The following is a 72,089-nucleotide window of genomic DNA, read 5'->3' on the forward strand; positions in this document are numbered from 1 at the left end:
GCTGCTAGGCCTGACTGGGCTGTAAGCTGCTGCAGCTGATGAAAGACCAAAGCCCAACTGGGCCTTGAGTGTTGAAGCCAAAGCTTAGGATGATCCAAAGCCCAACTGGGCTTTTGCAACCAAACTGAGCAGCTGGGCTGTGCTTAAGCAAGTAAGCCTAAACCCATTAAGAGAACCCAACCTGTGGGCTTCCATTTTTAATTTGTGGGCTTGTAATAATTTTTTCCATTTTTCTGTTGGGCCTGTAATCTTAATTACTTGTGGGCTTGTTTGTTTAATTGCTTGTGGGCTTGTGATGTTAGACTGATTTGGGCCTGTAGTTTTAAATTAGAAAAACTGAACTTTTGAAAGCCCAACTGGGCCTCCGACCAAACAAGCAACAGTTAGGCTATTTCAAAAGCTACATTGGGCTTCAGTTTGCATACACATTGTGGGCTTAGTTCACCTTCCCTTGGCAACACAATTTCTCCCACCAATGTGGGCTTGCTCCCAACATTAAAAACCAAATTCTTCCCAAAAATCCAAACCCATTAAAAACCAAATTCTGAGCTTTGTACATTCTTTACTTAGCTTTTGAGCCAATCATGTATAGATCTTTTTCTACAGTTGGGGAATACAACAAATCCCTTAGAGAACTTGCGTGTGGACAAACTTCACGTTATGAACCTCCCACAGACCATGATGTCAATAGTTATAGGAATTATTATGGACATTTTCAAAGTCCCGAGCCTCAATACATGAACCCTAATGACTATTCACACATGCATCATTCGCCACAACGTGAAAATGAACATTTTGCTAGTGCCTCACTCACACAATCATCTCTTGTGGATCAATTAGAAGCTCGAATCGCAGCTTTAGAAATGCAATCACATGAGGAATCTGTCACATCTAATTTTCTTAGGCAACCTAAAATCTATGCATGTCCTGCATGTGGTAGTTTAGACCACCCTGTTGAGAATTGTCATATTTTGCATAATTTTAGGCAATCTAGAGAAAATCCAAGGTATGAAATGCCCATAAATTGTGAGAATGGTAGTCATTGGGACCGTAATCAATCCTTTGAGGGTTGCGATCAATCATTTATAGACCCTAATGACCATGCATACATGTACCATTCACCACAATTTGAACATGAAGAATTTTGTACTCCCATGAATTTAGACTCCACCACAGAAGCTTTAAGACTTAGTGAGCAAAACTTCGATAGATCTACATCACGAATTCAGGCATATTTAGATCAGATTTTGCTTCACCTACAAAAGGAGGAAATTCATGAGGAAATGTATGTTGTCCCTAATGAAGTGTCTAGTCCCATTCATGTAAATGATGTTGAATATGAACCTAATTTAGAGGAACATGAATCGACTAACGACACCACCACTTTTAATGAGGACCAATATGCATGCTACCATGATGATGATTATGATGATTATAATGATGTGTTAGAAGAACATGAAAATATTGTGGAACCTGTTGGTTCAATAACATATGGCTTCTCGCCCTCGACCTTCATGAATGTTGTTTTTTCTAATACTCATTGTAATTCATATGATTTTGATATTGACATGGGATTCGTACAATTATTCTGTGAAGATGAGCATGACATAGGAATAGTTGAATCTTCTGTAGACACTAATATGCATGAAAATATATTTGATGTGTCTGATTCTCTACCTAGGTCACATTGTGATATTTCTCCTGATTTGCCAATGCATAAGAATAAATTTGTTGATGATGTTGATGATTCTGAGTGTGAACTTGCTAATTTGATTGATGATTGTGAGCATGATGTGACATGTGTAGATGATTTAGGAGATTTTGATTTGATTAATAATGATGTGCCTATCGTCCTACATAAGTCACAATCTGATGGCCTTCCACCCAACCTAGATTTGGTTTGTACCCATATTGACAAACCGACTTTTCTGAGAGTCCCCAACCTAGGTTTGGAACTGTGTGCTTCCCAAGTCCTCTTGGACTATTTTGCTTCTAAGTATAATACATTTGAGGAACCACAGTTGGAAATTGCATGTTTGCCCGTCCATAGCACAGTTCACTTTGAGTTAGATCTTGTGCATGATGAACCCCCAAAACTGCGCGATTTTGTTTTCAAAATTGTATCTTCTGTAAAATCCAGGTTTGGGGGTAGCTCATTTGGTTTCACAGCTTCACGTGCTTTTCTTTCATGTGTGTGAAGTTGTTGAAACCGCTACACTTTGTCTTTTGGGTTGATCCTCAACTCTTTAGACTTTTGGTGTATGGTGAATTTTTTGTATATAATCCAGTAGATAAATTTTAAAACTTTTTGGTTTCTTTTGTATATATTTTTGCTAATCCAATATAATCTAAGTTGAAAATGTTGGATTCTAGCCGGTGAATAATGGAGTTCGGTTCGTGTTTTCGACGAATCGGGTATTCTCTCTCCTTTTACTCTACTCAGCATGTCCCTTTCCATATGTTGCATTTTAATTCTTTCCATATTTTGAAACATTGAGGACAATGTTTAGTTTAGGTTTGGGGGTATAGAGTAGATACCATGATAATATGCCATAATTGAAAACAACTCTTCTTTTTTTGAAAAAATTGAAAAATTCCAAAAAAATTAAAAAATCAAAATTCAAAAAAATTAAAAAATGAAAAAATCAAAAAATGGAGCTCATTTACCTTGAAATGCTGACTCTTGTGCAAATATGTATTTTTTAGGAGTCTTAGTCTAGATATTTAGGCACCCTGATTCTAGCACAATTCACATAGTGATAAGAAATTTGCACGCGCACGATCTACCAATACATGTATGGCCTCGATCTTCAAGGTGTTGGATAGGAAGTTACGATTGCCAATCACTTTAGAATACTGAACGAAACTGGACTAGCTTGTTCTTTGGTTGGTTGGGATAGAAGGTGGAGGTTACATTAAGAAAGACAACCATCGAATTTAACTGGGTGCATCAAAAAGGGCTACCTCTTGCAAAGTGTCATGTAATCTTTTGTTTCCTTTTGTATTTGTATCAAAAGTGTTTTCTCAGTTCAAAAAAAAAAAAAAAAAAAAAAAAAAAAAAAAAAGTCGATGTATATTCAAAAAAAAAAAAAAAAAAAAAAAATCAAAAAAAAAAAAAAAAAAAAAAAATCAAGTATTTATCAATTCCATCATCTCTTGTTCCAAAAATAAAAAGAGAATTGTCAATGTAAATAAGAGTCATGTAAATAGTCATCTTTTGTTGTTTCGTTGTAATAAGCAAGGAGGGTGTATGCCATTGATGTACAACGCGAGTAATTGTGAAATACCTCCAACTCATTCACAATTCTCGTAAAGTCCGGACAGCTAGCTAGATTTCGACCTCAGTTCTTAGCCTGAGAAACTATCTCTTGGTGATTAGTAGTCATAACTTCAGATCTTTCTTTACACATGTGTAGATACACTTTACACTCTTATCACATGTCTTTTTTTTGTTATCAGTGCTAGGATTGTGCCTTTGATAGCTAGATTGACATCTCCATTTTGCTGTGAGCTTAACTGTTTTGCACATGTCACGTTTGATGGAATCTGAGCTCATATTTTGTCCTTAGGTTTTGTAGGCACACCTCTGGTAAACCTTCACGAGACTTCAACTCGTCCACTAGGGACACTTAGTGGTTTAAAAGGCTTAGTGCATACGCTAAATGCATTCGAGAGACCAGCGACAGTGGTATAGTTAGGATTTCCTTAGTTTTGTTTTACTTGAGGACAAGTAAAATTCAGGTTTGGGGGTATTTGATGAGTGCCAAATATTGTATATTTTTATCCCTTTTTGTTGGCATTTTAACTCATCTTTTGCATTAATTCTACATTTTATCCCATATTCTGTATTTTCATTGTTTTCAAGAATAAATATTTTTATTAATTAATTTTGCATTTTTAGGTAATAAATAAATTCGGATGAGTCGCGAGCGAAAAGAGCAGAAAAGTAGTGAAAAGCCGGGAGAATTACGCAAGGAAGCCGCGAAGAATGGTGCGCACAACCTCATTTTCTACACACAAAAGCGCCTCCGTCTCAGCCATCAGATCAGTTCTCAGAAGCATCCGACGGTCGCTCCTTCATAGATCATCAAAATATGATGTCTCTGCCGAGCACCACAGCGCTGAAATTCCAAGCCTTCAGATTAGATGGTAGTTGAATCCAACGGTCGCTACCTTGCTGTTCATCGAAGTTTGATATCTCCGCCTTACACTACAGTACCTAACTCCATCAAGTACCGTTCGTTTCGTTGTATCTCTTCATCCGACGGTCGCTCATCGCCTGCCTCCGCATCGCCGTCAGATCCACCTACCATCTTCCCATCCATCGCTCCTTGTCGCAGATCATCGAACCTCGCTGAACCCGCCTAACACCTAAGTATCGAACACCCTATACCCCTAGCCAAACGCCCCCTAACCCAAAATCACTCGACCTCTTCTCCTCCATACCCTGTTGCAGAGAGCTGCTCTGCAACTCCATCACCTCCCCATGTCCTGCCACCACCAGAACACCACCTCTGCCACTGCCTTCATCACCAAACACCATAGCCACCCTACATCAAAGACATCGAAACCCATCCATCCTATTAGCCTATTTCGCTAGTTTCACAAACCCTCTCAAATTTAGGGTTTTGAAATTAGGGAAATAGAGTTATAGGCATGACAGAGATGGAAGAAGAAGCAATAGAAGCATGGGAAGAGCAGGAGGAACAAGAAGAGAGCATGGGTCGTCGACGTGGGTGAAGAATTTTAGGTAAACCCTAACCCTAGTTTTCTCGGTTTTGGGAATTAGGGTTCGTCATTCCTTTTTTGTATAAATTGAGGGCTGGGTATTACTGTTGAGGTGTTCTTGGTTAGCCGAGATACCCCCTAATTGGGTCAATTTCAATTTCAATGTCCTGTTATGTTATGCTTTTTGCAATTCTATTTTTCACTGTTATGTTCATGTTCTTGTTATGTTAATGTTCATGTGATTCATCATGTTAGTTATGTTCTAATTTACTCTACTAGGATGTAGATGAAACCCTGAGTCTCAGCTATGTTATTCATGTGAATTGTATTACTCTTGAATGTTTAAAATTGTTAGGATAGTTTCACTTTCAGTGCATCAATGCTTTACTCTCACATTGTATGTCAGGCATCCAGTGTAGTTAGGATAAAACTGTGTTGATAGTGCTGCAGCTCATGCCTTAGAGACTGTGATGAATCCTTTGACTAGTTGTACTTAAATAGACAATTAGTGCTTTGGGTTGATATTTTAGCTGCAATTGAGACATCCATTGGTGAAACACCTTAGGTAAGTGGTAGAATTGACACATCTCCCTTATCTGTTACAAGGACAAGGGTAGTATGATTAGCTGAATATATATAGAGTGAGTTAGTGGTGGATTTGACATTCCTAGTATCTCTATTCTCAGTGTTAACATCTCTGTAATTGCATCTTTATTTTACTGTTGTAATCTCTGCCAACGTCTTTGTCGTATCGACATAAACCCCCCCTTTTGGTTACCCTCAATTTGAATCAGTAGTAGTTAAATTGTAGCTTCAATACACACCCAAGTCCTTGTGGTTCGACCCTGCTTGCCCTGTTCTATACACTAGACCCTGTGCACTTGCAGGTATAGTTTGTGACTCTTTTAGAGAGCCACCAATTGTCAAAGACCAGTGATATTACTGGACGTCTATGAAACGCAACACAGGCGTAAAGACGTCCTCATGAACCCAGCGTGACAACGTCTATCAAGTCGAAGTCTCAGTGGATACTCGTGTCCAGGGGACTTTCTCCCTATTTTTCATTCCATGAGGCAACATCAAGGAAGCTATCGGTTCCATCATTAGCTTCTCCCTCTAACAAATACACAAGCTCTACCACTATATTAAGACTTCCAAGTTCGTTCCCGTAGCTATCACGCCTCTTCCTGCCAGTGTCTTTTGATTACAGCTGCTGCTAGGAACCGTTGTTCGTTTGTTGATACCAGTGCCCGAGCTTCACATAGCAACAACCACTACGGACAGAGTCAGGTACTTCTTCAACACAAGAGAGATGGCCAATCAAGGAGCATATATTATGCAAGTGGAAGTCAAACTGAATAAGAATCCGCTTCAACGATCCCTCCAGCAGAAGCCGCTTCAGCACTCTCTCCAGAAGAACGCACTTCAACTCTCTCCAGAGGAATGATCTTCAACTCTCTCCAGAAGAAGGCGTTTCAGCTCTCTCGCCATAAGAAGCTGCTTCAACACTCTCTTCATAGGAAGAAGCCTCTTCAATGTTCTCTCCAGAAGAAGCCGCTTCAAATCTCGCCAGAAGAAGTCGCTTCAACGCTCGCCAGAAGAAGCCGATTCAACGCTCGCTCCAGAGGAAGCATCTTCAATGCTCTGTTCATAGGAATCCACTTCAAAGCTTTCCAGAAGAAGCCGCTTCAACGCTGGCTCCAGAAGAAGCATCTTTAATGCTCTCTTCAGAGGAAGCCGCTTCAAAGCCCGCTCCAAAAGAAGCATCTTCAATGCTCTCTTCAGAGGAAGCCGCTTCAACGCTCGCCAGAAGAAGCCGCTTCAACGCTCACTCCGGAAGAAGCATCTTCAATGCTCTCTCCAGAGGAATCCGCTTCAAACGCTCGCTCTGGAGGAAAAATCTTCAATGCTCTATTCAGAGGAATCCGCTTCAACGCTCGCCAGAAGAAGCCGCTTCAACGCTCACTCCAGAAGAAGCATTTTCAATGCTCTCTTCAAAAGAAGTCGCTTCAATGCTCGCTCCAAAGGAAGCATCTGCAATGCTCCCTTCAGATGAAGCCGCTTTAAAGCTCTCCATAAGAAGCCGCTTCAACGCTCGCTCTATAAGAAGCATCTTCAATGCTCTCTTCAGAGGAAGCCGCTTCAACGCTCGCTCCAGATGAAGCATCTTCAATTATCTCTTCAGAGGAAGCCGCTTCAACGCTCTCCAGAAGAAGTCGCTTCAACGCTCATTCCAAAAGAAGCATATTCAATGCTCTGTTCAGAGGAAGCCGCTTCAAAGCTCTCCAGAAGAAGCCGCTTCAAACGCTCGCTCCAGAGGAAGCATCTTCAATGCTATCTTCAGAGAAAGCCTCTTCAACGCTCGCCATAAGAAGCCGCTTCAACGCTCGCCAGAAGAAGCCGCTTCAATGCTCTCTTCAAAATAATCTGCTTCAAAGCTCGCCATAAGAAGCCGCTTCTACGCTCACTCCAGAGAAAGCATCTTCAACGCTCTCATCAGAAGAAGCCGCTTCAACTTTCCCCGTAAGAAGCCGCTTCAATGCTCTCCATAAGAAGCCGCTTCAACGCTCTCTTCAGAGGAATCTGCTTTAACGCTCGCCAGAAGAAGCCGCTTCAACCCTCGCCAGAATAAGCCTCTTCAACGATCTCTCCAGTCCGCTTCGACGTTCGCTTCAGAAGCTGCTTCAACACACCTTCCGGAAGATGCATTAGCGTTCTCTTTGGGAGATGCTTCAACATCTTTTCAGAAATTGCTTCAGCATCCTTTTATGGATATTCCTCATGATAGGGCTCGTCCACATCAGAGTCGAGGATTATGACATAAACCGACATCATGCTAGGGGAACGCATACCTAACGCCTCTTGAACGTGACATGCTCCAAGGACAGGACTTCTCATCTCTCCTGGTAACATCTAACTTTGTCTCATAAGTTTTATCTTTATTTGTCACCATCTAATGCCTACCCCGTAATAGTGCAACCATTACGTGCTAGGCAGTGGACTTAATGTTGATGGTGGATTTTAGTTCAGGGCTAAGATTGTAAAACCAAATTTAATGCGCTGACATCCTGCAAAGGGTAAAGTCGCTTGATAAGTGATGAGTACCTCTTCACTTTATTTATTCGAAGCTATTATAAAAACACAAAATTCACCCAGAATGGTGCATGTAGCAACAATCCCAAATATTCTGTGAATTTTTAGCATTATTAATTAATGCATGATTTGCCTAGTATTTCCTATGTTGTTCCCACCATAACTCTCATTATTGGCATGGCATGACGACTAAGTGTTTACTCTCAGCAGAGTAACATGAATCTCCAAGTGTCAATGTTGAGATATGCACGAAATACCCTTACAGGCTACACCATTCTCTAACAAAGAGAATCTTGTATCGACGCGCTTTGGTTAGCCCGATCGAGCATGTTTAAATTCCCTAAGCGAAATCTGGACTGTCCGTATCAGTCTCAGAAACGATCACGGCCACGCAACTTGGCCGCATGATTTAACCAGCCTAGACAAACCCTAGCAGGAATAGGCGACTACCGTGATGACCACCGGTGGGCCCATTTATGCCCTAGCCGGTCGAACACCACACCATACCTCCCAGCGCGTCATACGCCAGCCCTAAAATAAGGTAGCCGCTTTTTTTGGAAGAAGCTCGGACGATCAAGACTGTTCAGGGCAGTCTTAAAGTCATCACGACCGTCCAACTTCTCCAGCATGGTTGGAAGGATCAGATCATCCCATGAATGATCAGGGAAGTGCTAACGCACACGTTGGCGGGCCCACTTCTCCCTCACCCGATCGGTTTTCTCACGACAAGGCCATGGAGCAATGAAACGATTTATCAAACCATGGAAGGCGTGATGCTTTTCAAGGATCAAGAAAATTTCACTAATGTCTTAAATTGATCACAACCATCCAACTTAGCCAGCATATTTGGATGTCTTAGATCACACCTAGGAGCATCAGGGAGGTGCATGAATGTTCACCGTCAGCCCAACGTGGGCCCCGCACGATCGACCTCTCCAAAGGAGAAGCGTAGCTTGCCAAACCGTTTGGCCAAAGTCACGTGTGTGCGACTGTTTAAAAACCCTAATTAGGGTTTGCGGCGATGCATATCTGTCGTAGTTCGATCGCGTCCATCCATCTTCTCTAGCCTAAACGGAGGGTGTAGATATAGACTCAAGAGGTCCCAAGGATGTTGACATGATTACAGTGGGCCCACCTGTGCATGAGATTGATCGGCTTAGGCAAACCACGGCCGAGTGCCTCGAAACGCACGCCAAAAGGTGGCATGTTGCGCGACTTCCAAATCCTTTGCGACAAAGGATTCCTATCACAAATCGATCACATCCACTCATCTTTGCTAGTCAACTTGAGTGGCCTAGATCAATCCTTCACGGGACTGAGAGGTATAGACGTGCACAACAACGGACCGCCTTCATGCATGACCAATCGGTCCCACCAAAATTGGTGCCCATGAGTAGATTCGGTCAAGCCAAAGAGGGATGCTTGCGCACCTCTTAGGAACCCTAAGATTCCATCAACGGTCGCAAATAAGTGCCACAAACCTTATTGTTCGTCCAACTTTTCTAGCTTTGTCGGACAGCTTAGGATAAATCTAGGCGACCAATGAAGCATCCCGATGATCGTCGTCCGCCACTCTTCTACAGGGAGTGATCGACCAGGGGATATCCCGCCCATGCGGCCTCCAAACGATCATTCGAAGATGGTTGGGCGTGATGCTATTTTAAAACGCTTAATCCGCGACTTATTCGGTTAAGCTTTAAAACAACGATGCTTCATACATATTGGTTGTTTTCAATGCATTATATGCAACGAGCATACATGATATTTCATGAATATCAATTTCTTAAATAACTTAGTTATTTAACTAAGCACCATATGCTATTTCTTGTGGTGGGTCCCACGATCCGCTCATTCGAGACATCAAGAATGTCACAAACTGGGGGATACTTACTGGGGTATTGGTCTGGCGGTTTACAGCGTGCAGCGTACAACACGCCATTACAAGAACGCGTCAGGAAAAGGTGGACGGTTAACAGTGATGAGGGAACTGGGCAAAGGTGTGATCGTGTGACAATCACCACTCCTACACGACCCCACTACTCCATCACTTCACCTCCTCCACTTCCTACGAGATGAGGGTTGCGCTCAATGACTTATACAAATAGGTCATTCACCTATTTCCAAACAAGACAGACACAGAAAAACCAAGTGTTGTCATCAGTATCAAGAAAAAACCCAGAACTGATAGCTTACATCAAGCCAGTTTAACATTCTGATACAAGTCATAAACATCCAACACCTTCACAATCTCAACACCTTCTTCGCTTCCCTCCCTAAGATCAACCCCATCTCCTTCACTTTGTGACCGAAGCAAGTCTGGAACGGCCATTTCTTGGTTTACGCAAGAATTGTGTAGATTGATCTCTCGAATCAAAAGCACTCCCGTGAAGTGCATTTGTTTACGGTTTAGATTCATTTCTCATCCATACACACCCAAATTTACCAAAACCAGCAGAAACAGTTTTCACCATAAACACTAGGATGAAATCTTCACTCACACCCACACATAATGACAATAGCATTCAAACGATTATGTCGATGTCTTATATGCAAAGTTTAATGGTTAAGCAATAAATCTCGTATTGTATTCCTTAATTTTATTTTTATCTAGAGTTTCATACACAGCTTCGCAGTTTCATTTTCAATATGCACGACTTGGAAGATACGTTAGGGAATGAAACAGTTCAAGTCAAATATTACTAACCTCAAGAGGAAGGATAATTGCTGTCGTTGTAGCTTTATACTTCTTCACATCTTCAAGTCTTCATGTAATACTTGTAAGTCTCAAATCCTAATACTTTCAAGCTAACCTATACGAAGTTGACTCTAGTAAATAATCAAGCGACTCTTTAAATGAGTCTTGATTCAATGAAATATGACAACCAAACTTGATATACCAACGCTTGGTGGGTTCAACCGAGCAATGATCTAACAGTATTACTTATCCATGAACAGTTTGTTCAGTTTAGAGATAATGTGACAGACTATTCTGTTAGAAATATGACTAAAATCATGTTTACTAAATATAATAAGTATTCAGTGCGTATGAAGATATGAATTCTGCTTTATTTTTTGCACAATTTTTGGATCCACGAGAGAAAAGGGAGGGATTGAAATTTTCTCTTGAGTGTTTGTATGAGAAAAATCAGTACAAGGTTGATAGAGTTATGGAAAAGGTGAAAGAATATATGGCGAAACTATTTTAAGAATATAAGTCTTCGTATGCAGTTTTCGAAGAAAGTTCAACTAGTGGTGTTGTTGTAGTTGAAACTCCAGTTATTGCGCAAGAACAAAGCATTGAGGCTATGCTTGACTCAAGGAAGAAAAGTCATAAAAAGAACCAATTTGGTGTTGAAGGATTAAATGAGTTGGATAAGTATTTTGCAGAGGAGTTTGACGAAGAAGAAAGTGGAACTGATGTTGACATTTTGGCTTGGTGGCAATGCAATAGTACCAAGTATAAGGTACTCTCATATATGGAGAAGGATATATTAGCCATGCTCGTGTCTTCAGTTGCTTCTGAATCAGCATTCAGTACTGGAAAGCGTGTGCTTAGTACTTGGAGAAGCTCTTTATCTCCTTGGACAGTTGAAGCATTACTCTGCACACAAAGCTGGCCGGAAAAGCAAATTTCTTTTGGTCTTCTATCGGAGTATGTACCAGATGATAGCTCAAGCATTGAAGAAGCTAATGTAATCTGTTGGTTCTTTTCTTTTTTTTTTCTTTACTTATCAACTCAAACTTGTTATTAACTTAAAGTATCGCATGTTTCAGTAATATTGGGTGCTTATCCAGTACCATGGGAGTTTGATGATCCAATGATCCTTGATTGTTGAAGTTCAGATCTTGTTGCAGACTTGAGATGGAAAGGAACTATGGCAGTGCTGGTTTTAACACTTTTACGTTCATCTTTGAACAATATTTTCCTTTGGTTATGTACTTATGTTAAAGTACTGAAGAATTTAAGTAGTTAACAAGATTCAGGAACTTTAAAGTTATTTTCATGTTTATCAGTTTATGTCAGACTCAAAACTCAGTAACTTTGAATGTTTTTTTCTTGTTTTTGTTTTAAAGAACTTATGTTAGTTATGCTTATGTAGTTATGTTAGTATGCATGGGTGTGTTTTTGGCTGGGAATAATAGGGAAAATTGCAGGAAAATGTTCTTGTGTTTTGTAAAACTGCAGGAACAATGCTGAGTCTCCGGACACGGTTTAAAATCGGTACAGAACTGAGCCGACTCGGATCGGTTTAAAACCGAACCAGAAGATGGTCGGCGCGGCCACGGTTTCAAATATAAGAGCCGACACCTAGTCAACTCGGTGGTCGGTATCGCCTAAAACCGGGACGACCAACCGATGTGCATGCCTACCAGGGCATATGCTCTGAAATTTTGGGTACCATGAAGTGATAACTTTCATCAAATGTGAATGATTCCCCTTTTCCTCCAAGTAGTGTGCTTTCACGGCTTCATGCTACAAAAACATGACACCTACTTACTTTGTTATTTACAAATTGATAAAAGTAGATTGTATAGAATAAACAATAAAAATACTTATAAATTGTTGAGAGGAAAATCTAAAGTGGCTAGCGTTCAAAATCCGTTATTGGATAGCTACAAAAGCAACTATCGCATCTTGGATGACTCGGTGCATATCATGGATTTGTTGAAGACTTCTTCTCTTCGGGTTCCCATAATCTTAACTAAATTTGTTATATATCTTCGCCCAAAAGCTCTCGGACTCTACCCTTACGGAGGAGTGATCTACAACTCGACTTTTCGAGTACTATGCTTTGATGATTGCCAAATTTTCGGCAGATTCAAACGATGTCATTCTTGTATGTGGAGGTATGAAATGAGTATTTGTGGACTATATAGAGTAGAATGAGCAAGTTTGCGGCAAATTGGGTTCGGGGATGAGGTCTCTTTATATAGAGAAAGACCTCAACGGATAGTTTTTTCGAAAAAAGTGAAATGATTTTGCATAATCGGTATTCTCGAATGTCCAAGAAAAAATACGATTATGTTTTTATGCCCAATAGATTTGGCATCTTGGTTTAGAAACATAAACCGATTGTGGATGAGAATCAACAAAGAAAATTGAATTTTTAACCAACAATAATGGGTTTATATAGTTGCACATGTAATCCGATTACGGCTAAAAAAAGATACAAAAACCTGACATTTCTGAGGCATAAAGAATCGGATTATACTGACACCCACGTAAACAGATTCCACGATAGAGCCTCAACAATCGGGTTATAGATGCAGTCGTATAGCCGCGGATTGTTTGCCTGTATTTGAAAAACAGAGGTTGAAGCATGCATAAACTTGTTTTACCATAAATCCATTATAAACATAATTATAATTAAAACTTTAAGTAAATTCACCATAATCATCCACAAAAACAATAAACCATAATCATAAAAAAAACGATAAAAACTTAACCCACCAAAAGTCTAAAAAAATAAAAATTTAAAACTTAAACTTATCATATCTAAGAGAGCATCACCATTATGGAGGAGGAGCTGCATTGACAGCTTCTGCTCCATCCATTCTTCAAACATACAATGCAATTGCGTGTTGCGTGCCCTACGAGCTCCGATCACATCCCTCCTTCTCCTGGAAAACCTGATGAGCTCAACGATCTCTTCTAGTGCAAGCTTGTCAGCCAGTGCCAAGGCCTGCTCCAAATGGGTCTCACAGACATAGCCGAACTTGTAGAGATTTCTAGGTACCATGGCTTGTGGTGTCTCGTCAACATCCTCCTATTGGATCTCTCGAGAATAAAAGGCTAAGTGACCAAAGTCCATATCTGCAAATAAAATCTTATACATGAAAGATGCACGTTACGCCTGTAATTCAAAAAAGAATTAAGAAAATATGTTCATGATATCCTTCCCACCAATGCTAAAATTGTTAACATTCTCTACTAAATAGATCATATGTGCTATGAAACATTTATTTAGGAATTTCCCTACTGCCATCTTTGTTTGGCAAAATCTCTATAGTTAACATCAGTTGGATTTAACATGAATTTATTAGATTGGTTCAACACTTGATTTGACACTAATAACAATACTTCTTATAGCAACAACACACATGCTAGTGCTTGCTGGTTTATTTGGAGAGCTAAGTGTGCCTATATATTAAATCACACTGAACTAACTGTCAAGCAAATAGTTCAGAAAATCGGGCATATATGTTCTCACAACAGAGTTGATAATTTGCATAATCACATCCCAAATAATACTTTTATATACTATAGAGGATGATAGTAATATTCAAGTCCCTCGGTCTCTGCAAGACCCTTTTTCTCAAACTTACTATACTCCACTAACCGCTTATTACTTTGTAGGACATCCAGGATACAATGGAAAATTGGGAGCAACATGAGGTGCTGATTTAGCGCTCAAATGGGCTAAGAAAATGCAGCGCACCAATGTGGAAGTTTTAGCTTAGAACATGAAAACTCTAGCTTTACCATGGTATACTAGAATGCAGTTCAAGGAAGATTTCATCAAAATTACCATGAGAGAAATAGAAGAGAAAATAAAGATTGGAATCCCATAATTAAATTTGTTTTAACTAGTTTAAAAACAATCCGGAAAATAAATAACTTAGAAACTTTTGAATTAGCTCTTCTCGTAAGAACTTCGATCAGGGAAGCCATAGTATATGCCATTACTATTTCGGAAACCAGTAAGTATTCTTCTTAGGCTTGTCTAAATTTCTTATCTAAAAACAAATGGAAAATAAATAGTAAAAATTTAAAATGAAATATCTCTCACTTTACACCAAGAACATCTGTAATTGTATATCTTTTAAACCACATATTAAAAACACCTACGATATAAATATAAACATGAATATCTAATTATACATATTTTTATGCTAAGATTTAATAACTGTAATCAATTAAAAAATATTTAATTTAAAATGAAAAAAAACCTCCTTTTAAGTAGTGGGACCGAATGAGTAGTGTACAACTGCTATATTCTTTGAATACAAATTACCCTTACAAAAATGGTACATTACAAATACAAATCAAACATACAGAATGAAACACAACGATACGAAATACAGTAATGCTTACAATGAGCTTATTCAACGTGGTAACAAAGAATTGTAAATATCTATACTTATGAGTTAGGACCACACAACATCAATTTCCATAGGAAGTAGATCCGGTAGGTAACTTTCCACAATCATACTGTATCAAACTGACTAGCCGGCGGAAGGCTATCTTATAAAATACCGTATCTCGAAGAAGCTTTGTCATCCATCCTACAACTCTTAATGATGAAATTACACCAACTCCACCACCTTGTTGAACCCAACCAGAAATGTATGAACCAGTAATCAAACCAGCAGTTCTATATCTTCTCTCCTTAACATACATTCCTATCTCAACCTCCAAGTCCTCTTGTGATAGCATTCCACCATTTCTGATATACGAATTCCCTATATGGCGTCCCAACACCACTGCGTCCTCTAATGCCGAGCAACCACCTTGACCGAGGTCTGGTGTCATTGGGTGCATTGCATCACCTGCAACAGTTACTGTGCCGTTGGATACCTTACCGAAAAGAAGATCCCATGGGTATCTAAACTGCAGGGGTCCCCATGATAGACTTGGCATATAAGCATGTTGTATCACATCTTTGACTACTTGTGCAGAATCAGGCACTCTCTCTAACATTGTCTCTTGTATGATCTTTGGGTCTCCTTTAGCCATCTCTTCCTCTGTGAATGGGAAAAACAAAAAAAGGTTGATTAACCTCAACATAAAAAGTCCACATTGTTTTTGTCATGATTTTACCTGCACTGGGGGTGGATGGATAAGTCATGAACCAGAAAACGTCAGTGTTGGTATTTGGCAAGATACCGAATCTTCGGCCTTCTGCAACAAATTGCTGAACTTCATGTTTCAATCCATGACCTTCAGGAAACACTCCTAATCCACGCACGGCATATCGACCTGAAGAGACCGGTGTTTTAAGCCCCAACCACTTTGCCACCACAGAATGGACACCATCACACCCTATCAAAACCTGATGAATAGCTTAAAAGCTTAGCATCAACAAATCCATGGATAACATATATTACTGTCACTGGAGTCAAATATAAGAAGTTGTGACTGACCTTGGTATGGATATTAGTCCCATCTTCCAAATGAATAATCACCCCGTACGAATCTGCACCGTTACGTGTTTCCGCTTTTTCGATTGAGCGAAGCCTGGACGAGTAACGGATTGTATCAGCTGGTAGTTCTTCTGACAGAGCTTCAAGTAAGGCTCTCCTATGCACAGACCTAGGTCCTCTTGTCAACCACTCATCCCTACATTTATGAATTGCAACTTCAATTGTTTGATACAAATACATGTAGTCTACATCGATATAATCTTATTCTGGCACAACCTTTACTAGTTGTAAACAAAAGAATGTCTAAATAATTAAAAATTGGATGAACATACCCTTCATCAGTTGTAAACAGAATCTCCTGGGTAACTCCATTTGCAAAATTAGTAACTTCTCCCCTTTTAGAAACAAAACAAAAACCATATTTAGCATCACATAATCAAAGTTTTGATCACTAAGAAGTTCAAAAGCAAAATTACCTTTTGAAAGGTTTGTAGACGGCAGTAAGTTTGTGAGCAACACCAAGTGCTTCAAGAGCAATCCAAGCATTTGAGGAAAGAGTTAAAGAACCACCGGTGATTCTAAGCTCATTAGCTCTTTCTAACACTAAACTCTTCACTCCAACTCTCTTGAGTGCTAAGGCTGTTGCTAATCCTGCAACCCCTCCTCCAACTATCACTACTTCTTCTCTCATCACAACGTTTTCCATCTCTTCTTGCTTAATGATATTCTTGGTATCTCTCAGCTTCTCTGCTTCTAATGATATTCTTGAATTTCTAATCTGCTTCTCAATCTCTTGTTTGAACTATGGAAGTTTAAAATGAGTTGTACTAATTTATATAACAGTAGTAGTTTGAGGGGATTAATTCATTATTTAATCACATGTTTATGTGTACTTTTTGAAGCTTCCAAGTGCAAGCAGAGAGATTGACCGAGGATACTTGGTCATTACGGGACTTGACTATCATTCTAATTTTGAATGGTCAAATCTTTGAAAAGTCATCACTCAGGTGTCAAATGGAATCCCAGCATACCCTTTTTGATATAAAATTTTCTAGCATTTGCGTTTTCGATCTATTCAATTATTAATGAAAATAAGACCACTGACGCACCCACCACGTTTCCTGTTTTGCAAGTAGTGATGATGAGTTGCGTGAGTGGTGACGAATTTTTAAAATTTTCTATGTAAAAGTCCAAAATATCATACTTCTTTACTTTTAACTCCAAAAAGTTATCCAGCAGTAACTGTACAATTACATGACTTCCACAGTAAAAAAAAAAATTACACTTTCATTAACATTGCAGCAATATTCCTGGTACGCTTCAAATATACGGAGCACTTTGAAGCGTCAGTTTCAGTAATTGCATTTTTCAAGTGCTGAAACAGTTCATGGTATGCTTCAGTCAAAACTTCACGGGAGTTTTTCTGGATTTCGCCCTTGTTTTGGGTAGAATCAGACTCTGTAAACGAGTTTTGTACCGATTGAGTTCCTACTCTTGTGTTTACCATTGCTTCCAGTTTTGCTGCCATTACAGCTGCTCGAGCAATACATGATGAAGGCAGCTGCAAGTAAACAATGAACAACTTGGTCTAGCCGTTAGTAGGCTCACCTAAGCAAGCAGCAAAATATGATTTTCATGTAATACAAACAGACACACAGACTTTGAGATAGATAGATGTTTCTAAAACTCAGACGCTAACCTGTGCAAGTCGAGCAACATTAAGGCCAAAACTCTTGTCTGACATCCCAGGCACAAGTTTATACAGGAAAGTGATTTCATTTTGATCACTGTAGTGGACACTCTCATCTGACTCTGAGTCTGCAACTTCGGATGTATTTCTTGTTGCCATATAAGATACATGGTAAGCCCCTACAGCATCTGGGAATTCATTCTTCACTTCCACAATCTTCGGGTAATGGGTCACAAAGAGAACCATACATCTTGTCTGCTTCAGAAGGTGCTGCAATGTTGCATATGGAATTGCAACACCATCGTGTGTGCTTGTGCCTCGTCCAAGCTCATCGAGTATTACCAACGACCGTGACCTGCAGTTACGGATTATATAAGAAGCCTCACTAAGTTCCTCCAAAAAGGTGCTCCTTCCTAATTGGATACTATCAGATGAACCCATCCGAGTATGAACTCTATCGATGACATGCAACTGTGCTGCTGATGCAGGTACAAAAGACCCGACCTACAGATCAGACAGGGAAAGTTTGATGAAGCAGTTTCAAAGCAAAAACAGCTGCTAAACAGTAAATTTAAGCGGTATCATACGGCTCATGAGAGATAGTTGGGGTTTTCAGGTATCGTATAATTTAAAGGAGTTCCAGAGACAAATAGACCAAAAGATTATGAAAAAATTCTAACCTGGGCCATGATAGCAATTAGAGCAACCTGGCGAATATAGCAACTCTTTCCTCCCATATTCGGCCCTGTAATAATTTGACAGTATTCTTCATCTGCATGCAAATTGGTATCGTTCGGAACAAAACTGTCTTGTGATATCGAGTCTAGAACCTGAGAGTATCAATTGTTCACAATCAGTGTATAGAAAAAACGTACAGCCGCAATTGAGCACTAAAACTTAAAAGTGTAGATATTTTGGTAGAATTGTGTTGGAAAGCATGTATATATTAGATTTTTTCGGGAATCTGAAATTCAATAACAAATATTTGGCAATGAACAACTTACGGGATGACGCCCAGAAGAAATCCTGATCTGAACAGGTTCCCCATCATTCACAAAAACTGGGTGAACATAGTTCTGCAAGAATGTGTTACAACCAATTAAGCATCTGAACCCATTCCACACAACTCCACCGCAAAACAAAAATCAAAAAGAAAATTACTTGAATGTTCACCTTATTTCTAGAAAGGGTTGCCAGCGAATGAAGACAATCCAAAGCAGCCAGTGCTTGAACAGCAGCTTGAAATTCAGCATAATATTTACCAAACCCGTCTAAGAAACTATCCCAGGCTGCTCGGCAAGCAACAGTCAACTCCTCTTTGGCAAGCATCAACTGATCTAAAGCCTTTAAGACTTCAGGGGGGTGGTAACGAATTGTTTTCTTCGTACTATTGATCTTAACCCAATTTGAGGGTACCCTCATATCTGAAGGCAACTGCAAAAACGCTACATTAACTTCAGATCTCATACTTCAACAGCTGTAAGTTATGTGTGAAAGCTAGACACTTGAGTAACAAGGAGAACTCTAGCTAAAGGGAATCCAGCATTAAAAGCTCCAAAACCCATCTCGACAATTTCAAGGATGGAATCAAGACGAGGTCAATCACCTCAATCAAGTGTGTGGATCCAGAGACACTCAAGAACTCCAAATTGTGCATCCGGAGTTGCTTCCTGTACTGACTGATCAATAAATCCAACTTGTCCTTTTCCATCTGAACTTTTGTGCTCGCTGCAGCAACCTGTATATAAACGAGTTATATAAAACAACTCCAGAGAGAAGACGGAATTGCAAGGTATGAATTATGTTAGAAGTGAATTTCCAAGACGAAACCATTTGTGTATACCTCAGGGAAATGACCACTTGAAACGTTAAATAAGTTCTGAAGATCCCCTTGACTAGCAGCATCCTTATTTAGGACAGAGAGAAGAGTTGCAGCATTACCAGCTAATGTAGATGAGGATGCTGTTAATATCAACCTTTTCAATAACGGCGAACTAATCATCTCCTTCGAATTACCAGTGCAGTCATCATCTTCAACTCGGAGTTGCTTAAGTTGTTTCCCAGCATATAAAACAGCATGAATGACAGTGATGAACTGTTAATCATGCAAACCAACAAAGTACATAGAAACTATAAGCCTGAAATCAATGTCATAAGATAAACTTATATGTCTAGAAAAAACTTGTCAAAACTTCCAAACCAATTCATTTACCATCAAATTCAAGGGCTTTAACCACACATGTTAGTGAAACACGATCACAAATGTTAATTAATACCTCAGCTGCAGTGGCAGTTCGGTGGAATATTCTGGTTATTCCACGCTGAATATCAGGAGACCTTCCCAGTGTCCTTAAGACAGAAGAAAGAATATAATTAACCTCAGGCTGTGCAATTTCAACACGGTCGTCTTCATTATTGAACCCATCGATATCCTTTTTAGTACCCATCAACTCTGCAATCTCAGAAACAGCATCAAGACGCGCTAATATTGAATTCCTGTCACATAGAGGATGTGTTACCTGCATTATGCAGCAGATGCAGCCAGTCAAATGGAGAAGTAGTAGAGTTTAGATGAAGAAACAAAAACAGCATCTAGGCCCACCTCATACCCAGTGTCTAAGAAGCCTCGAACCAAAAGTGGTAAGTGTATGATTCATCAAATGCAGTAAGAACCAGTTTCAGCACCATTAGAGCTATTCTTCAGAACCTTTAGAAATTGAAACAGGCAAATAAAATTTTCAGTAAACTGAAGGAAAAATTGTGCTAAAAATTATGATTGTATATAAATCCTCATTTTTGGTAGTTCACCGTGCAAACTGAAGATGATTAACATAAGGCTACTAGCAAAATGTACAATGTATTACAAAAACAGCCTATATTCTTGAGACATGGAAGCTATCAGAGCAGGATTCTGTAAATAAATGCACTCATGGGCATGGAGATTGAAAGCAAGGTAAGCTGTGCAATGTATTACAGAAACAGCCTATATTCTTGAAACATGGAAGCTGTCAGAGCGGGGTTTTGTAAATAAATGTACTCATTGGCGTGGAGATTAAAAAAGAAAGTTAAGCTTTACAGTTTCAAGAAGAAACATTAAAAAAAAAACACCCACAGATGATTAATTAAAATACTAATACCCTATGGACACCACTACATTTGATGAGGTATACAAAGAACAATGTGCTTAAACAGTGTAAATGGAGCAGAGTTTTACTACTCGCAAAGGACAGCAGAACAACGCCACCTAAAATTCGAAGTCAAAAGCTGATTCCAATTCATTCCTACTACAAAACTAAATTAAAAGCTGATTCCATATTATTAACTGCAGGACCATTCGTGGTTTTGCTACAATATGATACCACCGTAGAACATTTCACTGCCGAGTATCTTTTGGGATGTCACTCTAGCTTCTCCAGATATAAGAGGTTAATTATGAAAAGTTCTTCTTTAACTGTAAATTCATTAATCAGGCTTGTCTGATAATACATTCTGCACAACTAGAAGTGTTGATATCTTAGAGAAATCGATCTCCATCAATCAAACTTCTGGTCATCTACAATAATACAATAAACCTCAAATATTGTTATCAGAGAACCAGAAAATTCAAATTATGATGTTTGATGCTTCTTCAACCCTAACTCCGAAATTTAGAGAGGTATACAATAAACCTCAACCCTAACTCCGAAACTTCTTGCACACCAACTTTTTTTGCCCAATCTAGAGATGCATAACAAAATTTAAAGCCAATATCTCCAAAACATTGGGATCATAGAACCAAATCTAGTTTCATTTGTCTTATTCTTAAACGTTCAAGTCACACGATAACAAACCATCTCCAATGCGATAATAACCTGAACATAAGATCCCACATGGAAGGAACACAAACTAGGTCCCGCACTCCACATTTTTCATTCGATATCGAATTTCTAAAGTTCAGCTGCATAATCATTATACTTTTACATCTATGCTCTCTATCTAGAAGTTTTCTTTCTGCGTGAAGTCATGAATCGAATATATTGAACTTAAAAACCACATTTAAACCCAAATGATCCACAATTTATAGACAAGAAAAACTAATCAAAACAAGTATTCAATCCTGAAGCTTGCAAAATCTTGAATTGAACTGACCCGACCCCTTTCTACAAGATTGAAGCTAACCCATATTATACTACTGAATTAAACTGTGTTACAACGACACGGACACGGTGTCGGTGTCTTGTATCCAATACGCTACTTCGACACGACAATTTAAAAAACTAATATACGTGGACACGGCACGGACAATATAAATATCATTGAATTTAGCAGTTTAACATTGACATATAACTATTTAAGGTAGTGAATTTGCAATATATATGCATATTATATGTATGATTAGTCCAAAAGGCATTACATAAACTTCACTAGAGAGAACAAGTCGGAATAAGAAGGGAGAAAGTCTACAGCAAGATCATTGGATAAATTTAGAACTAATTTTTCTAAGTTTTCTAACTAAGTTGTAATACGTATTGACACGGCTGAAATTGTTTTTTAGGTGTGTCCTTGTAACACAGGAATTAAATCATAAGAGAATCCTTCTAAGTTCTGGTGAGATACTTGTGCTAAATGAGGCCATATTACCTTCCCGCAAAATGAAAGCACATTTAACGTCACTTCATCACCAACCATAACATATACGATATTTCGATAACAACGAATTAAAGTACCATAATTAATTCACCCAGAAAACGATGAAGTTTAGAAGCAGAGAATCCTTTATAAGTGACCAAAGATAATACAGCTTTATATAGGATTCTTTATCTAGAATTACCTCTAATTGTTGAAGCGCATTGGCCGATAAGGTCATTTCAATGTTACTTGAGAAAAGCCGAAATGAAGCACCATGACACAAAATCCTTTGCAAGCCAAACTTCTTGAGATGACGAATGGTTAAAGCCAAGGCTTGGACAGCTAACCCTGGCATAGCAATAACTCCCTGAAAACCACAAACAAAATTCAGACAGTGTAATAAAATCTGTTTAGTGGCTAAGCTAATAGAATCAATATACCTTAATCCCTACACATTGGCCTTCCTGTTTCATGTTCTTTGTGGTGTGCTCCTCAGGATCTGCAGAACCACTTTCATCTATGTTCTCAAAGGAAGACATCACTTCAGCAAGTGCACCACTATCTTTGAAGCAATCACGTGAGGCACGTTCAACCCACACACTGGATGTCGGCCCAGCGTATGCCAATAGTAACTAAAATCAGCAAGAACAACTCAGAAAACTCTAGAGAAAAAAGAAAGATATAACACAACAACAACAAAAAGAACATCTTAATATGAGACAGCTCTTCAATAGTTATCCTGAAAATGGTGATTCCTTCTTCTATACCACCATACTGCTAATACTTCAAATTACAATGGGGCAATTTTTGCCAAATCTCTGCCTCAATACATTTACACAAAAGGAAATTGTATCGTAAATGTAACTAGTTTCCAATTATTTAAGGATAAACTTACAATTAAAATCAGTAAGTATAAACCCACTAACATTCAACAGTTTTACTGATCAGCAACCACTTCCTACATTCAATTAGCAACTAACAATTTGGCAACTCATTTCTACACTATGTTTTCCTGGTTTGCTGACAAGCCCCAGTTTAAGCACTAAAGACATTCATAGAAAGAAATATAAAAACTCGATACCTTCTCCGTTTGTTTCGAAAGCGGCTCTCCAATAAGTATTTCGGCAGGACACAAACTCAATATCACTGCTTCAAGTGCATTTCTCATAACACTATCATTAAACTCCCCATAAATCACATCTCCAGCTGATATCTCCACAGCAACAAACCCAATTGTCACATCAAACCCACCAATTTCCTTACTAATCTCACTCTTCTTATCACTACCACCAACCAAAACATCCTTTTCAACAACACAAATCAAATAATTACTACAAGAACCAAACTCCTCCTCTCCACTTCCTCCTCCACCCATATCTTCAGCTGCTTCAAGTGTTGCTTTCGTATACAATGCCGATAACCCCCTCGTAAACGGCCCACATTTATTCTCCCCATGAGCTTTAATAGCTGCAGTTTCAGTTTGTTTCACAACACCAACTTTATGTCCAACATTTACAAGTCTCCTAACATGTACATGTAATCGAAATGTGGGTATACTAGCAGTCAAGAAATTATGATCCAAATGTGCATAAATTCCCAATACCTTAGCTGCAATCTCAGCGTCTTCGCCAAAAAATCGATACCTATATCCAACTTCAATCATCAAAACAACATCTGGGTACTGTGATTTCAGCTCTACTACTTGTTGTTCTAATGGAGTGTAACGCTCACCTGCTCTGCCCTGTGGTGTGCACGTGGGTGTCACGTGAGTTGTTGGTTCCAGAAGCTTTTCAAGAAATTTCTGGTGAAGTGATGGACTAGGGTTTTGAAATGGGAAAGTTTGGATTTTTTTGAGAGATGATGAGGAGATGAAGAAAGGGGTTTGTTTAATGGTGATGAAGATAGTTCAGAAGATAGGGTTTTTCATTTTGAAGGTGAGAAAGAAACTGTTGCCGTTATCTTTGGGGAATGGTTTATTGGAGAATCTGAATTTGGGTCTTGTGGAGGAGGAGGAGATGATGAAGATGGAGAAAGGGTTTTGGGTTTTGGAGCAAAGAATCGAGAAATCACTTGTTGTTTCTTCTGTTTAACCATTGTTATCGAAGTGAGAGGGTTTCCGAAGTGAGAGACTGAGAGAGAGAAAACGGTGCACGTCTGTTCAGTTTCTGTATAATATATTAATATGGGTTTCATTTCGCGCCAGTTTTTTATTCGATATAATGGGCCGACGCCGGATACACACGTTCCGCCAACTTTTACTTGGTTTATAGAGGGAGAAATTAGGGGGAGACGCAAAAAAAAATATATTCTCATTCTTAGGCCCATAATTAATTTTGTATACCGTGACACCCATAATTATATGAAATTATTATATGAATCGATACATAACTGGTTATGCATACTATCTTTTCAGGCATAACTCGTTACGCAGCCTAATTTTTCAGGGATATAATTGGCAGCGCAACTTGGACATAACATATCTAAAAATCCGCGCCTTAAAATTTTACAAATTTTATATCGTTGGAAATCTTTTTAAAAGAGCTACGCAACGAGTACAAACAAGAATATCAAATTTTTGTTTTTAACGAAAAAATCGGAGGTGATCCTCATTTTAGGGAAATTTTTTGAAAACTTGATATTTAACCATTATGCAGTCACCAAAAACGATGCATAACACATTCTGCAGACGCATAACGAATTATGCAACCATTTTCTCCACTGCATAAAGAATTATGCATTTGGATAACAAAATTATGCATCTATAACAAGTTATGTTACATTTTTTTGGTTGATTTCAGCCGTACATATAAAAAATTGATGCATAATGCAGTATGCATCCATATTTACGGATGGATATCAGGTTATGCATCTATTTTCTCGATGCATAATGCATTATGTAGCCATATTTTCGGATGCATAACAGGTTATACATCTATTTTCTCGATGCATCAAATATTGTGCAACAATTTTCTCGATGCATAACACATTATGCAGAAAAAGTTGATGCATAATGCGTTATGCAGCCATATTTTTGGATGCATATCAAGTTATGCATCAATTTTTTTATTTCAGTGCTTACAAAAAAGTGGTTGGATAATGCTTTATGCATCCATTTTCATGACTGCATAACATGTTATGCAGATATTATTTTAGGTGCATGACAAGTTATGCAGTCTTTTTTTTTGTTGGTTACAATAGTAACAAAAAAGTTGTTGCATAACATGTTATGCACCCATTTTCTGATCTGCATAACAAGTTACGCAACAATTTTTGTAGATGCATAACAGGTTATCCAATCATTTTCATACCTGCATAACAGATTATTCAACCATTATTACCAACACCAATATGACCAAATACATTTGTAGCTTTCCGACCAACAACACCAACACCTCTGAAAAACGACAACTAAAACTACAAAGTAATATAACAACTTCGAAAAACTCAACAACAAAAAAGCATTATAACTAGCATCATTTTCTTATGCATCATTTTATGGATGCACTACTGTTTATAAACACTTCAAGCTTATGTATATCTAATGAACTTGAGATCCAAATATTACAATACGATACATGATGTTTATATTTTCACTCAGATTATTATGGATTATAATAACGAGAACTCATGGGAGAAGGTAAACGTACTCATGTGAGAACCAACAAGGGAGTGCACCAAGTTTGGAGGAAAAGGGCTCTTCTGCTTCTTGACATCGACCTGGAAAATTTACTGTTATATGATTATTTAATCACTAATGAGATAATCGGACCAAGACAAAAGTGCAAGTTGGATACAAAATATTACTCGTAGGATTTAAAGCTTATGGAGTTGCCTTCTCGCTGCAAAACTAAAACCTGAAGGAAAATTCTTATCTACAATACATATTTAACGAAAATCAGAAAGCAATTTACCCATCCTATTTCGTATTCAAACCACTTCTCGATCCATAACCATCTTCACCACCTCGATCAATACCATTAAGACCTTCATATGCAACCATGAATCGCAGAAGCAACTTCATGTTGTTTCTTCCATTTCCGACCAGAAAAACCATCTAATTTTTCATTCAAACTGAAATGCGAGATCAACCCATTATTCCTTTCTATTTTAAAGCATCACAATTCAAACGAAACCTCGTTTAATTCATCCCCACAATCCACAAACTCTCAATTTCTTATCCAAAATTAACATCAACTATCTTCCCCCTGTTTAATTTCAATTAAAATCGATTACTGACCACAGATCTTGCAACCCATCTCTATTAACCAACCAACAGCAAACCCTAGTTACTTCTCGATCTGTTTAAGCTAAAGAACAAACTCAATTTCATTGTCAATCCCTTCCAATCTCGGTATTATCTCAGAATCACTTTTAATTTCTTTTTCATCGATCTGATCTCAATCAGCTGTCTCTCGGCTCAGAACCATTCTCTTTCACTCTCTGTTTTGAAAAAATCCGCTTCTCTTGATCTTCATCTCTTGTATTCAGTAGCAGCTGCGCTGCCATTATTTCTTCCTCTCTCAAATTAGTCGTTTTATGTCCCTCTAAAAAAATCCAATAAACTTATTTTCAGAAATTATGGGTGTCTGAGAAATTTTTTCTTGAAAACTCGGTGCGCGCATGAAGATTTCTGTTTGTGGGTTTGACAGTGTACAAAATAAGGAGAATGGGTCTCACAGTTTTCACTTTATAGAGTGACTAGGGATAAGCATGGGCCAGAATGAACCGGTTTTTAGCTCATCCGCGTCCAATCCAATTCGCAATAATTTTAAATTTGACATCCGTATCCAATGGATTTACATCTGATGTACGTATGAGTGGATTAGGTATGGATAATCTAATGGATTTTTATAAGTTAAAATTTTATAATGAAAAATAAATACAGTATAGATAAATTCTTATAGAACCTACACGTTTTACATACTAGTTTATCACTCGTGCGATGCACGGGTTTATTTTTTGCTTGTGGAATTTTGGACTAATATTTAAAACTAATTTCTACAAAATCTAAAAATTATAAAAAGAAAAATGGTAAAAAGCAATAAGTTAATATTTAAGTTGGTGCCCAAGAAAATAAAACAAAAAAAAGGATAAAACAGATATGAATTTTGTGGGAGACAATGCATTGAAAATGAAATTCTTTTAGCATTCTTTGACATCCTCTTTTTCTTGGCTAACACTTTTCCACCTCTTCGTTGTCCCTATTAGGAACGGTCACTATCTTGGACATAAATATTCTTCATTTTCTCTTTGTCTTGGTTCCCATGTTGAAACCAAAAAAACAACAAATAGAAAGAAAAAAATATTTATTATCCTCAAATCATTAAATATTGCCAAAAAAATCTTCTAGGTTGTTCTCCTTCACATTATTATGTAAATGTATCATTGTATTTCTTGAAAAATATCGGTACGAAGGTAGTAGTGATTAGGATATCTAATTCCCGATACCTCTTTACAGAGCTTTTCGATGCTACATTACATGAATTGTTTTCTACTTACATGATTTAATTGTCCTAAGCAGTTTAAGAAGGAAAAAACATCGCCCCGGCAAGGATGTGGTCGGGCCACATCCATTTTGTATGCGTCCCCTCTTCATTTTCTGACACCTATTTAACTAAAAAACTTGCCCCCTCTAAATCCCCTTAACTGTTTCACTTTTTAAGAAAAAGTAAGAAGTTATAGAAAGAAAAAAGAAAAGCAGTTAGGTAATAAAACTGTTTTCCAAATTTTTTTCTTACTTTATGCGACGTGTCATCATTTAAAGAGGGACCACATACTTGAAGTATGTGACCCGACGACGCCGTAGCCAAACCGAAAAAACATACCATTTTCCTCTAGTAGTTTAAGAAGATAAAAACGTAATTCTTTCAGCTCCATTACGTGTTTTCTTTCGAAACGCGCACCATCACATTTTTAAAACCTCTGATTTGTGGTTTTTATAAAGAAGATAATTAGGGTTGGACATATATATTTTTGTTGACGATTGAGAATTGTTTCTATATTTTTTTTGGATTTTAAAGATATTTGGTCTCGATTATTTAGAACATGTACGTTTATGCACATTTGGTAAGAGTGATAGGTCCCAGAGTGTCAGGGTAAAGGGTGAATTGCACCATGAGAATTGTGAGTATTCATCAACTTAATTAAGATTAAGAAAATGGTCTTAATTTGTTAAATAACTTGTTAAGCAACAATTGATGTGAAAGGTGATTGTCCTGCAAGGATTTTCAAATGGTATCATTGTTAGCTAACTCCATAAAACATCCAAATGATCTGCAAAATCGCTCCATAATATGACAGGAAAACCCACTCCATAATGCTGGAAGTTGGAATTAATGAATCTGTGACTTAGAAAAAATCTATCAAAACAACTACCAAAACAATACATGCATACTTGTAGTTCCTAAAATATCAAACAAAGTTATTCTTAAGAAAAAACAACTAAAGTTCAGCAAAAAAATAATAGAGAAACTCTAAATAATTAGTCCAAAGGAAACAAATTTAAAACCAAATCATAATAGATTTGTATTCACCAATCACATTATGTAGGCCACTGGTTGGTGAACAATATGGTATAATATAATCTGGTATTATCAGATATGTATTGACACACATCCCGTGAATTATTCTTCTTGATGAAGATAATTTTCAAATTTGTTGGTCCATCCGATGTATTTGAAATGCCAATGTATGTTAGATTTTCATTTTCACCAAAGCTTCTACTCTCAAGTATAATCAGGCATTCTGTAAACCTTGTGTTCTTCCCAGTTCTCATCCATTTGAATAAATAAAATATACATTTTGAGTCACGACTATGAACTCGCCGAGAATTCATCAATTTTGGTTAAGTTTATGAGCCACTTTTTGAGTGTGATAGTGAAGCTCAGTACATGTCGAAAAAAAATTGTTTGAAATGCCATGTGGCATGGAAAATAAGTTGCCCTCATATGGTAAATATGGAAAATTTTGATTAAAAATATAAATTTAATTATGTTCGGTGGGACCCTAATAAATAAAAAATATATTTATGTTTGTGTGGTGGGGTATTTATAAAAAATTTAGTATTATAATATATTTAGTGGGACCCTTTAAATATAAAAATATATTAGAATAATTAAAAAGTATGAGAGAAAGAGAAATTATATACCATATATATAAAATTATTCGGAGATAAAAAGACCATCAAACGATCGAGTCTCTATCTCCCAACTCTATAGCATATGTTTGTATATAAGCTATATTTGACATATAAGCATATATGTTTGGTAATTTGGCATACCCATAATGAGTGCATATATATAACAACTATAATGGTTCTACATGCGTAGGAATAATCCTAGTGATTATATCAAAATTTGTTTGGAGGATAAGAAGCTTGCATTCTACTACCACAGTTATCTTTTATGTATTCTCCAAAACATCACAATAGTTTTGAAGACCCGTCATAGTACGATGTGGAGTCGTAATGGCACATATATAGTGCAACAAAAATGCGTAAGAACGCGAATGTCATGCTTAAATCCAGTTACCAACTGGTACGCAGAAAAGTTTGACTAATATTGGGTTCTAAAAACGAATTAAGTAAGATGCGTGTAATATTGCATATCCCCAAAGCAATAAAGGATAGGTTTGTACGCATAACCTATTCCTTAGGCACCATCTGTAACCTTTGATGGTAGCCTCTGCGGGACCATTGGGGTATAAGATGCTCTATATTGATCTTATTAAATATGCAATATTCATCAAGTCCTTTTGATGTAAATTCTCTAGCATTAATAAGGGTGGTGAGCTTTTGCACTTTGTATTGTGTAATATGTGCTAAGATTTTTCAAACGCAAATTTGTTGGGAACTATAACTAGTCCAAAATGTCAAAACATTCACCAGAGCCATAAGTCACTTTAATGGTCCGCATTTTGCATGAATATTTTTCTAAATTTCACCTTATTATCTTCGTAATATGGTTTGTTTACCATTTGCATCTTAGGATGGTCTCGATCCTGTTTTACTGAAGACTTTGTAAAATGAGTGATATGGTCTCTTACTTAAAAGCATAATGGGAGGGAGGAGGGGGTTGTGCATCTGGCACTTTAGAAAACACTTATTGAGAGATATGTTTTTACTTCACATTCTGTCAATCTTTTTCCCGTTGTCTCGTCCACTCAAACACAGCGATGTACGTATGAGTCATTTCAAGACGAAACATCATGTCACAACCAAAGTTCCTTTATTGTTATGTCAAAGTCTGTATGAGTCAATTTCCGACATTTCATCGTAGGAGTCAATATGGATTCAATAATCCAAATACTATAGTGATTTACATTTCACTAGATTGACACATTAGTTTCTCTAAAATATATTTCCTTCCAAATATATTAGAAACTATAAAAGATGCAATCAATTACATTCTCATCACTGTGAGGTTCCACATGATATCCATTTGCATGGATTTCTTTGGAATTTAACAAAGTGTGATTATCTCTCAGTACATGTAGAGATTTTGTGACATCTTTGTTCTATCTCGAAATTTTTTTTTGAGTAGTGTTGCTCTCGATGATCCAATCCTCGTAGTCACATTATAAGGAAATAGTTCAACAACTAGTTTAAATTCCATAAGCTGGTGGGAGGGAAACCACTATCTGTTAGACATGGAGTCTTGAGATATTAAATAAGTGGTGTGGCCTTATTAGTTAAAAAAAATGAGATTCAACTCAATTACTTTAGAGTGAATGTATGTTACGTTTCATCCAGATATATCTCAAGTTCTTTAAAGAATTTATGTTTCTTGGGAATGGTGTACTTTTCATTCCATAAGCGCAGATATTGGATCTAGTTTAATTAAATATTCAATTGGCCATGCAAAGTTCTTCTTGTCATTAAAGTTGATGTCTAAATTATGACCTTCCTATGGAAATTGGTTGCTACTATGGTACCCGCATTACATTGCTTGTACCAATACCGGTAAGAAGATTCATTCCCAACTCTTTGGTGAGAGCTAGAATTACATATTAGCTTCATCCCATACCTATACTTTGGTGTCACTATTGCTGGGAAAAAAATACATTTTTTTCTTCTTTTTCTCATGATATATATGTCCCTTTTCTCATGATATATATGTCCCTTTTCACATGCTGTATATGAGTCGGTACATCTAACCCTCATTACTTCGGGGTTCTTTCCATTTTCAATTTTGCTACATTTAGCTTAATTTGGGAATTTTTTTTATCTCAACGGGACAAAAGAACTTCACTACACATGTCAACCACTTACTTTAGGTTGAATATATTACTAAAGATAGTTCTCTTGTTGTCGTATTTCAACATATACTGGTTCGTTATTATGATAGATGAAGTAGAGAAATGGAAATTTTCTGACTCATATCACTTTTTGTGAGTTCTTCCACAAAATTATAATACATATTTTATTTTCAAAGTATCTTTTGAAAATAATAGTCGAGCAAGTGGATTACATCCCACGGAACATTCAAATTTAGGGAGAAAATATCATGGATGCAATAATGGTTCTCGAGTACTTTAAAACCTCAAATGAATACATTAGAATCGAGTTGGTACAACCAATTGAACAAAAGACATCATTCAACCATAGCCAATATTATATTCAATAGAACAAAATAGCATTAAGACCAAAATTCGTAATGATCGAGATAAGCAATCATAATTTAAATTGACCGTTTATATGATGTGGACTTATCTTAAGACAAAAATAAACAAAACTATGTATGTTCTACAAACAAATAAATAGGCATGTTCTACAAACAAATAAATAAGCCTAGCAAACACTCAATGTAAGAACCCATGTTTATTTTATAGTTACATACCTTTGGGTTTTGGTTCCCCCTGTATATAGACAGAACCGGAACAGCTTTAGCCACGCACGTCCCAAAATCAGGCAGGACCAGCAACAGGACAGGGCAGAACTGCAACAGGCGGGAACAGGGCCAACACTGAGACAGGTTCGGTTGGACCGGGTTGGAGTGGATCGGGTAAGGTTAGACCGGGTTGGCGAACCGGAACAGGGCAGATGTTGTTTCTCTTTCACGAGAACAGACAAGGTTTGTTCGTCTGTTTCTCTTTCACGCGAACAGAGACAAGGTTTCTTTCATATGGATCCCTGATTAATACATACACAAACGGATTAGATTAAGATTTAGATAAATCAAAGTTATCTCTGATTAATTAATATATACACAGTACCAAAACCAAAATAATAGTATCAAACTAATTTATGATTATAAACAATTAATTAAAATAATCCCTAATTCCAACATACCCAATGTATATGCCAAAATCAAAAACAGAGGGAAAAGAAAATAGATCAAACTTATTTGATTAAAAAAAGAAAAAAAAGATTCAACTTATCTAATTTGATCCAACGATTTCATTAGCTTGACGTTAATCCATGCAGGAAAAAAAATATCAATCAATCCGACATACCTAATTCCAACATACCCAATGTATATGCCAAAATCAAAAACAGAGGGAAAAGAAAATAGATCAAACTTATTTGATTAAGAAAAGAAAAAAAAAAGATTCAACTTATCTAATTTGATCCAGCGATTTCATTAGCTTGACGTTAATCCATGCAGGAAAAAAAATATCAACCAATCCGATATAGCTCCGCGGTATAGCATCGTGTATGATAACGTTTTGTAGTAGAAAACATAGAGGAAGTAAATAGGCAAAGAGATATTTCTATAGATCAGCATCAGTTGGTTACATGAAACAATGTCCTATATATACTTGTAGGAAGTAAACCATAGAAACTATATTGGGCCTCACATCCATGGGCTACAAGCCCTACAACACTTGTATAATTCTATGAGAATATAGCAATTGAACAACTCTTTAACTAGTTTCATTTGAACTAGTTATGGTTAAGATGAATAAGGTTGATATGAGAGTAATCATATGCTTAACCTCGGTTAACTATTTATGAACCAACATGGTGTACATGTTTGGGTACGGTTACATAAACCTAAATGAGGGTACATTTCATTTGTGTGTAACAATCTAAGTTCGATATAACGGTTGAAAGATATTATCTTGGTTGAATCAGGTTTTTCATCTAACGGTGAATATTGAATGCTTTGTTACCAAGGTAACTTGGATTGTAAACCCTGATTTGAAAATTATATAAAGGAGAACTCTAACAACTGGGAAACCTAATCCCCATACCTCCTGTATGTTACTAGTTGCATAACTAGAGTCGATTCTCCTTTAACCTTAGGTTTCTATCGAGACCATGTAGGTTAACAACTTCAAAGACTTCATTGGGATTGTGAATCCAGACCCAACTATTTGCTTTATAGTTGCGTGTTCTGATGTTGCCCAATTATATCGTATTGAGTACAATTGAAATAATTGACTCGAGATTAATTTCTCCGATAGGCAAGATAAAAGTAATCACAAACATCTTCGTCTCATCGTTTGTGATTCCACAATATCTTGTGTCGCTAGTCGATTAAGATTATTGTGAGGTGATTGATAATACTAGGATGTTCTTCGGGAATATAAGTCTGGTTTATCAATTGGTTCTTGTTCACCTTGATTTATCAAAAGACTGAACAAAACTCTTGGGTATTTCTGTGGGAGACAGATTTATTCAATCTATAGACTTTTCTGTGTGAGACAGATTTGTTTATCAAGTCTTCGACTTTGGGTCGTAACAACTCTTGGTTGTGGGTGAGATCAACTAAGGGAATCAAGTGCGCAGTATCCTGCTGGGATCAGAGACGTAAGGAACGCAACTGTACCTTGAATCAGTGTGAGATTGATTAGGGTTCAACTACATTCCAGTCCGAAGTTAATTAGTAGTAGGCTAGAGTCTATAGCGGCTTAATACAATGTGGTGTTCAATCTGGACTAGGTCCCGGGGTTTTCTGCATTTGCGGTTTCCTCGTTAACAAAATTCTGGTGTCTGTGTTATTTTTTTTCTGCAATATATTTTGTTATATAATTGAAATATCACAGGTTGTGCGTTAAGATCAATCAATTAGAATATCCAACCTTTTGTTGTTGATTTACATTGATTGACACTTGAACATTGGTATTTGGTACCGTTCAAGTAACTCCTCTTTTATTCAATCGGGCTCGCAGATTTCTATTTACTGATTGCGGATTGAATTAAGAGTTAGAGATATTAAGCTCTTTGATATACTTTACTCTAGATTGAGTCTGACTGTCTAGTTGATTCTCTAGAAAGTTTATTGGAGTAAGTCCTATCAGATTGCCAAACGAATTGTTGGTTGTGGTTGTTAGACCCCCTGCATTTTCATTAATTTCTACCCTAAGGGTATTACTAAGGATATTCTTATGCGGGGGTGAATCAACTAGTTTTTCAGTAGATTTAAATGCACTGGAGATGGCCATATGGTTTGGTGCATCTATATCGTCGATACTTGGGAGGTCTTTCATAAAAACGTCTATAACCGTTACTGATGTTGATAAAGGAATGCCCACGATAGAGCTTGATAATGAAAAAATTCGCTTCTATATTTTTGGAGCAGTGTGGTATCCTAGTGACATCATTCGAGTGTTTATACTAATGTGTTAGATGCATGCTAAGGAATAGTGGAAGAGTTTATAGTCGGGCTGACAACGTTAAACCAAGCGCGGAACAGGAGGCAACTCATTGGTTTTGTATTTATATTTTCATCTTCTATTTTATTTCTTTTATAGTTAGGTTTTTTATATTTTTTATATCATATTAGGAACTTCACTTTCATAGGTAATTTTTTTTTTCAAATCATTGTAGATATTGTGCAAAACCTCTAACTTTTAAGAATTTTAGAATCACGTATATACATTTTGCTAAGTTACATATGGAGTTTTTACCGAATAATTGAACTAAAAAGTCATAAATAACTTTATTCGAGATTCTTTGATTGTTGAGAGGGTAACGGTGATGAACCTAACCATGCCGGTGGTGAATTAGGTGCAGATTGAATGTAGTATGAGGGATCTAATCCATCACGAGTGGAGACTATCCATGAAAAATAAAAGTGAGGCACCAGACCTTCAATTCTTGTCCGGTTATAGTGTTTCATGCGCTGCTATGCGTAGTAGTCTTATTTTCAGTTGCAAAAATTCTCTCTCGACGCTGCAATAAAAACACATCATTATCATCAACTAGCAGAGCGATATCAAAAATATATTAAGAAGTTGAAGATGTTCAAGGTTTTCAAGCAACAAAAAGAAGAGAAAGTTTTATATCAACAATGAAGATAAAGTTAAAAGAAAGAAAGTCAAAAGGTATAAGTTCTTGAAGTTTTATATGATACCAAGGAAATACAAGTTGTTAAGAATCTGAAGCTTAAATCCTTTCTCTGTGGCCATGTTAATTTCAGTTTCATTATTGTTGTAGTATACTTTAAGTACAAAACAAAATAAAACAAAACAAAAAAAGTCCAACAGTACAAAAACTTTTTAAATCATATAGTTAGTGTGTTATTGCATTAGTTAAGACCATGAAAAATAAGAGAATTTTCAAGCAATAACGAATTAAAGAATAACTGGTAAAAGTTGTCAAAGTTATACGAAGTTCAGAAGTTCATCATCAATAGTTTAAGTCGAAGGAAAAAAACGAGGATGTTTGTATTCGTTGTGAGAGTGGTGTTGAATGTAGACTAGATGAGAGGGTAAGTGAGCATTCATATTCTTGCTATTCAAAAAGGTGTTAGAGCCCAGCTTGTTGCTAGGCTACCAACCAAGCTCTGCTTAATTGTATTCCCATAATGAGTTTATTTATGAAAAATTATTATAAGAAAAAAACTAAAAATTTATTATGTAAAAAAATTCAAAATTTTAAAATATAAAAAACAAATTTTAACATCACCCTTTATCGATGTATCTAGTGATCTCTCTTTAGTCCTACTTATGCATACATGTGAGATTCATTTCCATTGTATTATATATTATTGACCAACTTGTGTGGAAAAAGTCGAGGCGAATTAATTATTGGTTGCTCTCGAGGCTGCATTCTTTCATATTGCATTGGTTTGACGTATTACACTCTCATCTCTCAACAAAACACATCAAAATATAGTTGGTGAATTAGTGATTCGAGGACAAGGTTATCCAAGGTTATATGATATACAATATCATAGTGAACTAGTTCTTAGTTTTCATCATCATCATCAAGGAAAATTCATTCCAATACTATTAGGAAATGACCAGAGTTTCCTCATCCTAAATAGAAAATATCTACTATGTTGGGAATGATTCAACAAGTGGTCTTCTCAAGAGATCTTTCTGGTTACCTCCAGTTGTAGATGATGAAAATCCAATTCATAGAATGTACTATCCAGGCAACAAATGACATGAAAAAATTGACATTCTGTTCACAATATACATCCAGGCAACAGTTGTAGAGATATTTCTGGTTACCTCTGATTTCACAGTATACGTTCTGTTCTTGCAACGTGGTTGACACTCTTTCATCACCTCATTACATTCCTTGGTCTCTCATATGTAGACAATTGTGTAATTTGTATCATTGGATAAATTTATTCATAGAATGCACTATCCAGGCAACAAATGACATGCAAAAATTGACATATAATGGGTTTCAAGATGTCTTACATAATAATTTGGGTATCCTACCGCGAAGGTCGTATAAAATAAATTGGGTACATGTCGGTTGAGCATATAAAAAAAACGTAAGAGTAATCCATTCAATAATCCTTTAGAAAGATCTATATATAACTTAATCCGTTCGAGCGAGAGTTAATGCAATAACATTTTTTTGAGTTGGTGTTTCTTCTTCATGGTGATCCTCATTTTTCTTCAAACTCAATTTCATGATTAAGTACTTTTGAAGACCCTTACATGTTGGATACAATGACATTTGTGGCCAATACCCCGTAGAGAACTTTCATCTTACTAACTTGTAGCTCAATCCAATATGGTTACAGAACTTTCATCTTACTAGACTAGGTCATACATAAAGGAGAAAGAAATCAATCATCATTTTCTTGAGTGTATGCGCATGACTTTATAGTTTTAGTAAGAAACCAATGCCTCAACACCAATGACCTAACGAAGAACAATGCAACTCAATGTTTTATAATCTACTTCGCTGAAGTAACAAATAATGGAATAAAATCTCATCATAATGGTGACGGAACTTTAATCAACCCATTTAAACAAACCTAACCCGACTACTGTAACTAACTGACTATGGAGGGTAGATTAGGCATTGAGTTGGACGGTTCACTGAGTGAGTTGGACTGAGTTAGACTCGCACATGGTTGATAGGTTTTGAGCGAATCTAACTAAATCCGTACCTTTTCATGAAATTGATAATATCTGTGAGTTTCGCTCTTCTTTTTTCATGTAGTAATCGCCCAAAATAAGAAAGAAATTAATAAAAAACATACTTAAAAAGTATCTTGTGGTAGAAGCAAAAATTATATATTATATATATACCTAAAACAAAGAAAAGAAAACACCGGATAATATCTTATAATTATAATTATAATAAATCATGTTGATTGTTGACTACACAAAAGAATTACCAAGACTCATGAGGTCGATCTCAAACTTCTAATATCTCAGCTCGCAAAAAGAACGCCTCTTTTACAGGATAAAATATTTTATAGTATATTTTTTACAACTATAATTTTAAGTTATTGGTATATTGTTTTTTAGATTTTCAAAGATATACAATTGGTACTAGTACTAGATAAAGGAGAGACCCTCTTTTTTTTATTTGCTTTTCTTCAATTTCTTATGTGGGTTTTTGATTGTGGGAAGGATCTCAATATTTGAAGGAAGAGAAGGAAATCTCTTTACAAGGTACCCCCATTTCTTAAATTCGATCAAATTTTATGGTGATTCATTCTTTTGCATAAATCCCTTTCTCTGATGATCCTGTTCCAATAGCTTGACACTTGTTAGATTATTAAAATCATAGAAATCTGGGTTTTTTCCAAAAGAAGGCCTTAAATTGAGATTTTGATTTATCTGATTTTTCTGTTTGCACAAATTTTTGTACGTGAACTAAGTCTGAAATATTTTAGTAAGAATATGAATTTGTTTGTCGTGAGAGAGCAACTCCAATATTAGGGGTCAAATTCAATTAGTGGGGTGACAAAGAAGGTCTTATTTATACTTTCTACATGCCTGATAAGTGCATTATTCATATGATTTTAGTGTCCATTCCATACTTGTTTAAGTTATTATTCTTGCGCGTGTTTGTATTATTACTCTTGTTTTCTCTTATTTGCCTCTATTATGTGAATCATCCAAAAATGAGCTACAAAGTGCTAAAAAGAGATAAGAAGAGAATTATTCCAAGTATCCAAGTGCCCAAGTTCAATAGAAGTGGAAGAAGTGCGACAAAAAGGAGCAAAACACTCAAAATCAAGAGACGGGCAAAAGACAGAGATTAACTCATTAAAATTCAGGATTTATCATCATCATCTTGGATAGAATTCGAATAGGAATAGAATGCAAAAATAATGAGGCCATTCCGAGTTCGGACGAAGAAGTTGTGGGAAAAACAATCTTTTTATCGAAAACCAAAGACATGAAAAGTATGCAAACGGGTATGCAAACGGATTTTCAGTATGCAAACGGGTACACATACTTATTTCCCTGGATTTTACTACAAAATTAAGTATGCGAACGGGTATGCATACTTGTGGAGGAAAAATTTCACGGTTAGTGTTTTTGCTTCGTAATTTTGGGTCGGGTTCCTTAACCGACGGAGATACTTGATGGTCAAACAATGTAAACCTATATAAATAGGTATTAGGACTTTCATCATATCATGTCATATCACAATATAGGGTTTATTCTACACTAAAAACCTAGGTTTACCACTTTAGGGGGAAACTACCATTATTCATCTTCTTTGTAATATGAGTAGCCAAATCCTTTGTTGATTAAGGATGAATTCAATGTTTTAAGAGTGAAAATTTATTATTAATACGAATCTATTGAGAGTTTTTATCTTCATCATTTTTCTTTACCATATCTAGGATTTATGAGTGATTCTTAGATTGATTTGGGATGCATACTAGATCAGTCTATCGATTGTTCTATCGCTAGTAAAAGTTATGAGATAAGCAATCGTTGATTATCTCTTTACACAAGTAAAAATCGCGAGACCTTACAGTGGGATTCTGTATAGCTATTTCGAGTGAAGAAAACATCAGCAAGTGGACCTTGATCTAAGAGTTCAACTACTGGTATCAACCTAAATTCACAAAGCTTGAAGCGTTCGATTGGATTACACCTTGAGTGATCTATTACTTGGTGGTTCGATGGATAGAATCTGGTAGTCGAGAACTTCTATATCCAGTAATAAAAGGAGTTTTGGGGATAACATTGATCTAGATGTTATTCTACGGTTGGTGATGAATGATTCTAAGCAAAGATAGATAAGTATATTAATCCAGTTATGCTTGGTAACGGCGAAGGATTCCTTAATCATCTCTTTCTTCTTATTGTCTCTTTATTTATCTTAAAACCAATCCCCCTTTATTATTTGATTTATTTTGCTGATACAAATAACATATCAATTACACATCTCTTCGTGGGAATAATCTCTTACTACCGCTATATTACTAGTTAATTAGTGGGAAATATATTTATTAATTTGTTGATCCTACGACAGCCTCAAAAAGCGGGGGTACAACAACCACACCAAATATTTCGCTTAGCAATCTGTATGGACTAACTCCAATATACTTTCAAGAGAATCAACTAGACTCAATCTTAATAAAGTATATCAAAGAATTATGTCTCTCTTTCTCGATTCAATTCTTACTCAAGCAAATAGAAATCTGCGAGTCTAATTGGCTGCAAGAGAAATCACTTGAACGGTACCAAAGACCAATGTTCAATTATTAATCAATTTCAATCAACAACCAAATGTCGGATTTCCAATTGATTGATTCAAACGTATAAACTATGATATTTCAATTATATAACAAAATATAATGCGGAAAGTAAATGAAACAGACACCAGAATTTTGTTAACGAGGAAACCGCAAATGCAGAAAAACCCCGGGACCTAGTCCAGGTTGAACACACACTGCATTAAGCCGCTATAGACACTAGCCTACTACAAACTAACTTCGGTCTGGACTATAGTTGAACCCTAATCAATCTCACACTGATCCAAGGTACAGTTGCGCTCCTTACGTCTCTGATCCCAGCAGGAAACTACGCACTTGATTCCCTTAGCTGATCTCACCCACAACTAAGAGTTTCTACGACCCAAAGTCGAAGACTTTAATAAACAAATCTGTATTACACAGAAAAGTCTACAATAATAGATAAATCTGTCTCCCACAGAAATACCTACAAGTTTGTTAATTCTTTTGATAAATCAAGGTGAACAAGAACCAATTGATAACCCGAACTTATATTCCCGAAGAACAGCCTAGTATTATCAATCACCTCACAATAATCTTAATCGATGCGGCGAAATAAGATATTGTGGAATCACAAACGATGAGACGAAGATTTTTGTGACTACTTTTATATCTTGCCTATCGGAGATAACGATCGCAATCCAATCGTTACGATTTTACTCAATACGATAGAATCAACAAGATCAGATCACACAACTACAAGAAAGTGGTATCGGTATGGCTTCACAATCCCAATGAAGTCTTCAAGTCGTTAACCTACAGGGTATCGAGAAGAAACCTAAGGTTAAAGGAGAATTGACTCTAGCTTATACAACTAGTATCACACATGAGGTGTGGGGATTAGTTTTCCTAGTTGCTAGAGTTCTCCCTTATATGATCTTTCAAATCAGGGTTTGCAATCAATGTTAGCTTAGTAACAAAGCATTCAATATTCACCGTTAGATGAAAACCTGATTAGATTCAAGATAATATCTTTCAACCGTTGGATCGAAAACTTATCTTGTTACACACAAATGAAATGAACGATTTTAGGTTTGTGTAACCGTACCCAAACATGTACATTTGTTGGTTCATCAGTAGTTAACCAAATGGTTAACCATATGAGCATTTTCATATAAACCATATTATTCTTCACCATAACTAGTTCAAATGACTCAAATGAACTAATTAGAGAGTTGTTCAATTGTATAAATCTTATATAACTATAAAAGACACAATCTAAGCAAAAATGGTTTGATTCACTCGAATCGATTCATGAACTTTATAGCCACGATTTGCAATTTGCATTCCTTAGTTAATATAAATATAAGTTCACAAACAATCGTCTTTAGATATAACCAACTCAAGCACGCGGACTTAGTTCGCGGACTTAAGTTCCCGGAAGGAGTTCACAAACTCCAGCAGATATTCTCGGGATGAGAACCTCCGCCAGTTCGCGGACTGGGTTCGCGGACTGAGCTCACAGCTCTTGTTCCGGTTTTCCTGATCAACAAAGTACGCATACTTTGGTTCAAGGAATAATGACTTATACGTATATGTGTTTCCACCCAATGCTTATATCCAACATTGGTTATATAATCTAAACTCTCATTTCAATCATTGAAACATTCTTATAGGACGTTATATAGTTGTTATTCACAAACCATTTTTCGTCAAAGCCATTTTCAAAGTGATTGAAACATAACATGACTTTCGTCACTAGGTAAAGATGAACTTGGCCAAAGCGAAAGCTTACCTACACATATTTCGAGAAATAGATAAGCGAGATAAACTCGGCCCGAAATAGCAAATATGTATAATCAAATTCTATATACCAAAACGACTTTTGTCTCAATATAGGAGATAGAGTAGATAGACTTTTGAGTGATAGATAAGTTCAAGTCTCCACATACCTTTTAGTCGATGAAGTTTCACCATTTCCTTGAGTAGTTCTTCGTCTTTATGATGATCGCCATGGAGTTCTTGGGCTCAACTACACTTTCTATCCTAGTCCGAGACTTAGCTATAGTAGACTAGAAATCAAGACTTATAGTTTTGATCACTAACATTGACAAACATGCTTGAGATTGCAATACATGCGATTTCGACCGAGCAGTGCTCTAACACAGCCCATACAAATTTTGGCGCCGCTGCCGGGGAGTAGTCGCTAATTGATTTTTTATTTGTTTAACTTGTTTCTATTTATTTATTTATTTATTAGATATTTGTTTTGATTTTCTTTTTCTTGTGAGTCGCATGTTTCCTTACGGAAATAACATGTACGGAGCACAAGATTACACATTCAATAGTGGTAATCAATACGGTTTTCAATCTCATTCATATAACAACTAACAACCATACCCTACGGAGCTTTATGGATACTCTCATACATATCATCAACCTTATGACGGGTACGTAAGTGAGAAATCATAGGGTGGGAGGATAGTTATGCTTTTGATCAGTTGTTTTCTAGTAATGTGTAGATGACAGAGAGTTTGGAAAGACCTACTCCTTTTTATCATGTTCTTTCTTCATTTATGTCAAAAGAAGAGATACAGTCTGAAAATTCCATCGTGAATAATGGCAGAAAACGTATTAATATCAGAAAACTTTCTAAGCAATATGATCAGTTAGAAGAAGCTGGAGCATCAGAAAGACTCTCGAAGAAATTAACAAGGTAATACGAGGCGGAACTTCAACGTCGTTGGGATATTGAAGATTATGAGGTTGGCGAAGACTCTGATGAACATGAGCAACCTTTGGAAAATCTTTGCAACAATGGTAATGTTACTCCAACTCCGCATCATAATAACAATCACTCTCTTATTCAAAAGGAGGAGAATGGATATGACATAACCGTTGTTATCAACGGTGTAGCGTACACAAGTGAAGATTTTAGGATTTGCACCAACGAACTAGACTTTTTGGGAGAGGATTCCGATTTTGTTGAAGAGATTGTTGAAGAGATTGAGATTGAGAATGAAACAAAATTGATTAAAGTCGTGGAAGACCCAATTGAGCTTGCCAAGGATTATAATGATGCTGAGATTACGTTGAAGCAGATGAAGAATGGCTAAATAGTTAGATAGAGGACCACGACAAATGAGGTAAATAATTCATTGAAATTATTTAAGAATGACGAGGATCCCGTAATACAAGAGATTGTGAAAGGTTTGTCTAATCCTTGCATGATTCTATATCTTTTGATTCTCCTATCCCAATTAAAATAGTTTCTGAAAGCGTCGTTAACCCGATTTTTAAGGAGCTAGCTCACTTAGGTTTGGGTATATATGCTATTAATATTCTTAAGAATTATGTTGCTTCTAAGTATCCACCACTTGATGTGTTCGAATCGAGTATTGCGCAGATTCATTAAGCCGAGGAACCTATTGAAGTTCCCGAATTCCATGCTCTTTATCCACTTCCGAGTGTAGAAAGGACTAAGTGTGGGGGAAACTTCAATAAAGTGACAGCTTCAATAGTTATATCTTGTGCTAATGTTTTTATGAAGTTGTTATTTGAATTGCAGATTGTTATTTGGAAGGATTACCAAATTTTTAGATTATTGGTGTATGGACGATGACAATAACGTTGGGTTGACGACGTTAACCCAAGCGCTACATGGGAGGCAACCCATCGGTTTTGTATCTCTATCCCTTTTGTTTTTAGTTTTCTTAGTTTTGCATATCATATCTTGCATTCCCATGTTAAATTTTACAAAGTCTTATATATAATGAAAGTTTTGACAAATTCTCGTCAGAAAATTCTGATTGTGCAGTTGTCACGAAAATAGCTCTCAAAACTTCATACGGAGTCCGATTTGAGTGGTTGACCCCAACTTTGATTTATTGGCCCACGGTGTCCTAGGTTCCATGGTTCTTACGGTTACAGTGAACTCCATGAACCCTTTCAGGCCACAAAATTTGAGTATATTTTTGTTTTGTTTGAGTAGTAAATTGGTTTGTCTGATTGTTTTTTTAATATGTCCTGTCGGATGTTAACATAGACAAGAACTTAACCAAAAGACATGATTAATTAATTGTTAATCTCTCTTCAATTGTTGAATCTAAAGATTATTTTAGACAAGGATTTGATTCTCCATAGATACATGCTCATTCTAATCGTGGCTCCACTATTTGATATCATACACTCTTTTTCAACTCTACAGTGTTCCACCTGCTCCCGAAAAGAATTGATAGAATATCAACAAAACTTTTGGTTTGTACCATAATTATAAACTCCATTAAAAAACAAAAAAAAAAGATGTTGGATTTAAATGATTCATGAATTGATTGATCTTCTTCACCCATTTGATTTATTTTCTGAATAATTGCAGAGAAAAATAACATAGAAAACCATGACAAGCAGTAACACAGTTATCTCAGGGAGATGGTCTCTCAAGGGAATGACTGCTCTTGTGACTGGCGGTACCAGAGGGATTGGACATGCCATAGTAGAGGAGTTAGCTGAACTAGGAGCAACAGTTCACACTACGGCTAGGAACGAAGACGGTATCAAAAACTGCTTGAAAGATTGGCAGGAAAAAGGTTATAAAGTTACCGCTTCAGTCTGTGATGTTTCAGTTCCGGCTGAAAGAAAGAAACTAATAGAAACTGTATCCGGTGTAGTTGATGCCAAGCTCGATATACTTGTAAGTAATTTGTCATCACTTCCTCATCATTTTTATCACCATATCATATATAGCTCTTGATTGCCGGTTTATGCTACTGTTCAGGTGAACAATGTTGGGACAGGTGTGTTCAAAGAAAGCGTGGATTACACCGATGAGGATCATACTAGAACCTTTGCAACTACGTTTGATTCTGGTTATGGTCTATCAATACTTGCACACCCTTTGTTAAAAGCATCTGGTTCGGGGAGTATAGTTTTCATTTCCTCTGTTGCTGGAGTCGTCGCTATACCGTTGCTTTCAAACTATTCAGCTTTTAAAGGTAAATTTTTAGATAAAATCTGCAACACGTGATGAGTTTTCATCAAAAGACTAATTTCAAGCTATAATTACTATTTCTAATAGGAGCGATCAATCAAGTAACCAAGAATTTCGCCTGCGAGTGGGCCAAAGACAAGATTCGAGTCAACTGTGTTGCACCATGGGTTATCAGAACCCCTAAGCTCCAAACGGTAAAACTTGACCTCGGTGCTGATTGGCACTAGTATGTTTATGGCAACATCTCTCTGAAACTTTTTCCATTGCAGATGCTGGAAGACAAGGAGCATGTAGAAAGCTTAATCTCACGAACCCCAATCCGTCGTATAGGAGAACCAGAGGATGTTTCATCTCTGGTTGCTTTCCTATGCCTCCCAGCTGCTTCTTACATCACTGGCCAAGTTATTTGTGTAGATGGCGGATTTTCGGTCAATGGTTTCCATCCACTGCATGACTAGCAAAAATAAAATCCGCCATCTACACAAATAACTTGGCCAGTGATGTAAGAAGCAGCTGGGAGGCATAGGAAAGCAACCAGAGATGAAATATCCTCTGGTTCTCCTATGCGACGGATCGGGGTTTGTGCAATGACGCTGGCTTCATACTCCTTGTCTTTCATTAACTGCAATTATTAAAGGTTAAAGTGAATCAGGGAGGGACTAAAGCAGGAAAAAAAGAAAAAGAAAAACACTCTAACTGCAATTCCATTTATCTTAGAAAGGATCAGTATTCATCTCCTTATTGCCTCTAATTTTACTTAGTCCATGTACAAGTAGATCAAATTCAACAAGCTATACCTGTTCGATGGGTGGAGTTCTGGTGAGCCATGGCGCCACGGAATTGACACGAATCTTGTCTTTGTCCCATTCACAGGCGAAATTCTTTGTAATTTGATTTAGACTGCTTCAGTCTTCTATATTTGTCCGAATGAATTGTACCTTTGCAAGCTGAATAATTGCATAACATAGGTAAAGCAACGACTCCGGCAACAGAGGAAATGAAAACAATGCTTCCTGAACCAGATGCTTTCAAGAGAGGGTGCGCAAGTGTTGACAAATGGTAAGCAGATTCAAAGGTTGTTGCCATGACTTTTGTATGATCCTCAGCAGTGAAGTCCAAGGTATTTTTAAATATGTATAAAAGAGCTTCATCTGTGTAATAGTTTCAATTTTTCAAATCACGCATACTCACTAGCTACGGCCGGTTGAGTCAACTTACAAGGATGTTGAGCTTTCCGCCAAAAACAGTAGAAACTGTTTACATCAACTCCTCACGGTCAGCTGGAACAGAAACATCACAAACTGACCCAGTAACTTGATAACCTTTTGCCTCCCAGTCTTTCAAGCAGTTACCGATGTCGCCTTTGGTCCGGGCACAAATATGAATTGTTGCACCTAGCCCAGCTAATTCCTCTACAATAGCATGCCTGTTCATTATACAAAGAGTGAACATTTGAAAATTTCAACTCTAAGCAGGAAAAAAAAAAAAAAAAAAAAAAAAAAAAAAGGTACCCAGTTCCTTTGGTTGCACCGGTGACAAGAGCAGTCATTCCTTTGAGAGCGTCCACAGTGGTGCGAGCATAACTAAAGACTAAAAAAAAAGATCAAATTTGGGTTTAGTCCGTCCTGTGACGTAGCGGGTGACGAGTAAATTTGGTCGCGCGTTGATATAAAGTCCGCTTCATCGTCCAGCGTAGATAAAGATTACGCCTGGCATGGGGCGTTGATAAAGATAACGCCTGGTATGGGGCGTTGATAAAGATAACGCCTGTATGGGGCGTGAACTATAGCAACGCCTGGTGTGTAGGACGGAGATTATACGTTCGCCCGGGTTCAAAAATAAAAAAAAAAAAATGGGGCGTTGATAAAGACAACGCCCCAAGCAAAGTTTTCAAAACTTTGTGAAGGTGGGATCATGACTATATCAACGCCTGGGTGTCCGGCGTTAACTTTACGTACGCCCCATCCAGGCGGACATTATACCAACGCCCCATCCAGGCGGACATTATACCAACGCCCCATCCAGGCGGACATTATACCAACGCCCTGCATCAGGCGTTAACTTTACGAACGCGCGGCTACAGGCGGACATTATACCAACGCCCGTCGGGTAGGCGGACATTATATAAACGCCCGATTATATTTGGATTTGGTCTTAATCGCCGACCAAATTTGGTCCGAGTTTTACTCTTTGATCGATGGTCCGTCCCACTACGCCAGCCCACTCGACACCAAATTTGGGTTTAGTCGTCCACTGCAGTTGCTCTGAGAGACCATCTTCGACTCCGATTACTAGAACTACCCTCTGCCATGGTTCCTCCCTGGAAGTAGTTACTATCACTAATCTCCTTGGTGATACAATGGGATCACGAACCAGCCAGGATTATAAAGATAGATCATCAAAGCCAGGATCATTAAACACTAATAATTTAGCCATTGTTTATGTGGAGAATAGTGCACAGTACAGTTAGACTAGGGCCTAGGTAATCTGATTGGCCATGTGCGGACCACAAAACGAGATCCGTACCTACTTTCTTCCTATAATTTGTTTGGCTAATAGTGTTGGTTGGGACCATACGTACATGTATAATAGTGATCGGGGGGTTTACAATACTCATCATGTATGACACATATAAGGGCAGTTGCTGTGGAACTTAACAAATCATTTTTCTATGTACTAGTCACGTGGATGTGCAAAATGGATTTTTCAAAGAAGCGCGCGGTGGATGTAAAGCTGGTAGTGGTTGCGTATAATCCGCACGGTGGAAGCAGGAATGCTGACGGTTCATTCTAAATCCCTGGCGGTTGTAGTAAAGTCGTCAACATCTATTTTGCTATAGCAAAAGAACGCTATATTTTTATTACTGTAATTATCACCATTTTCAAACACTCCACTCACACCAAAATTTATATCTCTTGAATGCTCTTTAATAAATCTTTTCTAATTTTCATTCTAGTGTTTTAGATTTCTCAATTGAATTGTTCCAAAAAGCTAATATACTTTTTTGTGATGCTGAAACTGTTGGTTCTAAGATATGTGGTAATTTTAAAACGATTGAAAATAGTAATAGTTTAGAAGTTAATCTAAGAAAATGTTTTGCTAAAAGGAAGAAAAAAAACGTACAACTTTGAAAGTGAACAACCAAAGTTACAAAAACAAAGGAAAAATAGTTCATGGGCGCGTTGAATGGAAGATACGTCAAATGAAGATAAGAATGAGGCTAAAGATTGTATTAGATTTTTATCTAAGTCATTATATAAGTTCTTATTATTGTCTAAATTTATATTTTGTAAAAGAAGTAGCAGTTGTTAGAGCATTGCTCGGTCGAACTCACAAGTGTTGCTATCTCAAGCTTGTTGTCAAATAGTTGATCAAAACTATATCTTGATTTCTAATCTGCATTTAGTCAAGTCTCGGATTAGGCTAGAAGTGTGTGGTTGAGTACCATACATCACCGCGTTCTACCGTTTGAAGGCGAAGATCAACCGAAGCTTTTGGAGGAACTTCATCAACAAAAGGTAAGTGAAGACTGAACCACCTATTACTCAAATTTTCTCCTTTCTATCTATGAGTCTATGTCGCATGACTAAAGTTGACTTTACATGCACAACAAGAGTTTCAAGTCAAGTTTATCTTGTTAATTATTCTCGAAATATGTATGACTATGCTTAAGAACATTTGTTCATACTAGATGAATTTGGTTAAGAAAAATTATTATGACCTAAATCGTGATTCAAGATTATCATTTGAAAATAGCATGAAACAGTGATATTGTCATTGATGTTATTTGAGAATGTTTCAAATTGATTCTTAGAGAAATATAGAACTACTGTAAATCTGGATACAGGATAGTACGCATACCAGCTTACATACTGGTGCAACTTTATAGGTCCGGAGCCGCAGTACACGTACCAGCGTATCTATTGTTCGCCAACAACTTTTGGTACACATGCCCGGTATGCAAACCTTAAAAAGTTTGTTGACTCGTGAACCAGGATGGTACGCGTACCTGGTGTGCAAACCGGAAAAGATCTGTTGACTCCTGAACAAGGATGGTACGCATACCCATATGCAAACCGAAAAAGTTTATTGAATCCTGAACCCGTTTTTATCTTAATTAAGGTATACATACCCGGTACACGTACCATGACAAAAATAGTCAGAATTGGAAGACTGTACACGTAACAAGTACACGTACTTATTTACTCAGTCGAATGTTCAGAACTATTTCTGCGAGATAATCGGCATTTGTACAACTCTTTATAAAATATATCTAGACATATTTGATCACATTATAACCTACGGTTTTGAATCAAGATTAAAGTCTTATAGTGTTATATGAAATGGTCAAGCTTGCAGTTTGTCTGGTTAGTTTCGGCTAACCTTTCATGAATAAGTCTTTATACACGGTTCTGTTACGGTTCACCCTAACCAGAGTGTATATTTTGTTGTGTTAATCTCAAATAAATGATTCATCTAACGGGAGGTATTGATTGCTTGATTCCAAAGCTACCTTGGCTTAAATCTAAAACAACCTTTGATTTTGAAAGTCTATATAAGGAAAACCTCAAGCAACTGGGATCTTTGAATCCCTGATGCTTTTCTTGTATGTCCTAGTTGTAAACTGGAGTCGTCCTCTCCTTCAAACACTTTTAGGATTTAGCGACTAAAAGTCTTCGCTTAGGGATTCGTGAAGCTAGGTCCGACTATCTTTATCTTGATAGTTCGTGTAACCTGATCTTGCTAGTGATTATTTAGTCTCACTCCGATCAGGCAAGATAGATAGATTTCACAAAGTTTCTTCGTCTCATACTTTGCGATTCCACAAGTATATTCTTCTTGTTAGAGCATTGCTCGGTCGAACTCGCAAGCGTTGTTCTCTCAAGTTTGTTTGTCAAGTTTAGTTGATCAAAACTATAGTCTTGATTTCTAGTCTACTTGTAGGAGTTCCTGACTAGGATAGATTGTGTAGTTGAGATTTAAACTTCACGACGCTTACAACTAAAGACGGATATATACTATAGAACTCGGTGGAAATTCATCAACTAAAGGTATGTGGAGACTAAAACTTATCTATCACTCAGAAGTCTATTCTATTCTATTCTATTCTATTTTATCTCTTATTAAGAAAAAGTCGTATATTGATATAAACTTTCATATCATACTCATTTGATATTTCGATCTGAGTATAACTCGCTTTTCTATTTATCGAAATATGTGTTGGTAGCTTTTTGCTTTAGCCACATTCATCATTATTCTTGACGAGTTTAGTTGGAAACAATTTATTTGTTGGAAACTAAATAATAAGTCAAAAGATGATCATGTGGAAACTTCCTGTGTGAGGCAATCATTTGATCTCGATTTGGAAAGTTTCGTATTGATCATTCGATCACTCGAAAGTTGCTTATTAGCTAATGGTTTGTGTGAGACAGCCATTGTCGTCTTCTAAGAATGTTTCAATGATTGAAATGAGAGTTTAGAATAAAACCCATGTCTGGAAAACATCACAGTATGCATACCTAATGTACAAACTGTGTTGGTATGATTCAGGTGCGGAAACCGAGTTTGCATACCAGCATGCGAATGGTTTTAACTGAGAAGTCAGGGAACCGAGTTTGCATACCAGTATGCGAAGGGTTTTAACTTAGAAGTCCGGGAACCCAATTTGCATACCAGTATGCGAACGGTTCTACCTGAGTTAGGTCCGGAACAACAATTTGCGTACCCGATTGCAAACTGTTGGTCAAGACCAAAGTCCGGAACTTAAGTATGCAATACCCGTTTCCAAACTAAGTGGTTAAAGTTCTAAACTCGGTTCCAAACTAGGTCCCGAGGTTTTTCTACATTTGCGGTTTCCTCGTAAACAAAATTTATGGTATCTATGTTATTTCTTTTCCGCATTATATTTGTTTATATAATTAAAATATCACAGGTTGTGCGTAGTTCAATCAATTGGGATATCCGACCTTGTTTATTGGGTAGTAATTTATTGACATTTGAACATTGGATTTTCATACCATTCAAGTTATTTCTTATATCAATCAGGATCACAGATTCCTATTTGTTCGATTGCAGATTGTGTTGAAAAATAGAAATACAACTCTTGGATATATTTCCTTGATTGAGTCTAACTGTCTAATTGATTCTCACAGAATTATATTGGAGTTAGTCCATACAGATTGCCGAAAGAAATATTGGTGTGGTTGTTAGACCCCCGCTTTTTCACCTTTATAACGATTCTTTGTTGAAATCAGAGTAGGTTTTACTTGTGAGGTAAATAATAATCTAGGATATTTTTGGAGTTGTAAGTTCCATATATTGAGGTTTGCTAGACTTTGTCTATTGAAAACGATTTTCTATCTCACCTTGATCTTTGATTAAATCGGAAATCACATATAGGCTTATCTATGGGAGGCAGATTGGTTTAAAGTCTCCAATTGAGTTAAATCAACTCTTAAGTACTGTAAAGGACGTCAGCTAAGGAAATCAATTGCGCACAGTCTTGAGGGATTCAAGAGGTTTAAAGAGCGTGACTGTAACTGAATTGTCGTAACTATTTAATTCGGTCTCAACTACATTCCATTCTGAAGTATTGATAGTAGGCTAGAGTCTGTAGAGGCTTAATAAAGTTTGGTGTTCAAAACTAGACAAGGTCCCAAGGTTTATCTGCACTTGCGGTTTCCTCGTTAACGAAATTTCCGGTGTCTGTGTTATTTCTTTTTCCACATTATATTGTTTATCTTTATAATTTAAACATCACAGGTTGTACGTAAATCAATCAAAGTAGATACATCCATCGTAATTGATTGGATAAGAATTGATTAATCTTGGATATTGATATTCAGTATCGTCCAAATACTCTCACGACATAATCAGGTAAACGGACTTGTATCCATTTACATATTGATTGTGAGAGAAAAAGATATAAACTCTACATATAATTCCTGATTGAGATTCATTCAGTTGTAACTCTTGGAATTGTATTTGAATTTAGTCCATACAGGTTTCTAAGAAAAAGTTGGTGGTGTATTTTGGTACCTCCGCATTTTCAATTGGTATCAGAGATGGAAAACACGTGAAAGACCTAACAAGTATGTGTTTGAAGCAATATGATTACATGGACGAAAGTACTATCTCTAAAAACGTATCACTAGTTCAATTCATATCAGATCCCGAGTGTGTTCTAGAAACCATCGATGATGATTTTGGTTGTGATCCGAAGAATATGATAAAAAAAAACTTTGTCATGAAAAAAAACGATAAAAATTGATGGACTTCACTGTGAAGTTTATATCAAAGACTCTAATCTTTGAGAAGGATCTGAAAGATTAAAAAACCTCCAGTTAAAATTGGATGATCAGAATCAAATTAGTAAAGAGACTGTAGCAGAGTTAGCTGATTCAAAATATTCTCTTGCTCAAGCTCTTGGGATTTCGAACTCTGTGGAAAAACCTTCCAATATTGCTAAGGATTTGAGTAATTATGTTAATTCTTGTCTAAAAAAATGTCGTCAGTCTGGAGATAAATAAGGCTTAGATTTTGTCAAAATCGATGCGACTCATGTTTGTACGAAAGAGTCTAGTGGTATTACTTCCAAAAATGTTGGCTCCTGTATATTTTGTGGTTCCTTCAATCACTATCATAAAGAAGTTAAAGGTTGCAAGTATTCTGAACAAGAAAGCCTGAAAATGTTTTTCTAACCTTATAAATCTAACAAGATATTCCATTAGGAACAATAATGTTAGTATGGGAGCTTTTGCTTTAAAGTCAACATCACCCTTTCAATGGTTTCTTGGAAGTGGGTGTAGCTGGCATATGACTGGTAACCTTTCGTGGTTCATTAATACGAGTGACTTTAATGGAAGACCTGTAACGTTCGGAGACAGGAGTTATTGTAACATTAGCTAAAAGAGAATGATCAAACTGCCTGGAATGCCTGAAATTCAATATGTAGTTTACGTCAAAGGTTTGACTGCAAATCTTCTCTCTGTTAGTCAAATTTGTGACAAAGGCCATAAAGTTATCTTCGGTGTTGAAGGATGTGACATTGAAGATAAGACTGGAAAAGTAATTTTTCGTGGAATACGTGGCAAAAATAATTATTATCTTTTGGATAATTGGTTTAATATTTTTGTAATCTGACTAAGGTGGAATCTACGCATCTTTGGCATTAGAGTTTTAGTCACATCAATTATCGCGTTTTCAAAAAATCATTAAAAAAGAACTTGTCAAAGGTTTTCCAAAAATTAATGCTAAGATCGACGGTGTTTGTAGAGTTTATCAGAAAGGTAAACAAGTAATAGTTCCACATAAATCATCCCTAGAAATTACCACAAACGATCCACTTGATTTAATTCATGTGGATCTCAATGGACCCATTAAACAACCTACTGTACAAATATGCTTTGTCGATGATTACACCAGATTTACTTGGGTAGTGTTCTTATCACATAAGAATCAGACTCTAAGTGAATTCAAGATTGTTGTTAATCGAATCCAGAATAAACAAGGTCGCAAACTAAAGAAAATTAGAAGTGATCGTGGATCTGAATTCAAAAACACGAAAGTGTTTGAGTTCTGTGACACACTGGGTATTATTCAACAATATTCGCCACATATAAATCCACAATCTAATGGAGTTACAGAAAGGAAGAATATGAATATACAGGAAATGGCTACGGTGATGCACCACAATAAAAACTTACCTTTAAAAATTTGGGGAGAAGTTGTTTTTACAGCATGCTACTTGATCAATCGTGTGTACTTATGCTCACAAACCCTAAATACTCCATATGAATTATAGTATGGTAAGAAACCTAACTTACATTATCCTCGTGTGTTTGGGAGTAAGTGCTACATTCACAAGGATCGAGAACAGAGAAGAAAATTTGACTCAAAAAATGACGAAGGTCTTTGGCTATGCATCTGACAATCATGGTTTTAGAGTATACAATCTCAGAACTTATGTTATGATGGAATCAGCAAATTGAAGACTTTAAACCAATCTGCTTCCCACGGATAAGCCTATATGTGATTTTCTTTTGGATCAAAGATCAAGGTGAGACTGGAAATCGATTGCAATAGATAAAGTCTAGCAAAACTCAAATATGGATCTTACAACTCCGAGAGAATCCTAGATTCTTATTCACCTCACAAGTATTAAACCTGTGGAATCACAAAGTTTGATATGAAGAGAACTTTGCGATTATTATCTATCTTGTTTGATGGAGCCTAACTCAAACAAGATAAGGATACAAGAACTATCAAAGATAGTCAGACTTGGCTTCAGGAATCCCTAGATAAAGTCTTTTTTGTTTCTAAACCCTAAAAGGGTTTGAGGATAGGACGACTCTAGTTTTGAAACTGGGACACACCAGAGTTGTGCCAGAGATTAAAAAATCCTAGCTGCTAGAGTTCTCCCTTATATAAACTTTCAAAGAATAGGTTGATTTAGGTTTAAGCTAAGATAGATTTGGAACCAAGCAAGCAATATCCAATGTTAGATGCATCTTTGAAATCTGATTTACATAAACAAGATATACACTCTGGTTAGGATGATCCATAATCGAACCGTGTACAAAGACAACGTTCATGAGTGGTTAGCCGAAACTATCAAGTTGAACTATAAGCTTAATCATTTTCATATAACACTTGAGACTTTAATCTTGAGTCACAATCATGTGATAAAATATGTTTATAGTGCCTTTAGATATTTATTCAAATGCTAATTATCTCACAGAAATAATTTTGTGTGCATCTGAAAATATTCGACAGGGTAAGTAGTTGTACCAAGTACATGTACTCAACCTTGTTGGTGAGTGTTTTAATCATGGTACGTGTACCGGGTATGTGTACCCTTAAGTCATAAAGAATTTCCGGAGCATACAAAACTTTTATGGTTTGCATACCGGGTATGGATACCATACCGGTTTCAAAACCAACAGTTCCTAAACGGGTTTCATACTAGGTAAGCATACCATTCCGGGTTCACGAGTTCACGGACTTTTAGTCGTATGGATATCGGGTATGCGTACCAAAAAATCGCTGCCGAACTTTATCTATGCTGGTACGTGAACTGGGTACATGTACTACGGCTCTGGACCTATAACATTTCTCCCAGTTTTTGAAACTTTCCTTAACCGAAATTCATCAAATATGAACAAATGTTCATTAAGCTTAGTCATTATATTTCGAGAACGATATTACCAAGATAAACTTGACTCGAAATTCTTGTTATGCTTGTGGTAGTATAATTAGTCATGAGACATAGTCTCATAGATAGAAAGATGAATATAACTTGAGAAATAGGTGGTTAAGTCTTCACTTACCTTTTGTTAAAGAATTTCTCCAAAAGCTTCGGTTGATCTTCGTTTTTAAACGATAAAACACATTGATGAATGCCATGATGTCCGATTCTAAACTACACATTTTTATCATAATCCGAGACTTGACTAATTGTAGGCTAGAAATCAAGACATATTTTTGATCAGCTAATTTGTTAACAAGCGCTATATAGCAACACTTATGAGTTCGACCGAGAAACACTCTAATATAATATAAATATATAGCACTTATCATGCAAAAAAGTTTAAAATGAAGAGATTCTTGTAACCATATTACAAGTTCGTTTTGCTTCAAAATGGATTTTTTTGAATTTTTGTGCACAACTTTATAAGAATAGATTCATACTCATTTGATTTCATTTGTCAATTGTCAATGTGATAATTATGATGTATGTTTTATTACAAATTTTTTATGTACATAAATATAAAAAATGATCCTCAGTTAAATAATTTTTGTGTATACTTAGATACATTTAAGTGTTTCCTATGCATATGCATGAATATGCCCAAATACATATATGAAATTTTTTCTTTTAGACTATGCGGAGCTTATCTGTGCATCGTACACAGAAATTCATTGAAAACTTTGTGTAGAACCTTGCGGGGTATCTTGATTCCAACCAAGGTAATGAAGTTTTTTAAATTTCATATGATTTGTTCCGAAAAATTAGTAAACGAAACAAAAACTCTATTAAATCATAACTTTTTGTTTAACATCCGAGAAACTTGCCAAAGAATTTCAAACATCTCTTGGTAAGGAATTCGAGATGAGCAATGTTAAAGAATTAAGATTCTTTTTTGGTCTAAAAATCCAACAACATAAGAATGAAATTTATATTTCTCACGAAAAGTATGCAAAGGATTTTATCAAAATATTCGATCTTGATAAAAGTAATGCTAAGCTAACTCCATGCCCACTAATGGGAAGCTGCATAAAGACGAGAAAGGTGTCAATGTTGACCAGAAATTATACAGGTCAATCATTGGAAGTCTTCTACATCCAACTGCAACACGAGTAGAAATCGCTTTTAGCGTTAGTTGTTGTACTAGATTTCAAACTAATCCATCTTGTAGATGCTAAACAGATCATTCGATATATAAAACATCCTATAGGTTATGGTCTCTCTTATACTTTTGATACTAACACTGATCGTATAGCGTATTCTGATGCAGATTGGGAAGGTTGTATAGAAGATAAAAAGAGTACATTATGAGGATTCTACTATGTTGGACAAAATTTTGTTGCTTGGCATAACAAGAAACAAAACTCAAAATATCTATCGACATGTGAATGTGAATACATTGCCACAGGTTCGTGTTGTACTCAACTTTTGTGGATGAAAAAATGTTTACTGATTACGCAATCGATACTGGAACAATGTAAATCTTTTGTGATAACTCAAGTGCGATTCGAATTACTGAGAATCTCGTTGAGCACTCAAGAACAAAGCACACTGACATAAGATACCAATTTATGAGGGATCTCTTTGAAAATGGTATTGTCAACATTGAGTTTGTGCCATCGAAACAACAATTGGTTGATATTCTCACCAAGCATCTAGACACCACAACAACAATCTTTGGTTCATTAAATCAAGTTGGTAATATTGCCCCTGATTTAATTTATATGTTTTGGGAAATAAAACTTCAGTTCTAGTTAAGGAATTGTTTTCATCTCGTTAAAAATCATTTTTTTTAAATGAAAATAAGGTCACTCATGTTGTTTTACTTGGAATGACGTCAAATGGGGGGAGTTCTTTATGAACTTGTGCTTAATTGCTATATCTTTGTGCGGTGTGTGGTTGTGGAATATATCGGGAAGGCTTCTATCTTAAATCTCTTCGATGAGGCACTAAGTATTTTGTACTTTGTGACATCATCTAAATTAATTTTATATGTGTTTCTTTAGTCTTGAAGTATCTTTTGTTAAAATTCATTACGATCCCATTATTTTCGTACCTTTGCTAAATTTTATTGACAAAAAGAGGGAGAATTAGTTAGTAGTTTCACACTACATACATATGGTTTACTGACCATTCTGTGTGGGGGGGAGGGGGGGTGTTAATTAACATATATAGGTTTCACCTATTATGAAAAAGATGTAAGTATTAACTAATTAGGGGGGGGGGGATATCACTGTAGTATTACTTCGAAGTTGTAATACAATTGAACTTTGGAGAAGATAATAATATTATGAAGGCGAAGATCAACCAAAGCTTTTGGAGAAACTTCATCAACAAAAAGTAAGTGAAGACTGGCCACCTATTACTCAAGTTTTCACCTTTCTATCTATCAGACTATGTCGCATGACTAAAGTTTACTTTACATGCACAAAAATAAATTCGAGTCAAGTTTATCTTGTTAATTATTCTCGAAATATGTATGACTAAGCTTAAGAACATTTGTTCATATTTGATGAATTTGGTTAAGAACAATTTATTTTTTATGACCTAAATCGTGATTCAAGATTATCATTTAAAAATAGACTGGAACAGTGATATGTTTCATTGATGCTACTCGGGAATGCTTCAAATTGATTATTAGAGAGATATAGAACTACTATAAATATGGGTGGGGGGGGGGTGGATTCTTAGATAGATTAGAGAGATATGACCTATATGTGTTAATCAACATGTATAGGTTTCACCTATTATGCAAAAGATGTAAGTATTAACTAATTAGGGGGGCAAAATATCACTGTAGTATTACTTCGAAGTTGTAATACAATTGAACTTTGGAGAAGATAATAATATTATGTTTCTGTATAACAATGATTGAGAATATTTGTTTTCAAAGTTGTTATCACTACTTATCTTCGACAACAAATATGCTGAGTTGAACACGTTCAGAATCATTGGCAACTTAACGTAACGAAGAATTCAAGGAGTTTGAGAACCAAGAAAATCAAGCATCATGGATTCCGAAGTTTTGAACCTTTATTTTTTAGCCCATATGTATTGATAGTTTTGTCACTAAAATTGACAAAAGGGGGAATTCTTAGAGCATTATTCGGTCGAACTCGCAAGTGTTGATATCTCAAGCTTGTTGTCAAATTTAGTTGATCAGAACTATATATTGATTTATAGTCTACATTTAGTCAAGTCTCGGATTATAATGGAAGTGTGTAGTTGAGTACCAGACATAATTGCGTTCTATCGTTTGAAGGCGAAGATCAACCAAAGCTTTTGGAGAAACTTCATCAACAAAAAGTAAGTGAAGACTGGCCGCCTATTACTCAAGTTTTCACCTTTCTATCTATGAGACTATGTCGCATGACTAAATTTTACTTTACATGCACAAAAAGAAATTCGAGTCAAGTTTATCTTGTTAATTATTCTCGAAATATGTATGACTAAGCTTAAGAACATTTGTTCATATTTGATGAATTTGGTTCAGAAAAATTTATTATTTATGACCTAAATCGTGATTCAAGATTATCATTTGAACATAGACTGGAACAGTGATATGTTTCATTGATGCTACTCGGGAATGCTTCAAATTGATTATTCGAGAGATATAGAACTACTATAAATATGGGGGGGATTCTTAGAGAGATTGGAGAGATATGACCTAAATCAACATATATAGGTTTCACCTATTATGCAAAAGATGTAAGTATTAACTAATTAGGGGGACAAAAATATCATTGTAGTATTACTTCGAAGTTGTAATACAATTGAACTTTGGAGAAGATAATAATATTATGTTTCTGTATAACAATGATTGAGAATATTTGTGTTCAAAGTTGTTATCACTATTTATCTTCGACAACAAATATGTTGAGTTGAACACGTTCAGAATCATTGACAACTTGACGTAACGAAGAATTCAAGGAGTTTGAGAACCAAGAAAATCAAGCATCATGGATTCCGAAGTTTTGAACCTTTATTTTTTAGCCCATATGTATTGATAGTTTTGTCACTAAAATTGACAAAGGGGGGGATTCTTAGAGCATTATTCGTTCTAACTCGCAAGTGTTGATATCTCAAGCTTGTTATCAAATTTAGTTGATCAAAACTATATATTGATTTATAGTCTACATTTAGTCAAGACTCGGATAAGAATGGAAGTGTGTAGTTGAGTACCAGACATAATTGCGTTCTATCGTTTGAAGGCAAAGATCAACCAAACCTTTTGGAGAAACTTCATCAACAAAAAGTAAGTGAAGACTGGCCACCTATTACTCAAGTTTTCACCTTTCTATCTATGAGACTATGTCGCATGACTAAAGTTTACTTTACATGCACAAAAAGAAATTCGAGTCAAGTTTATCTTGTTAATTGTTCTCGAAATATGTATGACTAAGCTTAAGAACATTTGTTCATATTTGATGAATTTGGTTAAGAACAATTTATTATTTATGACCTAAATCGTGATTCAAGATTATCATTTGAAAATACACTGGAACAGTGATATGTTTCATTGATGCTACTCGGGAATGCTTCAAATTGATATTAGAGAGATATAGAACTACTATAAATATGGGGGGAATTCTTAGAGAGATTAGAGAGATATGACCTAAATCAACATATATAGTTTCACCTATTATGCAAAAGATGTAAGTATTAACTAATTAGGGGGACAAAAATATCACTGTAATATTACTTCGAAGTTGTAATACAATTGAACTTTGGAGAAGATAACAATATTATGTTTCTGTATAAAAATGATTGAGAATATTTATTTTCAAAGTTGTTATCACTACTGATCTTCGACAACAAATATGCTGAGTTGAACACGTTCAGAATCATTGACAACTTGACGTAACGAAGAATTCAAGGAGTTTGAGAACCAAGAAAATCAAACATCATGGATTCCGAAGTTTTGAACCTTTATTTTTTAGTCCATATGTATTGATAGTTTTGTCACTAAAATTGACAAAGGGGGGGATTCTTAGAGCATTATTCGGTCGAACTCGCAAGTGTTGATATCTCAAGCTTGTTGTCAAATTTAGCTGATCAGAACTATATATTGATTTGTAGTCTACATTTAGTCAAGTCTCGAATTAGAATGGAAGTGTGTAGTTGAGTACCAGACATAATTGCGTTCTATCGTTTGAAGGAGAAGATCAACCAAAGCTTTTGGAGAAACTTCATCAACAAAAGGTAAGTGGAGACTGGCCACCTATTACTCAAGTTTTCACCTTTCTATCTATGAGACTATGTCGCATGACTAAAGTTTACTTTACATGCACAAAAAGAAATTCGAGTCAAGTTTATCTTGTTAATTATTCTCGAAATATGTATGACTAAGCTTAAGAACATTTGTTCATACTTGATGAATTTGGTTAAGAAAAATTTATTATTTATGACCTAATTCGTGATTCAAGATTATAATTTGAAAATAGACTGGAACAGTGATATGTTTCATTGATGCTACTCGGTAATGCTTCAAATTGATTATTAGAGAGATAAAGAACTACTATAAATAGGGGGGGGGGGGATTCTTAGAGAGGTTGAGAGATATGACCTAAATCAGCATATATAGGTTTCACCTATTATGCAAAAGATGTAAGTATTAACTAATTAGGAGGACAAAAATATCACTGTAGTATTACTTCGAAGTTGTAATACAATTGAACTTTGGAGAAGATAATTATATTATGTTTCTGTATAACAATTATTGAGAATATTTGTTTTCAAAGTTGTTATCACTACTGATCTTCGACAAAAAATATGTTGAGTTGAACACGTTCAGAATCATTGGAAACTTGACGTAACGAAGAATTCAAGGAGTTTGAGAACCAAGAAAATCAAGCATCATGGATTCCGAAGTTTTGAACCTTTATTTTTTAGTCCATATGTATTGATAATTTGTCACTAAAATTGACAAAGGGGGGGATTCTTAGAGCATTATTCGGTCGAACTCGCAAGTGTTGATATCTCAAGCTTGTTATCAAATTTAGTTGATCATAACTATATATTGATTTATAGTCTAAATTTAGTCAAGTCTCGGATTAGAATGGAAGTGTGTACTTGAGTACCAGACATAATTGCGTTCTATCGTTTGAAGGCGAAGATCAACCAAAGCTTTTGGAGAAACTTTATCAACAAAAGGTAAGTGAAGACTGGCCACCTATTACTCAAGTTTTCACCTTTCTATCTATGAGACTATGTCGCATGACTAAAGTTTACTTTACATGCACAAAAAGAAATTCGAGTCAAGTTTATCTTGTTAATTATTCTCGAAATATGTATGACAAAACTTAAGAACATTTGTTCATATTTGATGAATTTGGTTAAGAACAATTTATTATTTATGACCTAAATCGTGATTCAAGATTATCATTTGAAAATAGACTGGAACAGCGATATGTTTCGTTGATGCTACTCGGGAATGCTTCAAATTGATATTAGAGAGATATAGAACTACTATAAATATGGGAGGCATTCTTAGAGAGGTTAGAGAGATATGGCCTAAATCAACATATAGGTTTCACCTATTATGCAAAAGATGTAAGTATTAACTAATTAGGGGACAAAAATATCATTGTAGTATTACTTCGAAGTTGTAATACAATTGAACTTTGGAGAAGATAATAATATTATGTTTCTGTATAACAATGATTGAGAATATTTGTTTTCAAAGTTGTTATCACTATTTACTTCGACAACAAATATGCTGAGTTGAACACGTTCAGAATCATTGACAACTTGACGTAACGAAGAATTCAAGGAGTTTGAGAACCAAGAAAATCAAGCATCATGGATTCCGAAGTTTTGAACCTATTTTTTAGCCCATATGTATTGATAGTTTTGTCACTAAAATTGACAAAGGGGGGATTCTTAGAGCATTATTCGGTCAACTCGCAAGTGTTGATATCTCAAGCTTGTTATCAAATTTAGTTGATCAGAACTATATATTGATTTATAGTCTACATTTAGTCAAGTCTCGGATAAGAATGAAGTGTGTAGTTGAGTACCAGACATAATTGCGTTCTATCGTTTGAAGGCAAAGATCAACCAAACCTTTTGGAGAAACTTAATCAACAAAAAGTAAGTGAAGACTGAACACCTATTACTCAAGTTTTCACCTTTCTATCTATGAGACTATGTCGCATGACTAAAGTTTACTTTACATGCACAAAAAGAAATTCGAGTCATGTTTATCTTGTTAATTATTCTCGAAATATGTATGACTAAGCTTAAGAACATTTGTTCATACTTGATGAATTTGGTTAAAAACAATTTATTTTTATGACTAAATCGTGATTCAAGATTATCATTTGAAAATAGACTGGAACAGTGATATGTTTCATTGATGCTACTCGGTAATGCTTCAAATTGATTATTAGAGAGATATAGAACTACTATAAATATGAGGGGGGGGGGGGGGGGGGGGATTCTTAGAGAGGTTAGAGAGATATGACCTAAATCAGCATATATAGGTTTCACCTATTATGCAAAAGATGTAAGTATTAACTAATTAGGAGGACAAAAATATCACTGTAGTATTACTTCGAAGATGTAATACAATTGAACTTTGGAGAAGATAATATATTATGTTTCTGTATAACAATTATTGAGAATATTTGTTTTCAAAGTTTTTATCACTACTGATCTTCGACAAAAAATATGCTGAGTTGAACACGTTCAGAATCATTGGCAACTTGACGTAACGAAGAATTCAAGGAGTTTGAGAACCAAGAAAATCAAGCATCATGGATTCCGAAGTTTTGAACCTTTATTTTTTAGTCCATATGTATTGATAATTTGTCACTAAAATTGACAAAGGGGGGGATTCTTAGAGCATTATTCGGTCGAACTCGCAAGTGTTGATATCTCAAGCTTGTTATAAAATTTAGTTGATCATAACTATATATTGATTTATAGTCTAAATTTAGTCAAGTCTCGGATTAGAATGGAAGTGTGTACTTGAGTACCAGATATAATTGCGTTCTATCGCTTGAAGGCGAAGATCAACCAAAGCTTTTGGAGAAACTTTATCAACAAAAGGTAAGTGAAGACTGGCCACCTATTACTCAAGTTTTCACCTTTCTATCTATGAGACTATGTCGCATGACTAAAGTTTACTTTACATGCACAAAAAGAAATTCGAGTCAAGTTTATCTTGTTAATTATTCTCGAAATATGTATGACTAAACTTAAGAACATTTGTTCATATTTGATGAATTTGGTTAAGAACAATTTATTATTTATGACCTAAATCGTGATTCAAGATTATCATTTGAAAATAGACTGGAACAGTGATATGTTTCATTGATGCTACTCGGGAATGCTTCAAATTGATTATTAGAGAGATATAGAACTACTATAAATATGGGGGGGGATTCTTAGAGAGATTGGAGAGATATGACCTAAATCAACATATTTAGGTTTCACCTATTATGCAAAAGATGTAAGTATTAACTAATTAGGGGGACAAAAATATCATTGTAGTATTACTTCGAAGTTGTAATACAATTGAACTTTGGAGAAGATAATAATATTATGTTTCTGTATAACAATGATTGAGAATATTTGTTTTCAAAGTTGTTATCACTATTGATCTTCGACAAATAATATGCTGAGTTGAACACGTTCAGAATCATTGACAACTTGACGTAACGAAGAATTCAAGGAGTTTGAGAACCAAGAAAATCAAGCATCATGGATTCCGAAGTTTTGAACCTTTATTTTTTAGTCCATATGTATTGATAGTTTTGTCACTAAAATTGACAAAGGGGGGATTCTTAGAGCATTATTCGGTTGAACTCGCAAGTGTTGATATCTCAAGCTTGTTGTCAAATTTAGTTGATCAGAACTATATATTGATTTATAGTCTACATTTAGTCAAGTCTCGGATAAGAATGGAAGTGTGTAGTTGAGTACCAGACATAATTGCGTTATATCGTTTGAAGGAAAAGATCAACCAAAGCTTTTGGAGAAACTTCATCAAAAAAAAGTAAATGAAGACTGGCCACCTATTACTCAAGTTTTCACCTTTCTATCTATGAGACTATGTCGCATGACTAAAGTTTACTTTACATGCACAAAAAGAAATTCGAGTCATTTTTATCTTGTTAAATATTCTCGAAATATGTATGACTAAGCTTAAGAACATTTGTTCATATTTGATGAATTTGGTTAAGAACAATTTATTATTTATGACCTAAATCGTGATTCAAGATTATCATTTGAAAATAGACTGGAACAGTGATATGTTTCATTGATGCTACTCGGGAATGCTTCAAATTGATATTAGAGAGATATAGAACTACTATAAATATGGGAGGCATTCTTAGAGAGATTGGAGAGATATGACCTAAATCAACATATATAGGTTTCACCTATTATGCAAAAGATGTAAGTATTAACTAATTAGGGGGACAAAAATATCACTGTAATATTACTTCGAAGTTGTAATACAATTGAACTTTGGAGAAGATAATAATATTATGTTTCTGTATAACAATGATTGAGAATATTTATTTTCAAAGTTGTTATCACTACTGATCTTCGACAACAAATATGCTGAGGTGAACACGTTCAGAATCATTGACAACTTGACGTAACGAAGAATTCAAGGAGTTTGAGAACCAAGAAAATCAAGCATCATGGATTCCGAAGTTTTGAACCTTTTTTTTAGTCCATATGTATTGATAGTTTTGTCACTAAAATTGACAAAGGGGGGGATTCTTAGAGCATTATTTGGTCGAACTCGCAAGTGTTGATATCTCAAGCTTGTTGTCAAATTTAGTTGATCAGAACTATATATTGATTTGTAGTCTACATTTAGTCAAGTCTCGGATTATAATGGAAGTGTGTAGTTGAGTACCAGACATAATTGCGTTCTATCGTTTGAAGGCGAAATTCAACCAAAGCTTTTGGAGAAACTTCATCAACAAAAGGTAAGTGAAGACTGGCCACCTATTACTCAAGTTTTCACCTTTCTATCTATGAGACTATGTCGCATGACTAAAGTTTACTTTACATGCACAAAAAGAAATTCAAGTCAAGTTTATCTTGTTAATTATTCTCGAAATATGTATGACTAAGCTTAAGAACATTTGTTCATACTTGAGGAATTTGGTTAAGAACAATTTATTATTTATGACCTAAATCGTGATTCAAGATTATCATTTGAAAATAGACTGGAACAGTGATATGTTTCATTGATGCTACTCGGTAATGCTTCAATTGATTATTAGAGAGATATAGAACTACTATAATATGGGGGGGGGGGGGGGGGGGGGGGGGTTCTTAGAGAGGTTAGAGAGATATGACCTAAATCAGCATATATAGGTTTCACCTATTATGCAAAAGATGTAAGTATTAACTAATTAGGAGGACAAAAATATCACTTAGTATTACTTCGAAGATGTAATACAATTGAACTTTGGAGAAGATAATATATTATGTTTCTGTATAACAATTATTGAGAATATTTGTTTTCAAAGTTGTTATCACTACTGATCTTCGACAAAAATATGCTGAGTTGAACACGTTCAGAATCATTGGCAACTTGACGTAACGAAGAATTCAAGGAGTTTGAGAACCAAGAAAATCAAGCATCATGGATTCCGAAGTTTTGAACCTTTATTTTTTAGTCCATATGTATTGATAATTTGTCACTAAAATTGACAAAGGGGGGGATTCTTAGAGCATTATTCGGTCGAACTCGCAAGTGTTGATATCTCAAGCTTGTTGTCAAATTTAGTTGATCAGAACTATATATTGATTTTAGTCTATTTAGTCAAGTCTCGGATTATAATGGAAGTGTGTAGTTGAGTACCAGACATAATTGCGTTCTATCGTTTGAAGGCGAAGATCAACCAAAGCTTTTGGAGAAACTTCATCAACAAAAGGTAAGTGAAGACTGGCCACCTATTACTCAAGTTTTCACCTTTCTATCTATGAGACTATGTCGCATGACTAAAGTTTACTTTACATGCACAAAAAGAAATTCGAGTCAAGTTTATCTTGTTAATTATTCTCGAAATATGTATGACTAAGCTTAAGAACATTTGTTCATTGATGAATTTGGTTAAGAACAATTTATTATTTATGACCTAAATCGTGATTCAAGATTATCATTTGAAAATAGACTGGAACAGTGATATGTTTCATTGATGCTACTCGGGAATGCTTCAAATTGATTATTAGAGAGATATAGAACTACTATAAATATGGGAGGGGGGGGATTCTTAGAGAGGTTAGAGATATGACCTAAATCACATATATAGGTTTCACCTATTATGCAAAAGATGTAAGTATTAACTAATTAGGGGACAAAAATATCATTGTAGTATTACTTCGAAGTTGTAATACAATTGAACTTTGGAGAAGATAATATATTATGTTTCTGTATAACAATGATTGAGAATATTTGTTTTCAAAGTTGTTATCACTACTGATCTTCGACAAAAATATGCTGAGTTGAACACGTTCAGAATCATTGCAACTTGACGTAACGAAGAATTCAAGGAGTTTGAGAACCAAGAAAATCAAGCATCATGGATTCCGAAGTTTTGAACCTTTATTTTTAGTCCATATGTATTGATAGTTTTGTCACTAAAATTGACAAAGGGGGGATTCTTAGAGCATTATTCGGTTCGAACTCGCAAGTGTTGATATCTCAAGCTTGTTATCAAATTTAGTTGATCAACTATATATTGATTTATAGTCTACATTTAGTCAAGTCTCGGATTAGAATGGAAGTGTGTAGTTGAGTACCAGACATAATTGCGTTCTATCGTTTGAAGGCGAAGATCAACCAAAGCTTTTGGAGAAACTTTATCAACAAAAGGTAAGTGAAGACTGGCCACCTATTACTCAAGTTTTCACCTTTCTATCTATGAGACTATGTCGCATGACTAAAGTTTACTTTACATGCACAAAAAGAAATTCGAGTCAAGTTTATCTTGTTAATTATTCTCGAAATATGTATGACTAAGCTTAAGAACATTTGTTCATACTTGATGAATTTGGTTAAGAACAATTTATTATTTATGACCTAAATCGTGATTCAAGATTATCATTTGAAAATAGACTGGAACAGTGATATGTTTCATTGATGCTACTCGGTAATGCTTCAAATTGATTATTAAGAGATATAGAACTACTATAAATATGGGGGGGGGGGGGGGGGGGGGGATTCTTAGAGAGGTTAGAGAGATATGACCTAAATCATCATATATAGGTTTCACCTATTATGCAAAAGATGTAAGTATTAACTAATTAGGAGGACAAAAATATCACTGTAGTATTACTTCGAAGTTGTAATACAATTGAACTTTGGAGAAGATAATTATATTATGTTTCTGTATAACAATTATTGAGAATATTTGTTTTCAAAGTTGTTATCACTACTGATCTTCGACAAAAAATATGCTGAGTTGAACACGTTCAGAATCATTGGCAACTTGACGTAACGAAGAATTCAAGGAGTTTGAGAACCAAGAAAATCAAGCATCATGGATTCCGAAGTTTTGAACCTTTATTTTTTAGTCCATATGTATTGATAGTTTGTCACTAAAATTGACAAAGGGAGGGATTCTTAGAGCATTATTCGGTCGAACTCGCAAGTGTTGATATCTCAAGCTTGTTATCAAATTTAGTTGATCATAACTATATATTGATTTATACTCTACATTTAGTCAAGTCTCGGATTAGAATGGAAGTGTGTAGTTGAGTACCAGACATAATTGCGTTCTATCGTTTGAAGGCGAAATTCAACCAAAGCTTTTGGAGAAACTTCATCAACAAAAGGTAAGTGAAGACTGGCCACCTATTACTCAAGTTTTCACCTTTATATCTATGAGACTATGTCGCATGACTAAAGTTTACTTTACATGCACAAAAAGAAATTCGAGTCAAGTTTATCTTGTTAATTATTCTCGAAATATGTATGACTAAGCTTAAGAACATTTGTTCATACTTGATGAATTTGGTTAAGAACAATTTATTATTTATGACCTAAATCATGATTCAAGATTATCATTTGAAAATAGACTGGAACAGTGATAAGTTTCATTGATGCTACTCGGGAATGCTTCAAATTGATTATTAGTGAGATATACAACTACTATAAATATGGGTACGGCATAGTACGCATACCATCTTACATACTAGCGCAACTGTTATAGGTCCGGAGTCGTAGTACATGTACACAGTACCAGTACCGACGTAAATATTGTTCGGCAATGACTTTTAGTACACATACCCGATATACAAACCTTAAAAAGTCTGTTGACTCATGAACCAGGATGGTACACATACCTAGTATGAAAACCAGAAAAGATTTGTTGACTCCTGAACAAGGATGATACGCATACCCAGTTTTCAAACCGAAAAATATCTGTTGACTCCTGAACCTGTTTTTGTCTTAAAGGTGTAAAAACCCGGTATACCTACCATGATAAAAATAATCATGAAGTGGAAGACAGTACACGTACTTACCCATTCGAATAATTTCAGATGCATCCGAATTATTTTCGTGAGATAATTGGCATTTGAACAACTCTCTATAAAAGACATCTAGACATTTTTGATCATATTATAACCTATAGTTGTTATTCAAGATTAAATTCTTAGAGTACTATACGAAAATGGTTAAGCTTATAGTTCATTTGGCTAGTTTCCGATAAGCTTTGATGAACAAATATTTTAACCCAGTTCGGTTGCGGTTCATCCTAACCAAATTGTATATTTTGTTATGTTAATCTCAAATCAAACATTCGTCTAACAATGGATATTGATTGCTTGATTCTAAAGCAACCTTTGATTTTGAAAGCCTATATAAGGAAAACCTCAATCAACCGGGATCTTTGAATCCTCGACACTTTTCTTGTGTGCCCTAGTTGTAAACTAGAGTTGTCTCGTCCTTCAAACCCTTTTAGGATTTGGCGAATAAAAAGACTTTGCTTGGGTATTCGTGAAGTCAAGTCCGACATCTTGATAGTTGTGTACCCTGATCTTGCTACTGATTGTTGAGTCTCACTCCGATCAGGCAAGATAGATAAAAATCGCAGAGTTTCTTCGTCCCAAACTTTGTGATTCCACATGTATATTCCTTTATAACGATTCTTTGTTGAAATTGGAGTAGGTTTTACTCGAGGTGAATACTATTCTAGGATTCTCTCGGAGTTGTAAGTTCTGGATTTTGAGGTTTGCTAGACTTTGTCTATTACAAACGGTTTCCTATCTCACCTTGCCTTTGATCAAAACAGAAATCACACGATTATCAGTGGGAGGTAGATTGGTTTAAAGTCTTCAATTGAGTTGAAGGAACTTTTAGGCTGTAAAGGACGTTGTTGACACATGAAAAATAATACCCCTTAACGGGTTCGGGGTGCCCCTAAGAGGGGAGGTGAACCTAGTATGAAACATGGGACTTGGGGACTAGGCCCAAGTCCAACAAGAAAATACCCATGAAGCAAGAAGGACAAGGAAGGGATTAAAAAATAAGGAGGAGGTTATATTAAGGAATGACATTAGGAGTAATTAAGGATGATTAGGACATGTGTCATGATGACATAAAAGGAAGGAATTTTGGTAAAGTCTATATAAAGAAGGACAGGGTATAATGGAAAAGAAACTCTCTCTCATACTATACCTACAAAAGTGAGGTCATTTGGTGTAGCTAGGACGGGTAGGACCAGAATCAAATTCACCCCTCAACATTTGGCGACCACACACGGAGGCTCGTGCCTAGCTCACCATGACACACTTAGGAAGCGCTAGCTCAGGCGTGATAGAGAACCAAGCGACCAATCGACCTATCAACCTTGACGAGGTGACAATGGAAGACGTTAGACCAGGACACTATCAAACAAATGGCAGGGCATGGAGAGATGGAAGCAACACAAGAGAAGAACGCGCGGATACCAAAACCCGCATCACCAGCTCTGCAAGACATGTAAAAGGAACTAGACGAACGCTCACAAAAAAGACAGGAGCTCGAAGAATGAATAGCACAAGCGATAATAGAAGGGCAAAACATTCCTAAATAAACGACGAAAGGCGAGAAGCACCAAAGCGACAGGACAGTGTCGATGTCCCAAGAAGAAATGGCGAAATATTTAGAACAGAATTATCATGTGGTGAAATAAGACAATCACTGTCGCGTAAGCATCCCATACCCGACGATCATCCAAGGATACCAGTACCTTGAGGATTACACTTCCTCGAAATTCAAGACATACGATGGACAGGGGAACGCGCGAGAGCACCTTAGCCGATTCCTATCAGCAATGAATGGCAGGGCCTCCGATGGAAGATTATGCCTGAAAGAGTTTCCCAAATTACTCACAGGCACGGCATTCTCCTGGTATGATAACTTAAGAGTGTAAAGCGTGGACTCCAGGTCAACTATGTCCGCACTTTTCCTCGGAAAATTTTATTCTGCTAAAAGGAAGATAACGGCAATAGATTTGAGAAAAAGCGGACAACGGATGAGGGAAGAAATAAGAAAGTACATACTACGCTTCAGGCGTTTGGCACTAGATTGTCACGAAGACGTCAATGAGCATACACTCGTCGAAATTTGTGCGCGAGGAATGACCCCGGCTTTCAAGGGAAGCCTAATCAACTTCAGATTCTAAACTTTGGTTGAGTTGGAAGAAGCGGCTGAGAGGATCGCCGACTGCATAGAAGAAACACCTATGGACTCCGCTTGGCGCTATACGGTCAACACCGTATCTGGGACATCACGCAACGTAAGACCCAATACTAACATGAATAAGAGATCCCAAGCCCAAACTAGTGGTGGGAGCTAGGGACAAAGCGGATGGGATAGACGAGACTCAAACCCGCCACCACCCCTACCTTGCAGTAGAGAACGCGCAATCGAATTACTGGATCAGTGGGTTATGGGGAGAGAGATCCAATTACCTCCAACAGTGGTATACATGAACAAGATGGACCAAAACGCGACCAAGTAATGCCACTAGCACCAGAGGTTGGGACATCCAACGGAAGAATGTTTCATTATAAGGAGCATACTCGAACGAAAGCGCGCCTCTGGAGAGCTTAAGGCGGATACACATGCAATTTAGCGCGACCCCTTTCCCCGCCATTAAAGCAGAAGGAGGAAAAGGATTAGGGTATGAAAGATGAACTACTAAGTGTAAACAGCCCTCCCCATTGTTTCCACGGTAAGAATAAAATTATTTTTTGGAATTTACAAAGCCAAAGGCGCCTGATAGACTGACGAATTTACAAAAGGATACGGGTATGCCAAAGGCGCCTGAACAGCTAACAAATCCACAAAAGGTCACAGGAATTCCAAAGGCACCTGATAGACTGACAAATTTACAAAAGGCCAGGGTATGCCAAAGGCGCCCGAACAGCTGAAAAATACACAAAAGGTCACAGGAATGCCAAAGGCGCCTGATAGACTGACAAATTTACAAAAGGCTACGGGTGTGCCAAAGGCGCTCGAACAGCTGATAAATCTACGAAAGGTCACAGGAATTCCCTGATCGACTGACAAATTTACAAAAGGCTACGGGTGCGCCTAAGGCACCCGAACATTTGACAAAACTACAAAAGTTCACAAGAATTCCAAAGGCGCCTGATCGACTGACAAATTTACAAAAGTCTATGGGTATGCCAAAGGCGCCCTCACAGCTGACAAATCTACAAAAGGTCACAGGAATGCCTAAGGCATCCAAATTGCTGACGAATCCAAAAAAGGTCGTAGGATCTCCTAAG

The 72,089-nt window shown here is 36.2% G+C and overlaps 2 protein-coding genes and 1 pseudogene across 7 annotated transcripts; 1 reads left to right on the top strand and 2 right to left on the bottom strand.

Annotated features, from left to right (window-relative positions):
* Positions 1-14,776: 14,776 nt before the first annotated feature.
* On the bottom strand, positions 14,777-16,793 carry LOC113287144 (monooxygenase 2-like). The gene is made up of 5 exons (XM_026535823.1): positions 16,443-16,793; positions 16,299-16,361; positions 15,967-16,162; positions 15,644-15,875; positions 14,777-15,567 (listed from the first exon to the last, which is right to left on the bottom strand). Exons 1-5 carry the CDS (start codon positions 16,670-16,672, stop codon positions 14,987-14,989), a joined length of 1,302 nt encoding a protein of 433 aa, XP_026391608.1. The 5' UTR covers positions 16,673-16,793; the 3' UTR covers positions 14,777-14,986.
* Positions 16,794-17,231: 438 nt separating this feature from the next.
* On the bottom strand, positions 17,232-24,396 carry LOC113287145 (annotated as a pseudogene).
* Positions 24,397-44,404: 20,008 nt separating this feature from the next.
* Positions 44,405-47,841, top strand: LOC113287147 (tropinone reductase homolog At5g06060-like). Of its 6 annotated transcripts, XR_003329757.1 has the most exons (5): positions 44,405-44,794; positions 44,879-45,095; positions 45,179-45,285; positions 45,868-46,211; positions 47,772-47,841. XR_003329757.1 is itself a non-coding variant. In XM_026535827.1 (4 exons), the coding sequence occupies exons 1-4, from the start codon at positions 44,501-44,503 to the stop codon at positions 45,865-45,867; spliced, it is 633 nt and encodes a 210-aa protein (XP_026391612.1). In that variant the 5' UTR covers positions 44,405-44,500; the 3' UTR covers positions 45,868-46,597. The 6 variants fall into 6 exon arrangements, 5 of the variants coding, with proteins under 5 accessions (XP_026391612.1, XP_026391609.1, XP_026391611.1 ...); XM_026535827.1 differs by lacking the exon at positions 47,772-47,841 and having other exon boundaries at positions 45,853-46,597; XM_026535824.1 differs by lacking the exon at positions 47,772-47,841 and having other exon boundaries at positions 45,868-46,597.
* The last annotated feature ends 24,248 nt before the right edge of the window (positions 47,842-72,089 follow it).

This window comes from Papaver somniferum, chromosome 6, assembly GCF_003573695.1.
Source record: "Papaver somniferum cultivar HN1 chromosome 6, ASM357369v1, whole genome shotgun sequence".
Taxonomy (NCBI): Eukaryota; Viridiplantae; Streptophyta; class Magnoliopsida; order Ranunculales; family Papaveraceae; genus Papaver; species Papaver somniferum.

Coding starts and splice junctions, on each gene's coding strand:
- LOC113287147 (XM_026535828.1), top strand. CDS start 44,501: ATGACAAGCAGTAACACAGTTATCTCAGGGAGATGGTCTCTCAAGGGA. Junction 44,795..44,878: donor ATGCCAAGCTCGATATACTT/GTAAGTAATTTG, acceptor GCTACTGTTCAG/GTGAACAATGTTGGGACAGG. Junction 45,096..45,178: donor AAACTATTCAGCTTTTAAAG/GTAAATTTTTAG, acceptor TATTTCTAATAG/GAGCGATCAATCAAGTAACC.
- LOC113287144 (XM_026535823.1), bottom strand. CDS start 16,672: ATGGAAAACGTTGTGATGAGAGAAGAAGTAGTGATAGTTGGAGGAGGG. Junction 15,876..15,966: donor GGACTAATATCCATACCAAG/GTCAGTCACAAC, acceptor GCTATTCATCAG/GTTTTGATAGGGTGTGATGG. Junction 15,568..15,643: donor TCCATCCACCCCCAGTGCAG/GTAAAATCATGA, acceptor TCCCATTCACAG/AGGAAGAGATGGCTAAAGGA.